We start from the raw sequence: 57,675 nt of genomic DNA, 5'->3' as shown, positions 1-57,675 counted from the left end.
AAACAAAACAAAAAACCACACACACACACACACAAACAACAACAAAAGAAAAACAAACAAAAAGGAAAAAGGAAAAAAAGATTAAGCAACAGAAAAAACAAATGCTGGGTTTTCTGTCTTTCCTCTGTGTTGCCGTGTTGGTGGCGATGGCAGGAAGCTACAGTTCCCTGATGCTTGGGAACGCAATAGGGACTGTTCCCAGAGTAGACCTAGGGAATGACTAGGATAGTGTGTCCTTTGATCGCAAGGACATTTTTCTCCGCCAGCGTGCTTGGCAAAGTGAAGCCTTTTCTGGGCATAACTGGCTCTAGTTTTATGCATAAGAGGGGATTGTAGCCCCAAGCTGCTCATCCACCCAAAGGGCAGTGGTCACTTGAGTATTTTATACTATTTTGCTTGCTCATGATGCCACGTGTAGGATAATCACTTGGGGGTGGCGTGGAGAATAGCCCACAGTGGGCCCTCTGACATCAGTTAACAATTAAAAAAAAATGCCTCCCAGGCATGCTCAAAGGCCGATCTGATCTGGACAATTCTTTAGTTGGCTTTCCCTCTTTCCAGGTGACTCTAGGTTCAGGTCAAGTTAACAGATGAAGTTAACTATGCCAGTGCCTCTACACATTCCCCCATCCCTGGAGGCCCTGAATGTCACTCCCGTGTAGGTCATTTCTCATCTCCGCCCCCACTCTCGCTCGCTCACCCACCTGTTAGGTAGACATCTCTGTTTCTGCCACAACTGCTAAAGTCCCTCATTCCACGCCACAGTGGGAGTCAGCACACTGAGATTGCCATCCTGGCCACTACCTTTCCTGCTTCTCTCTTCTCAGTCTGCCCGGCACCGGTTTCAGCCACAGATTGTTTCCCGAGTAACAAAGTATCCTTCACTGGACCTTCTCTGCAGTTGTCTGTGTGTGTGGCGTGGAGTCAACACAAACTCCTGTTTCTCTCCTAAGCTAGGCTGGGGAGTATTGTTGTCCCAGGTACTTGGAAGCCTGAGGCAGGAGGATTATTTGAACTCAGAAGTTTGAGACTAGCCTGGATGATGTACTGAGGCCCCATCTCAATTAAAGGAAATAAAGGGGGAGGTGTTCCTGTGTCCTTAGCTTTATTTATAGGTAGTATGAGTCTTATGGTTTCCATCCTCCCTCACTCCTCCCCTCCCTTCCTCCCCCTCCTTTTCTTTTTGAGAAAGACTATCTGTTCTTTTTTTTTATTCATTTATTTATTATGTCTACGTGTATGCCTTCAGACCAGAAGAGGGCACCAGACCTCATTACAGATGGTTGTGAGCCACCATGTGGTTGATGGGATTTGAACTCAGGACCTTTGGAAGAGCAGGCAATGCTCTTAACCTCTGAACCATCTCTCCAGCCCCTCTATCCTTTTTAGATATATTTAAACAATTAAAGGGATTTTGAAAATGGAGAGACCCACCATGGTGCATAGGCAGGTTTGCACATTTCAAACTAGACTCCAGCAAAATGTTTGCTTCTAAGCACAATGAGACAGAAATGGGTAGCTTGAAGTTGCCCATTGAAGTTTGTTCTCATACTGATTTTATACAGGTATAATACCCATAGAATAAAATAGCTTTTTTAAAAAAAGAAATAAACCCAGTAGTGTGTGTGTGTGTGTCTTTTTTTTTTTTGAGAAATAGCCCTTTGTCAAATAAAATTAGGCCTAGAATATATTCATACTCATGGCGATCCGCTCTACACTTGGCCACATCCCTCTCCTAACTGTTCCCAGAAGGTATTTTGCTGGCAGAACTCTTTAACAGTTCAGAGAATACATGGGTGGGGGGGGGCGGAGTGGATAGGAAGTGAGGTAGCAGATCTGTGGGACGTCAGCAAAGAACCCCAGGAAGACACACTTCTGAGGGCAGGGCAGTCTAGCAGGCAGGAGTTCAGATTTAGCGCAGTTACTAGACATTAGTTTAGCAAAAATCGAAGTATTAGATCTAGGCAGGTAGATCTCTGTGAGTTTGAGACCAACCTGGTCTACATAGAGAGTTGCAAGCAGCCAGGGCTGTATAGTGAGACCCCATCTCAAATATCAAACCCCAAAACTCAACAACAAAGAAAATTCCACAGTAGGAAATGAGATGGGAGGGAGCCAGGGTGGAGCAGCATGGTGAAGACAGCAGCCACTTCTGAAAACATCTGTTATTTGGGAGTGCTATGTGGGGTCTTTCTACATTCTTGGACCTCACGGCCACCCTCCCACCCTCCCCAGTCCTGCCAATTCCTCAACCTGCCATCCCCAAATCGGTCAGCCCCCCAATCCTGCCACCCTCCCACCCTCCCCAGTCCTGCCAATCCCTCAACCTGCCATCCCCAATTCTGTCAATCCCCCATTCCTGCCACCCTCCAATCCTGTCCACCTCCCCCCACCCCCGTGTCCTGCCAGTCCTTGGAAACATTAAACACCAGCAGCATTACACAGGGTTTAATTCATTCAAGGTGTCTCACATGCAAAACAAATTATTTCAAGTATTCCCTTAAGTGTGCAGCTCTGCTTAGTATAAAGCCAACAGAAAAAGCACTGCCACACCAAAGCCGCTGATGACGGCTTCCAACAACAGAAAACCACAGCATGCCTCCAGGCTTCACACTTAATATACCTCCATGCTGGCCTCACACGTGAACATAGCGATATAAGCTATGCCATAACAGAACCACCGCTCATCTGTTACGGTAGCTCTTCTGAACCCATGGAACGTATTGCATTTTGACTTTTATTGTTGGGTGCTTTTGTTGCTGCTGTTGTTTATTTGTCTTTGAGACAGGGTCTAACTCTATAGCTCTGGCTGCTTGGACCTCTCCGTGTAGACCAGGCTAGCCTTGAACCCGCCTGCCTCTGCTTATATTTTGATTTTTGCTAAACAAATGCTTTTTATATCTTTGGACAAAATTAGTTCAGATACTCAGGTTCCACCAGATTTAACACCGGCTCACTTTCCTCTTTATTTTGCTTTCAGAAAACCCCCTAGAAGTCCATCTGGCTCCTTCGATTATTTTAGAGATGGTGGAAACGATTCCCCTTCTTGGTAAGAGTAACAAGCAGGGGCATTCCGCACTTAAAGATGGCTTCACTGTGGTGACTTTGCCGTGTGTCATGTGTGACCCTATTTCAGAAGTTGTCCTTATTTAAAGAAGGACGATCTTATGGATATTTTTGAAACATCTTTCTGCATTGATGTAGTGATATATAATATGTCATTTCCTGATACAAACTTGTGGGGCTTATGTTATAAATCTTTTGAGTACACACACACACACACACACACAGAGAGAGAGAGATCTATTCTGAGTAAGGCAAGGTCTTACTATTAATTCTAGCTAGTTTGCTATTCACTATGTAGCCCAAGATGGCCTTGAACTGTGGCAGTCCTCCTGCCTTGGCCTCCCGAGTTGTGATTTGTCATGATTGTAGTAATACATCAGCACACACACTTTACCATGCTTTCAGCTAATGGAGGGGGAATAAAAGACTTAAATTATAAACCGAGTCAGAGAGTGCTGACTTCCTCAGGAAAAGATTTTTTTTTTTTTTAAAAAAAACCACCCAGCTTGATTTAAAAAAGTCAAACAGCTTGAACTGATGATGACTACAGTGATGTCAAATACAGGACTAAAGCGGGGCTGGAGAGATGGCGAGAGATGGCTCAGCGGTTCAGGGCACTGACTGCACTTCCAGAGTTCCCGGGTTCGATTCCCGGCACCCACATGGCAGCTCACAATTGTAGCTCCATTCCAGGGGATCTGATACCCATGACCAAACATCAATGCACTTAAAAAGTAAAGAATAGGGGGCTGGAGAGATGGCTCAGAGGTTAAGAGCATTGCCTGCTCTTCCAAAGGTCCTGAGTTCAATTCCCAGCAACCATATGGTGGTTCACAACCATCTGTAATGGGGTCTGGTGCCCTCTTCTGGTCTGCAGGCATACACAGACTGAATATTGTATACATGATAAATATATAAAAAAAAAACTAAAAAAAAAGAGTGAAGAATATATAGGACTCAAGCCCAAGCACATCAATTCTGCACTTACTGTCATCCAGCCTGGCATACTGTGGCAGCTGAGGAGAATAGACCAGAATTGAGACTTGCTATGTGAATCTATATAAATCCTGAGTCCTGATGTTGGTGAGGAGCAGGATCATAGAGACACATGCAAATGATGCCAGCTTAGCTTCCGGCCATGGGAGGGATTTCCTTGGCAAGCCTCACCAAACACTCCTCTTTTCTGGAGGCCCAGAGCCTGTAGACAGCCCAGGAGTGAGGACCTAGATGCCAGATATGAGAGAAACAGGGACACAAGGACCTTATGAATATACACCAGCTCATTAGAAAACCAATTTCATTCATATGTTGGCTTTGGTTTTTTTTTTTTTAATCTTGTTTTGTTTTGAAACAGGGTACAGGGTGTTACTATGTTATCTATGTAGCCCTGGTATGTGCCATATGCCTGGCTTACTATCTTGTTTTTGATATGTATCCTTTTTTTTTTTCTTTTTTGAGACACATTCTCAGTACATAGCTCTGGTTGATCTGCATTTACCATGTAAGCCTCTGCCTCCCAAGAGCTGGGATTAAGCACTGTGCACCTTTGGTAATAGATCATTTTATTAAGCATTTTTTTCTAATTGTAACATCGAATCATCTGTATTCTATTTCACACCATTAGCACTGATTTACAATCTCTCTCTCTCTCTCTCTCTCTCTCTCTCTCTCTCTCTCTCTCTGTGTGTGTGTGTGTGTGAGAGAGAGAGAGAGAGAGAGAGAGAGAGAGAGAGAGGAGGTGAGACTCAGGGTCTCATGCAGGTAACCTTTAATGAGCTATAACCCCAGGCTTTTATGTATCTTTTTTAAAGCAACCTGTTTATGCTGACTCTGTAGCCCATGAAAACTTTCCCAAAGGTTTGTGTGTGTGTTTGTAATAAAGTTGATATTAGGTTAGTGCTTAACTCTTAGTATTGCTTTTATTTATTTATTTTTCAAAAAGATTTTATTTAATTTTATGTGCATTGATGTTTTGTCCGCATTCATGTCTGTATGAGGGTGTTGGGCCCCCTGGAACTAGAGTTCCAGACAGTTGTGAGCTGCCGTGTGGGTGCTGGGGATTGAACTGGGGTACTCTGGAAGAGAGACCAGTGCTCTTAACCACTAAGCCATCGCTCCAGCCCCCATGTTTGTATTCTTTAAGGGATATATTTGTTGAAAGATAGTTTGTCTTGGGTTTTCAATTTATCACCTACTGAGGAGATACTGAATACTGGGTTTCTTTTTAGATTTATTTGTATTTAATGTATATGCTTGTTTTGCCTGCATGTATGCACATTCATTGTGCGCATGCCTGGTGTCTAAGGACAGAGAGAGTGTCAGGTCTCCTGGAACCAGAGTTATGGACAGTTGTGAGCTGCTGTGTGGGGGCTGGGAACAAAATCTATGTCCTCTTCAGGAGCGGCATGCGCCCTTATTCACTGAGCCATTGCTCCAGCCCCTCAACCTTGGCTTTCTTTCATTTTCTTTTGTTTTTTTCATGTGTGCTGACACTTTCTGAAAGTAGAAGAAATCAACCTCACTGACGCTGTCCCTGGGACTAAATGCTCACCAAGGCTCTTTGGGGTGTGTCCAGTTTACTAAGACCCGGAGAAGAAACAGAATCTCAGAGCCCATCCTGTAGCAGGTGGAGAGGTGAATGGCTGTGTGTGTGGCCTTTCCCAAACAGCAGGGGTCCCTTACCTAGGGCCAGTTACCCACTGCAAAACACTTTTCCGTATTTCCATTTGGGAAACTGATAAAGCCACTGAACAGTTTCTCACCTCAGTAAACCTCTCTGCAGATGCAATAATCTGAATCAGACCAAATCAAAATGAATTAGAAAAAGCCCAGGTTTAAAGGATACAAACGCTTCGGGGTCGCTTTCCAGACCCCCAGAGAGGAGACGGGGAAAGGAGGACCAGAAAGCCCCATGTTTGTTCTCTGGGGGGGGGGCAGTTTAAATACCCTGTGGGAGTGGTCTTGAGCATCTCTCGGGAGGGGTCATTGTTTGGCAAGCTTTCTCAGGGGTGGAGTCTGGACTGAGGCAACTCCCAGGGGAGCGGGCTTGGGGAGAAACTTCCACCCGAACATCCCAGACTCTTTGGATATATGGATAACGGGGGCTGGGGTATGGCTTCCATCCAAACAGCTACCGCAAAGGCCAGGACTCAGGGCAGATGCTCACCCTGTGAACTCAAAATAGGTCAACCACCTCCACAGGCTGGTCTCCTTTCCAAAGGTGAGAGGCCACAAGAGAATTTTTTAAAATTTATTTATTTTCATTTTACTTGCATCAGTGTTTTGCCTACATGTATATCTTGTGCGAGGGTGTCAGACTTGGAGTTACAAACAGCTGTGATCTGCCATGTGGGTGCTGGGACTCGAACCTGGGTCCCCTGGAAGAGTAGTCGGAGCTTGTAACCACTGGCTACAAGGGATTCTAAATGATGTCACAAATCATGGTCCATGCCATCTGCTTTTCTTTCTTTGCTTTAATCAATCATTTAACAAAATCTTTAATGAGTAACTGAAGTTAGTTTGGTTGTATCTTTTTCCATCTTCTTTTTCTATTATCATCCGTTACTCATCAATCTTGGAGTCTCACTGGAGATTAAAATCAGACAAGTATTTCCTGCGTCACAACCTTCTTCCCCCACTTGAACTTTGACACACTTGGTTGCTACTTGTTTTATGTTTGCAAACAATCATTGACAATGACTCAGATTACATTATTTTTTTTTTATTCCTTCCCCCCTCCCCCCCGCCCACCACAGGGTTTCCTAGTAGTTATGGAACTAGTTCGAGAACTCGCTCTGTAGACCAGGCTGGCCTCAAACTCACAGAGATCCACCAGCTTCTGCTCCGGAGTGCTGGGATTAAAAGTGCACGCCACCACCGCCCGGCTCAGATTACATTTATTTACCCAAATATGGTGCGTGCCATGTCAATTTAAAGTGCTGGGAGCTGGAGAGGTGACTGAGTGGTTAAAAGCGCAGGTTGCTCCTACAGAGGACGGGGTGAGGGGTGTGTGTGGGTGTGTGTGGGGGGGGTGTTCAGTTCCCAGCACTCACATGGCGGGAACTCTTTGTAAGTCCAGCTCCAGGGGATCCAGCGCCGTCTTCCGGCCTCTCTGGGCACCAGGCATGCATGTGGTGCACATACATACGCACAGGCAAAAACACTCACACATGAAATAAAATAAATAAATCTAAAACTTAAACAATAAGGTGGCAAAGCTTTTCTGTTAAAAGTATCCCATCTACTGTTCTTTTTCCACGAGAAAGACGTTGTTTTGTATATTTACTGTTCATTGATTCACTGATTTTTTTTTTTTAAAAACTGGCTTCTTTCTATAAACAAACTCAAGGGACTTTCCTTCCTGCGTTTTTCACAGAATTTTCAGGACGGAGATGAACTTTTACTGTCCCTCCAGATCTGTGGTGTTTCTTGGCCTTCCCCAAGACCCTCGACTGTGAGGCACGTTGACCTTCAAAGGTGATCAAAGTTCCTGTTTTCTCTGCGAGCTGTGTCCTGGGGAGATTTCTCTTGAAGCTGTCTTATCGTCTAAGTGCACTCAAAAACCAAGCCGAACTAGGCGGCAAAGAGGCAACATTTTTAATCCCTAGCTTCTGAGGGCTAAGTGAGTTTGTAGACCTGGCCCCTTCCCCTGAGCTGTGTCGCCGCCATTACCTGCCGCTCCATCTGGATTCACTTAGAGGCCATCACCACTTCCTTATCTGCCTCCCTCTCCAGCAAAGCTCTTCTTGGAATTCCTGACAGCACTTAGCCAGACCTAATGAGCAGAATGTGATCCCCAGATGATAGCGCATCGTAAATCCACCACCCTGCCCGGCACCAGTGTATTCAGTGGCCATGGGACCTCCGGATGACCCATCCCACAGGCTTCCCTGTGAGAAGAGACAGGTGCCCTTGCTGGAAGTTTGGGCAGCTTTCGAACAGATCCAGCCATTTCTGGTGTGGACAGCAGTAACTCTACTCACACAGAAGGGCTCACCATTAGCAGGATCAGCACGCAGCCTGTCGCTAACAGCGGAGCATCCTTGTCTTTGCAACATCTGTCCCGCTTGCCTAGGAGCTTATGCCGAGGATGCTACAGTGAAGATGGACGAATCGCTGTTCTTGGAGTCAGATGTCTATATCGCGTACCTAAAATCATGCCCAAGGCTCTGATGAGGGTATCAACAGACCCAGGTGGCTTCAAGAACATCTGAGAGACGAGTTTAAGGTTCCCCTTTGAATTAGGAGGCTTGAGTGTTATGCCTTGTGTCTGGCAGTGTGTCATGGCCTCTTCTATATGCAATTTCTTCCCTGACTTCAGCTCTTGGGATAGATGTCATTTCTGAGGGGCCTGCTCAAGGACCTCTATGAAGCAGCCAGCTCTCTTCCTGTCCTCTTCTGTCACACTCGGTGCCATGCACCGCCTTCCCTGGATCATGATTTGTAATTTGATCTTTGTATTTTTTGTGGGTGAGTTCTGTCTGTTGCACCTAGGTCCACAGACTCAGCACCTTTTGTTATTTTTCCCTCCTCTTGGTCTCCACCTGCCTTCTCCTTACTGCATCCCCAAAGCCTAGCACATGGGGCTTGATTGGTTTGTAGTAAATTCCAATAAATAGCTCATTAATAAATTAACTACTCAGTAAATTCTAGCTCTGAAATTCAACAGTGCGAGTTGTGTTTTGTTTTGTTTTGGTGATGGTGGGAGTTTGAGAGAGGGTTTTTCTGTGTAACCCTGGCTGTCCTGGACAATGTTCTGTAAACCACCCTAGCCTTGAACTCAGAGATCTGTCTGCTTTGGAGTGCTGGGATTAAAGGCATCCACCACCACTGCCCAGCGGCAAATCTCAATTTTTTTTATATTTATTTATTATGTATACAGTGTTCTGTCTGTCTGTATGCTTGCTGGCCAGAAGAGGGCACCAGATCTCATTACAGAGGGCTATGAGCCACCATGTGGTTGCTGGGAATTGAACTCAGGACCTCTGGAAGAGCAGTTAGTGCTCTTAACCTCTGAGCCATCTCTCCAGCCCCTGCAGATCTCAATTTTTATATCTACAAATAGACTTACGATTTTTCAGAGATGGCAGTATTTATTAGATATCTCATTCCTGTAAGTTCTGGTATGTTTGCTCCCACCGTAGGGTGACCAGTGTTGTTGACCTGACCACTCCCTCGGCAAAGCCAGGCAGGATGTCTAGCCTAACGGTCCACATGCAGGAACATTCCAAGGAGTTTGGAAGGAAAGTATTATAAACATTGGTTCATATACTTTTATTTTTCTGATAAGAAATAAAGACAGAGGAATAAGTAAAACATTTTGGCAGCTCTTTACACATAAATATTTAATATCGTGAAGCAGTTCATGTATAAATTGTTCATTAACATGCACAGGTTGGGGAAGAAGTGCTCACTTTTTGTATAGGTAGGGGTTCTCAGTTTTAAAAGTGTAGACTAGAATACCCTTTGCCGAGCTAGAGAGATGGCTGTTGCTCAGCTGTTAAGAGCACTTGTTGCTCTTGCAGAAGACCCCATTCAGTTTCCAGAACCCAACATCGTATGGTAGCTCACAATCATTTATTATGATTATCACACACATCTGGATAATACTATTATTTTCCTTTGATTTTCCGACAGGGTCTCTCCACATAGCCCAGATATATGTAATCATTGAGGTAAGTGGGACCAGACATGTCCTCGATGCTCTCTGTGATGTTGCTAAGGACCTGAGCACATTGTTAGTGATTTTTTTAAGTTATTTTAAATTATGTATACATATGTGTGTTTGTGCAGTGCCTGGGGAGTTGAGAAGAGAGCACTGGACGCCCCCAGGAGCTGGAGTTATAAGAGGTCGTGAGCTGCCCAACATGGGTGCTGGGAACTAAACCTGGGTCCTCTGGCGACCTCTGAGCCATCCCTCCAGCAGGAGCTCACTACTCTTATAGACCAACGGATCCACAACATGAGGAACTGTACTAAAGGGTCGCAACACTAGGAAGTTGAGAACCACTGTTACAGACTGATAGCTTTGCAAAATGTCCATTGAGACTATAGACTGGGAAATCCCCTCTGCTCAGCAGGCGGAAGGGGGATGATGGATCTTTTTTCTTAAATCATTCTAGCTCCAAACCAAAATGTAGTGTTTTGATGATACTGGGATCTTTAAAAGGAAAAAAAAAATAACACCATAAATTTAGAATAGCAGCATTTGGCGGCACTCTTCTTAGTTTCGATGCTTACCAGCTAGCGTGCAGACTGATGGTATTTGCAGCAGCCCTTGCGTTTCTCTGTTGCGAGCTTCTTGTTCTTGCAACATTAGCGCACTTGCGCACTTCAGTGTATCAGCACAATCTATAATCGCGGTTTCTGTTAATAGCAACATAACATTCCATTGTCTCCAACAACCACCGCGTGGACAACCTTCTCCCAATTTTGGGCATTGGGTCCCATCCCATATTTCCACTGTTGAGAATGGTATTACCATAAAGAATGGTGTTGCTGTAAAGATTTCTGTTTTATTTGTTTTTACTTCTCTTTTGCCTATTTCCATGAGGGTACATTTCAAAAGTGGAAGATTGGGTCAAAGGATCCAAGTCATTCCATAACTCTCTTTGTATGCTGCCAACACTGATCTCCAGAGCTGACGAAGACTTTTCAAAAGTGCCAAATGAGATTCAGCACCCTAAGACGCTGTAGTTAAGCTGTAGTTAAACTGGAAAAGCCAGGCCTCCGCTTTGCTTGAGGTCCCATCCAAGCGTCCCCTTCCCAGGCTCCTACTCTCAGCCCTAGCCACCTGACTGTGACCGGGGAGCAACAGGAAAAACAAAACAAAACAACAACAACAACAAAAACACCACCCCTTGAAAACCTGGCTGGGAGAACTCAGAAGTTCATCTTGAGTCTTTTGTAGGGGAGGTTTGTTTGGTTTTGGTTTTTCGAGACAGAGTTTCTCTGTGTAACTGTCCTGGCTGTCCTGGAACTCACTCTGTGGCCTCAAGCTCACAGAGATCCACCTGCTTCTGCCTCCCAAGTGCTGGGATCAAAGGTGTGCACCACCACCACTGCCATTGCCAGCCGCTACCACCATCCGACTTCTTTCTTTCTTTTCTTTCTTTCTTTCCTTCTTTCTTTCTTTCTTTCTTTCTTTCTTTCTTTCTTCCTTCCTTCCTTTTGAACCTTTGTATTACCATATGATACCTTTGTTGTGACATTAATCAGAAAGATGTCCCAGAAATTGTGCTTTGAATTTCCCAGCATCCAGAACTCTGAGTCAAATATATTTTTGCTTGAATATGTGTCCATGCCTCGGTGTGTGTTTGTGTGTGTGTGTGTGTGTTTGAGAGAGAGGGTCACATCATAGCCCAAGTTCGTTTTAGTCAGTGTTTTATTGCTGTGCAGAGATGTCATGACCATGGCAACTCTTACAAAACAGTTTAACTGGGGCTGGCTTACAGCTTCAGAGGTTTGGTCCATTATCATCAGGGTGGGGATGATGGTGGCACGCAGGCAGACATGGTGCTGGAGAGGAGCTGAGAGTTCTGTATCTGGATCCTCAGACAGCAGGAAGAAAGAGTCACCAGGCCTGTCATGGGCCCTTGAAACCTCAAAGCCCACTCTCAGGGACATACTTCCTCCAGCAAAGTCTACACCTCCTAGTTTTTTCAAGTAGTGCCACTTCCTGATAATGAAACATTCAAATATATGAGCTTACAGGGGCCATTCTTATTCAAACCACCATACTGCTCTTGAACTTGTGGCAAGTCCCTCCGTCCGCCTCCTAGATGCTGGAGTCACATGTGTGCACCATCACACCCAACTAATTTTCATTCTTAATTTCTCTTTGCGTTTACTTTATTTTGTGGTGCGTGGGGGAGAGGGAGGAAGGATGGATGTGAGTCCACAGTTTTCATTCTTTGTCTGTTGCCATTTCTTTGTTGTTGTTGTTTTGATTTTAGAGACAGGGTCTTGTTGGAGGAGGCCGCTTGTTGGTTCCCAGCTGCTCAGTCCTGAAATAATCACACAGAAACTGTATTATTTAAATCATTGCTTGGCCCATTAGCTCTAGCTTCTTATCGGCTATCTCTTATGTATTAATTTAACCCATCTCTATTAATCTGTGCATCACCACGAGGTCGTGGCCTACCAGCCAAGTTTCAGCGCATCTGTCTCTGGTGACAGCTCCATGGCTTCTCCCTGACTCCGCCTCCTTTCTCCCAGCATTCAGTTTAGTTCCCCCCTCCCCCGCCTACCTAAGTTCTGCCCTATCAACGGGCCAAGGCAGTTTCTTTATTCACCAATGGTATTCACAGCATACAGAGGGGAATCCCACGTCAGAGTCTTACTATGTGGCCTTGGTGGGCCTGGAATTTGGTATGTAGACATATGGACTTTGAGTCATAGAGATTCATCTCTCCCCACCTCTAAGTGCTGGGTTAAAGTTATGAACCGCCAAGCCCATACATTTTTATTATAAATTACCTGGACTCGGCCTCAGGTATTTTGTTATAGTAACAGACAATGGCTAGGCACACATGCACTTTACCATTGTAGGTGATACTAGGTTTGGGGCATGTGCTTTGATTTACTTGCCAAGCCAAGGATGTCACACCAGGAAGAACATCTTCATGTTTTCTAGCTGGATTAGAAATTCAGGGAGAGAGCTTAGAGATATGGCTCAGGGGACAAAGGCGCTTGCACCAATCACCTGAGTTCAATCCTTGGATTCCATCGGTGAAAAAGAGACTCCTAAAAGTTGTTCCCAAACCATGCAAACTCTGTGCACACATACATACATGCACACAATATGCAAACATGCACACGCTAAAAATCAATAAACAATTGGAAAATTTTTGTTTGTTTGTTTTTGGTTTTTCGAGACAGGGTTTCTCTGTAGCTTTGGAACCTGTCCTAGAACTTGCTCTTGTAGACCAGGCTGACCTCGAACTCACAGAGATCCACCTGCCTTTGCCTCCCCAATGCTGGGATTAAAGGTGTGTGCCACCAGTCCCTGGCTGGAATTTTTTTTTTTTTTTAGAAAAAACTTTGAGAGGTGGGCAGTGGTGGCGCATGCCTTTAATCCCACCACTTGGGAGACAGAAGTAGGCAGATCTCTATGAGTTCGAGGCCAACCTGGTCTACAAGAGCTAGTTCCAGGACAGGCTCCAAAGCTACAGAGAAACCCTGTCTCGAAAAACAAAAAACAACAAAAAGAAAGAAAGAAAGAAAGAAAGAAAGAAAGAAAGAAAGAAAGAGAAAGAAAGAAAGAAAGAAAGAAAGAAAGAAAGAAAGAAAGAACGGAAGAAAGAAAGAAACTTCAGGAGAGGTATGTGCATGACTGATTTGACAAAGAGAAAGCTGTTCACTGGGAGTTATAGGTGTTTCTGCATCTTTCAGTGTCTGTGAGGGCATGGGAGGATGGGCTCAAGATGCCCGTTCACCTCAGCAGTCCCCTGAAGGCATGCGTCAGGGAAGGGAAAGAGCGTGTGAGCAGATGGCAGTGCACTTTTGTTTGGTAAATCCTCCCTCCACTCTCCCCCATTGTAGATGATAAAAATAGCCAAGAATTCCGGCTACTTCTCCCACCAAGAATTGGCCGCTGACATCCTTGTCGGAGCTCTCTGGTTTTAGCGACCTGCTTGACCAGTACTATGCTATTCAGGTGTCACTGGGAATGTCTGAAGGGAGAACGTGAGAACCTCGTAGCACTAATGCTGATCTCTTGGAGAGTGGGGGTACATTTTCTGAAAGCCCTAGGTCAGAGGGTAAGAAGCCTGAAGATCTTGAACCACATGAGTATGATCATGGGCAGCAGTCCATGTTGGACCCCCCGGAGCAGGTCATCTGCCTGCAGAACACCATTGCCTGATTTGGGGGGATTTTATGCAGAAGAAAAAAACCAAATATCTGAAATTCTCAAAACTTCCTGGCCCGTGAAATGATAGAATGTCGCTTTAATTTGCTCTATTCTTATGCAGTGGTAGAGAGCAGAACCTGGAGGCTGGTCAGGTTGTACTCTGTGATCTATTTCTTTCCCCCAGTCCTTGTTAGCAGAACCAGGGCTGGGACGTGTGCTCCTTCTCGGTGTTTGGACTAAATATCAGAGGCCGTCCAGAAGTTGTCAGTATCAGGAGTTCCACTTGGCTGGGTGTGTTCCTAGAATGCATTTCTGGACTATCCTGCTAATTTATGATTCATTGTTTAAGTTTACGATCAGACAGGAAATGAAGGATCAACGGTGTTCTAGAATATGGGATAACTGGATTTCTCTGTACTTAATGCAGAAACCACAAAGCAAAAATCCCTAGAACTCCTACCAGGAACCGGAGCTCCCCAATTATTTGGGGGAACTTTCCCAAGAGGCTTGAATCCTAAATCAAGACTTGCGTGGGAGGATCCTTACTATTTAAATATAAAAGAATAAGCTTATTCTTTGAATGCTGGTCTCCAGAGGGCGGTGCTATGCTAGGCGCTCGTGGGAACTCTGGGAGGTTAAAAACTTTGTTAGAGGAAGACAGTCATATCTTTGAAGGTTGTTCCTGTTCCCCAGGGTTCCCTTCCAGGCCTATGAAGGGAACTACAACCTCCTCCACCAGCTCCTGCTTGCCACCATGATTTCTTCCCCAGGTGTGTGTAAGTGACCAGCCATGAGCTGAGCCCTCTGAACTGTGAGCCCAAACAGATTTTTCTGGTGTAAAGGTATTCTCTTGGGTGTTCTGGCCACAGAAATGCAAAGCTAACCCACTCATTTACTCAGACAGTTAGAGTATTCAGTGCGTTCTCTTAACTTCTCTCGTCTCTCTGCAGGCAACCAAACAGATTTTATCCGAATTTCTCTTATTTGAATTTATTTAAATATTTTGGAAAACTTAAACTATTGCGTTGCTGCTGGCATTTCTTTCTTTCTCTCTTTTTTGTTTTTAAATATTTATTTATTTATTTATTACGTATACAATATTCTGTCTGCAGACCAGAAGAGGGCACCAGACCTCATTACAGATGGTTGTGAGTCACCATGTGGTTGCTGGGAATTGAACTCAGGACCTTTGGAAGAGCAGGCAATGCTCTTAACCGCTGAGCCATCTCTCCAACCCCTCTTTCTTTCTTTCTTTCTTTCTTTCTTTCTTTCTTTCTTTCTTTCTTTCTGTTTTTTTGTTTTTTCGAGACAGTGTTTCTTTGTGTAACAGTGCTGGCTGTCCTGGATCTCCCTTTGTAGACCAGGTTGGCCTCGAGCTCACTGAGATCTGTCTGCCTCTGCCTCCCAAGGTCTGGGATTAAAGGTGGGCGCCACCACCGCCAGGCCTGCACTGCTGGCATTTCTACATTCTGATATTGACTATTACCAGAACCCAAGTCCCTGGGAATCTAAGATGATAACATTTCAGTTTTTAGGTTGTCTGTTAGGATGTGCTGATTCTTCTTCTTCTTCTTCTTCTTCTTCTTCTTCTTCTTCTTCTTCTTCTTCTTCTTCTTCTTTTTAATGTATACAACATTTCTTTCATGTGTGTCTGGCAGGCCAGAAGAGGGCACCAAATCTTGTTATAGATGGTTGTGAGCCACCATGTGGTTGCTGGGAATTGAACTCAGGACCTCTGGAAGAGCAGCCAGGGCTCTTAACCACTGAGCCATCTCTCCAGCCCCGATATGCCGAGTCTGAACTAGGAAATTAATCATTAAGAGAATTAATAAAATTGGCTTAATGTGTCTAATGGGCTATATTATTCTTAAATTATTGGGCTGGTTAGGGTCAGCCTTCACCCGTTCGCTGGCAACCTGTCTCTGTCCTGTGTGTTGTTAAGGGAGTTGGTTTTCACTTCCATGGACTTCTGTGAATTTATCAGCAAGTGCTGCATCTAACAAAAGAAACACTCATCTTGGTTTCCAACTCTTCTTGTAGCTCTTGTAGACCAGGCTGTCCTTGAACTCACAGAGATCTGCCTGCCTCTGCCTCCTGAGTGCTGGGATAAAAGGCACGCATCACTACCGCCCAGCTGACTTTCAACTCTTCTAATAGACACACAAAGGCCAGTCCTTCTATATATAGTCATTTCTTCTTCATTCATTATTTCTTCCCTACCTCTATATGCATTTCCTCATTCAAAAAGCATTGATTAGAAGATGGGAAAAGCCGGAGCATGTCTTAAATCCCAGCACTCGGGGAGGCAGGGGCAGGCAGATCTCTGTGAGTTCAAGGCCAACTTGGTCCACGTGAGCTAGTTCCAGGACAGGCTCCAAAGCTACAGAGAAATTCTGTCTCGAAAAACCAAAAAAAAGAAAAAGAAGAAAAAAAAAAGGCAGGGGAATTCCTGGTCTGTGGCCTGCCTGGCACACACCAAGGTTGTCATTGCGGCAATTGCAGCCAGTTCCTGAGGAGAGTCTGTACCATTCGTTCTGACTCCCCTTCAAAGGACAGGGCAGCAGCTTGAGCAGAAAGCTAAACACAACTTGAGAGCAGTGGGCGGGAACTCTCAAGGGGTAGAGAAGTAAGTCGGTAACTCGGAAAGCAATTGTGGCCCCCATACGGCAGACCTGCTGGACGCTCCGTCTATGTGAGTGGGTTTGGTCCCGATACGATACACGTAGTACAAACCAACTCTGAACCTTGCCTCTCCCTTTGCTCCCCAAAGCACTCAAACTTCCTTCCTTGAGTTCCTCCTTCTAACTGTGCCAACTGCCATGTGTTAGGACACAGGGAGCATTGTTGGCCTTGTCACCCAATCTCTCACTCAGCTGAACCTTCCACCTCTGCCATCTCCACCCCCGCCCCTGACAATGCTGCCAGCTGTGGTGTTCCCTCCCTACCTGTCTGCCTCCGTGTGTACTGCACAACGTTGGACCATACCCTAGCACACACCGAATCATCACAAACTGGTCTGAATCAAGTTGATAAAGAAGTATTGAGCTTCCTGGGCGGTAGTGGCACATGCCTTTAATCTCAGCTCTCGGGAGGCACAGGCAGGCGGATCTCTGTGAGTTCGAGGCCAGCCTGGTCTACAGAGCGAGTTCCAGGACAGGCTCCAAAGCTACAGAGAAACCCTGTCTCAAAAAACAAAACAAATATTGAGCTCATTGATTTAAAAGAACCTCTGCCTACAACAGTTTGTGTGTGTGTGTGTGTGTGTGTGTGTGTATGAACAAATTCCTTTAAAAGTTAATTTATTATTAATGTGTGTGTGCAAGTGTGTACCACGTGAACAGGGCGCGGTGCCATAGCACACATTTGAGGTCAAAAGACAACTTTGTGGGGTCAGTTCTCTCTTTCCACTTTTAAATGCCTTTCCCAAATAGAACTCAGGTCTCCAGACTTAGGATGTAAGCACCTTTACCTACTGCACTATGTTGTCATCCAGAAAAAAAAAAAATCATACTTTCGATGAGGGGAATGGTGGTGTTCTTTCAGCTCCCTTCGTTCTCTTTTTTATTCAGTCTGGAACCCACCCCATGGATGGTGCAGCTTGTTTGGTGACATGTCTCTGGAAAAGTACTCTCATATTTCCCAAAAGTTGAGCCTTATTAATGCTCCAGGTGTTTTTTTAATTAAAAATTCTATTATTATTTCGCTTCACATGTGTAGGTGTTTTATCTGCATATCTCTGCCTCTCTGCTCTTTTATTTAAAAAAAGAGTAAGAAGCAAGAAAAAGAGAAAGAAGAGAGAGCGAGAGTGAGAGAGAGAGAGAGAGAGAGAGAGAGAGAGAGAGAGGAGAGACAGAAGCTGCCTCTTTGAGAGGGAGATGGAAAAGGAAGAGACTCAGGCTGCAAGCAGGAAGGAAGATCTGCCTGCCTCAGTGGATGGGGAGAAAGTGGGCATGACTTGTCACTTAAAGAGACAGAACAGATCATTACACAGATGACTTATAGGTCAATGTGTGGGTACTGGAAACTGAACCCTGGGCCTCTGGAAGAGCAGCCAGTGCTCTTAACCACTGAGCCTTCTCTTTAGACCACCTCCTGCCAGGTGTTTCTTAATCCAACGAAGAGGACAGTTGAAATGAGCCAAGTGCCTCACCAAGCTACAACATACGGAATGTGTGGAAAGATTTCCCGGGTCATCTATCATGCATGTATCGACAGGAAAAGACAAGTAAAAACCATTTACAGTGCTAACACAGGTCCTTCTAGAACTGACAACAGGATTGCTGGTTATGATAATGAGGAACTCGTTCTCGTTTATTGCTAGAGGGGTTGAAAAATGGCAGAAGTACCTTGGAAGACAGTATCAGTGTCTCCCACAACGTACTAAACCCTTATCGGATGATCTAGCCCTCTTGCGTGTTGTGGTTTGAATGAGAATGTCCCCATGGGCTCATGGATTTGAACACTTGGTCTAGCTGCCACTGTTCAGAGCAGTCCTGGGGAGGTGTAGCTGGAGGAAGTATGGGACTAGGGGTGGGGCGGGGGCAGGACTTCAGAGTTATAACCTTAACCCCTTCTAGTTCACTCTCGCTGCTTAGGGTTTGTGCTTGAAGAGAGGCTCCCTCTGCTTCCTGCTCCTGTTGCTAAGCCTGCTGCTTGTTGCCATGTCTTCCCCTCCATTAAGGACTTGCCTTCTGGAACCATAATCCCAAATAAAGCCGTTCTTCTGGAAACTGCTTTTGGTCCTGAGCGTTAATCACAACAGAGAGGTACCGGGTATAGTACTCCGGGGTTCACCTTAATGAGAGGCAAACTTCTGTTTTTCAAAATTGCACATGATAACAGCTTTGCCCCTAATTTACAAAACCTGAAACTGGCACCTGACGTCCTTTTAAGTTGTCAAGTTGTGAATCCTCTGGGCTATTTTATTAACAATAGGGTATTAATCAGTAATAGAAAGAAAGGGATGGCTGGGCATGGTGGCCTACGATCCCAGCTTTCGGGAGGTAGGAGGGTAACAAGTGTGAGGCCAACCTGGGCTACAGCATGAGATCCTATTTCAAAGGAATTACCAACAACAATATCATCAAACCATTAAAAAAAAAAGATATGGAGGGGTTGGGGAAGCAGTTTAAGAGTGATGGTTCTCAACCTTCCTTATGTTGCATCCCTTTAACACAGTTCCTCATGTTGTGGTGACCATAGAAGTATTTCGTTGCAACTTCATAACTGTAATTTGCTACTGTTATGTATAGCAGTGTAAATATCTGTGTGGTGTTTGAATAGGTATGGCCCCCATAGAACTTGGCCCATAGGAAATGGCACTATTAGGGTGTGTCTCTTTGTTGGAGTGGGTGTGACCTTGTTGGAGGAAGTGTGTCACTGTGGGGTTGGACTTGGAGGTTTCATGTGCTCAAGCTCTGCTCAGTGGAGCACACAGTCTCCTGCTGCCTGCAGACCAAGATGTAGAACTCTCCGCTCCTTCTCCAGCACCATGTCTGCCTGCGTGTCACCCACTGTGATGATAATGGACTAAACCTCTGAATTGTAAACCAGCTCCAATGAAATATTTTCCTTTATAAGAGTTGCCGTGGTCTTGGTGTTTCTTCATGACAACGAAGCCCTAACTACGACAATCTGATATGTGACCCCAAGGACTGAGAACCACTGGCTTAGTTAAGAGCACGTGCGTGCATGCAGAGAACCGAGAATGGTAACTCACGTAGTCCATCACCTGTAACTCCAGCTCCAGGGGGGTCTCATACCCTTTTCTGGGCTCATTTCCCTTTCTCATGCTGAGAAGAGAAGCACCCAGGTCCAGGACAGTCCATCCCCACCCCTACCACCAATCACCTCTGTTTTAGAGGAGAAAATGGAGCCCATAAAGGAAGCCTTGGGCACCAAACCTGTGAGAATCTCCGCAACTGCACAGCCCTGAAACAGCCTCCATTTGGTTCTTCTCTCCCCTCCCCAACCCCAGTCATTTCTTGCGCTTGTGTGTCTGCTTCTTCTACCATTGAGGGTTCTTGGCCAGATTTATTTTCTCTGCCACTTAAAGAATTAAAAAGGTAGGAAAAATCTCCAGCATCTCAGACGAAGCAGACAGAGTCACCGGCATTTGTTAGAGGTAAGGGAAGACACACAAGCAAGCACACAGAAAGACCCTCTGCAGAGCAAGATATGAGACTTGGGGACCTCAAACCAGGCCTATCTTTGAGGGCTGGGGTCTTGAAGGTCTTTGAGGAGCCTTCAGCTTCTAATTCAGGGTGGTTCAATTTGAACAAAGACAAGGAAGCTGGCATGCCCACACCTTTGGGATAAACACAATCCCAGAACTGGTCTTAAACTTGTCAGGTGGGCCCTACCGTTGGAGGGGGGGTGGGGAAGCCAAGTGTCCTTTAGGTCTTTATCTTAGGTCAGGAGTCTGAGGAAGAAGCCGGAAGTTTGTGGTCTTGCTTATCTACTGTGGCTGCTCTCCCTATCTGCCTGCCTTTGTCCACTGCCTGCGCCTCGCTCCTCGGGAAAGCCCAGGGTCACTTGCTCAAGTCTTACTGAGGACTTGGATAAGGTACAGGCAAGGAAGGGATGGTTGCAGACTTGGCATAGCAAGAAAAGACGTCCATAGCTCCAAGGGAGGACCGAAAGGGCATAGGCTCCCAACCAGCCCGGAACAAAGTCAGCAGAATTGGCTGAGTCGTGAGCGCAAAGTCATGAGCGCAAACAACAGGCCCCTGCAGCTAAGAGCAAGGTGCGGAATGTGTCAGGTGAATGGAATGGAACGAAGGGACTTCAGTGTTTACTCTGAAGCAGTCCAAACACGCTGGGACCTAAGCCAGCAGGGAAAGGACTGTTATCTGAGGTCAGCCGGGTGGAGTGCGGAGGGAGGTGTTGGGTGTGGGTGACGGCTGATGGCCCGGAGCACATTCCTGTTTGCAGATAAGTGGAAGCAGAAAGGCCAGGCAAGACTCAGAGGAAGTCTGTGATTTCACTCTTCAAGTCAGTTAAAATAAAGCACAGGGAACAAGCCCCCCAAACCCCTGCCCCGGCCCCACATTTTGTGGTACTTGGATGAACCCTGGGCCTTGTGCGCATGCGTGATGTACCTCTGCCCTGTACTCCCAGCCCAAACCCCAGAGGAGTTTTTTGTTTTTGTCTGTCTGTTTTGATTTTGAGACAAAGTCTCACAAAGCCCTGGCTGTCCTGGAACTCACTATGTAGACTAGGTTGGCCTCGAACTCACAGATATCCTCCTGTCTCCACTTCTCGAATGCTGGGATTAGAGGTGTGTGCCATCATGCATGACTCCACAGAGAAGGTTTGATGTCTTGTTGATCTCCCTCCTTCAGGCGGGGATAGCTACTGTGCTGCCAGGGCTCTAGTAAAGGTGGCTGCCCCACCCTTGAGGCAAGGCCTCTCTCTGCCTCAGCTCCTCTTAATCCAAAAGTTAAAATTGAATTGCAAAAATTAATTTACTTATTTAATTTTTTTTGGAGACAGATTTCTCTACAGCGTTGGAGCCTGTCCTGAAACTAGCTCTTGTAGCCCAGGCTGGCCTCAAACTCACAGAGATCTGCCTGTGTCTGCCTCCCGAGTCCTGGGTTAAAAGGCAAGCACCACACCGCCCGGCATTATTTAATATTTTTGAGACAGCTCTGTTGTGTGTTCCGTGTTTCCTTCTCACTCATAATTTCAGTAAGTATGTGAGGTACGAACACATTAATTAGCTTAATTTAGCCTTTCCATGATACAGACTTTTTTTGTTGTTGTTGTTGTTTTTTGTTTTTCAAGACAGGGTTTCTCTGTGTAATAGCCCTGACTGTCCTCAAACCCACAGAGATCCGCCTGCCTTTGTCTCTGGAGTGCTAGGATTAAAGATGTGCATCACCACTACCCAGCAATATGTACATATTCTAAAGTATTATGTTGCACACTGTTAAGCACAGACAATTTTATCAGTCATTGTAGTGATTTGAATGGCCTCATATGCTTAGATGTTTGAATATTTGATTCTCAGTTGGTGAAACTGAGCTGGCAAGGCTTAGGACATGTGGCCTTGTTGGAGGAGGTGTGTCACTGGGGGCTGACTTTGAGGTTTCAGAAGACTCAAGCTATTCCCAGTGTGTCCTCTCTGCCTCTTGCTTGTGAGATCTGATCTTTCAGCTGCCGTGACAACACCCTGTCCCAGGCCTTCACCCTGACCTGGATCTTAACTCTGCCATCATGGATTCTGACCCTCTGAAACGCTCAGCTCAATCAAACACTTAATTTTGTAATTCGCATTGGCCATGGCATTGTATCACAACAATAGGAAGCTGACTAAGACAACTACACCTTTAAAAAAAGAAATAAAGTCAGTTTATTTGAAAGGAAGTGTGACGTGCTACAGCGGGGTGAGAGTTCAAGGTGTTGATGCAAACTACTGATCACTGCTCAACAATGGAAGGACAGCCTCCGTTATTCCATAGGAAGAAGAACCTGGACCAGGACACTCTGTGGATTTGCTGTGTCTCCTGTAGAGCTAGGAAGGCAGCGGAGCCAGAAAGACAGCAAAGTCAGGAAGGCAGTGTGGTATGGGAGAATTGTCTGTATTCTGTCAATCATGTTTTAAATAAACGCTGATTGCCCAGGCAGGAGGTGTAAGTGGGAAAACCAGACAGGAAGTGGAAATGATGCAAGGAGAGCAGGAGAATTCTGGGGAGGAGGAAGTTGATTCCTCCCACTCCTGCCCAGATCACCAAAGCAGCAGGATGTGAGCTGCCCCACTGAAAAAGGTACTGAGCCACATGGCTAACATAGATCAGAAAAATGGGTTAATCAAGATGTGAGAGTTAGCTAGTAAGAAGCCTGACCTAACAGGCCAATCAGCATTATAACTTACAGAGATTTCAGCGTGGTTTTTCTCTGGGACTAAATAGCTGGGGGACGGGGCGGAACAGAAAACCCCAACAAGCAAGCAGCCCCCCCATGTTACAGCAGTGGCTTTACCGTCCCTGTAAGCTCAGTGCTTAGCGATCGTCCCCGCCCCACAGATGCCTGCCTGTCCCTCTGCTGTGTAGGAGCTTGGTGCTTTGTAGTCCTTGCACTAATGTGGACTGGAGGAACAGTAGCCAGGCCAGCAGTCTTCCCAGCATGAACATGGAAGTACTGGCTTGGTGGCCCCGGAGTGGGGTGCGTCTAGCGGATTGAGTCTGTGAAGGATGCCTGTGCACACAGGATATACATATATTCTTTCTTCTCTTAGAAGTGCTGAGTAAAATTGTATTGCTTTCTTTCCTTCCTTAAGTATATATTTATCACTGTCGTGTGTGTGTGTGTGTGTGTGTGTGTATGTGTGTATGTGTGTGTGCCCATGCGCGCTCGCACATTCCGCAGCACAGGTATGGAGGTCAGATGAAAACATCTGGTACTTTCCTTCCGCTGTGGGCTCCTAGGATCAAAGTCATAAGGCTTTCTCAGCAAGTGCTTTTACCTGCTGAATCATCTTGCTGACTCACTTTTCCTTCCTTCCTTCTTTCCTTCCTTTCTTCCTTCCTTCCTCCCACCCTCCCTTCCTTCCTTTGTAAATGGAGTCTGCTTTTTCATTTCCCAGCTGCCCAGACCCAAATAATCACACAGAAACTACATTAATTACAACACTGTTTGGCCAGTGGCTCAAACTTATTTCTAGTTAGCTCTTACATCTTAAATTAACCCATTTCTATTAATCTCTGTATCATCACAAGGCTGTAGCCTACTGGTAAGGTTCCAGCATCTTTCTCCTTCAGCAGCTACATGGCATCTCTCTGACTCTGATTTTTTTTCTGCCTGCATTCAGTTTAATTTTCCCACCTAGCTCTATTCTGCCCTGCCATAGACCAAAGCATCTTCTTTATTAACCAATGACAACAAAATGCATTCACAGGAAACAGAGGGGAATCCCACATCATTCCTTCCTTCTTTCCTTTAGAAAGGGTTTCATGCCATCCAGGTTGACCTCAGACTCCTCATTGAGTGCAGCCAGCCTAGCCTTCCTCTTCTGACCCTCCTGGCTACTCTCACAAGTGCTAAGATAGGCATGCACCACCAATGCTTGCTAGATTAAAAGAAATTAATTTTTTTGCAACCAAACTGCATTAAAACCCTTTTGGAATAGTGATAAACACCACTGATGGAGCAGTGCAGGCGTACTGAACACTTCTCTCTTGTCTTTGGTTCCCCACGGTGGAGTCTTGCAGGGAGACAGTCATTCTCCCAAGTAACGACGAGAATATGAAAACTCGGAGTCTTTAAAGATAACACCTGAAAATGTACTCAGCCCGAGAGTTGCAAGGCTGGTCCGAAGCACAGAGTGTTCTGTGGCATTCAAGTTACACTGCCTTTAGGTGTGTGGTTTCATTTTTACATCCAATTACTTCATTTCACAAACATATACCAAATGCCTGCTTGGAGCCGGGCATTCTGCTACATTCTGAGTTCTACATGCTAAACAAAAGTGGACCTGTAGGGTTTATTGACTAGGGAGGAAAACAATCAAGAACTTACCCAAGGGAGCTGAGAGGGTACATGCTTTGCATGTGTGCGGTGTGGGTTCAACTCCTGGCAGCAGAACCCCGAACAAACAAGTCCAAAATCACAATTGCAATGTGACAGATGCTACAGAGGAAAGGTACATGTTATCATCACGCTTATAATACATGGCATTTTGTGCTCCTGTATTGTTCTCTATTTGCTTTACATCTTTATGTCTAACATGCCCTGAGTGCAGTCCCCATATATAAAATTAGTTATGGTGACCCATGTCTGATTTCAGTACTGAGAGATAGAGCAGAAGGATAGGAATTAAAAAACCTTGGCACAAGCTAATGTCTTCTGAGAGGAGAGAACCTCAGTTAAGAAAATACTTCCATAAGATGGGGCTGTAGAGAATTTTCTTAATTCATAATTGATGGGAGAGGGTACAGCCCATTGTGGGTGGTGCCACCCTGGGCTGGTGGTCCTGGGTTCTATAAGAAAGTAGGCTGAGCAAGCCTTGGGGAGCAAGTCAATAAGCAGCAACCCTCCGTGGGCTCTGCATCAGCTCCTGCCTCCAAGTTCCTGCCCTGTTTGAGTTCCTGTCCTGACTTCCTCCAATGATGGACTACAGTGTAGAAATGTGAGTCAAATAAACCCTTTCCTCCTCAACTTGCTTTGGCCATGATGTTCCATCACAGCAATAATAACACTAACTAAGACAATAATAAGAATGCTTTGCTCTTGGTAGACTTATTTTTTTTTAAAGATTTATTTATTACATAATCAGAGTTCTACCTGCATGTATGCCTGCAGGCCAGAAGTTACAGATGGTTGGGTGCCACCATGTGGGTGCTGGGATTTGAACTCAGGACCTCTGGGAGAGCAGCCAGTGCTCTTAACCGCTGAGCCACCTCTCCAGCCCTTGGTAGAGTTCTTAATGGAATCATTAAATATTAACCCGAAAGGAGTCTTCATTGATCATCAGATCTAAGCACTCATTTTATTAGGTAGAAATATTTTTGATTATAAGTAACAACAAAAATAATCCCTCTCCAATCATTTTAGAGGAAAATTAGTGGTTGAGATAATTGAAAAGACCATGCAGACAGACGGTAGCTTTTCAGGCAAGCCTCAACATGCTAAAAATGTTGATAGTTTCCCTGCTTTCTTCGTTTGCGGTACTGCCTGCCTATTGTGTTTTGTTTTTTGTTTGTTTGTTTGTTTTGGTTTTTCGAGACAGGATTTCTCTGTAGCTTTGGGGCCTGTCCTGGAACGAGTTCTTGTAGACCAGGCTGGCCTCGAACTCAGAATCCGCCTGCCTCTGCCTCCCAAGTGCTAGGATTAAAGGCGTGTGCCACCACCACCTGGCCCTGCCTGCCTATTGTAAGGTTGGCTTCATGTGGTCACAAGACCATTGCTCAAATCTCTCACAGACTTAGGGTTTTTCATTTATTTCATGGGTGAAAAGAATTTTTTTCTAGGTATCTCCCATAGAATCAGAAAGTTATTTTCTTTAAAATCTCCAGCAAATACCAACTTATCTAGCATTTCACTGATCTGGAGTGGAGTCGGCCTTTTACCAGATCACTGTGGGTGGGAGGATGAGAGGATTCATGAAAGCACTCGGGCCAAGAGAGGGTTGGGTTTCCCCAGTGCACATGGACCACATGTGAGAGGAAGGGACACCCGATGGAAGTCTGAACGCAGCTACTGGGAGGAGGGAGGAATGGGCTGGCTGGAGATAAACCCGCATCTGCTAGGCTTAGGGTCTAGAACTTCACACTCAGCACAGCCTCTTATTAACTACCTGTCATGGGCAACTCACTGCGCTAAGTGCTTTGGTAAATAATAGCCTTGATCCCAGGAAACTAGGGAGTGTGAACGAGGAGGCACACACAGCCAGAGTGGAAGACGGTACATAGAAAAGCCTCTCCATGTGTGCACAAGGCGCTTTCCTGCTTAAGTGGTCTGAACAGTACCTATTATACTGTGCACTGAGAATCCTCACCTTGTGTGTGCCAGGTGTCAGAGACACTCGGCGCGTTACACAATCTTTCACAATTACCGTGTAAGATGAACTAATAAAGAGAAAACGCAACTCTTGCGGCCAGTCCTCTTACCACAGTTTTTAAAGGATTAACTGAGCGGCTTGTTATGCAAACTTGACTTTCCAAATGTACTCTTGAGCCTCCAGGACATGTCCTGAAATATTTACCCTACATGGGATGTCTGAGGCGGTTTCTCCCTTCCTCAGTCCTCAAATAGCTTCCTCTCTCTGTTTCCCTGCACAACACAAAGAAAGGGCCATAATTCTTTTGCTTTGAATTTAATGGGTTGTGCTTTTTAAAATGCCTAGCTAGAGCCCGTTGCGATGTTGGTCTATAATGAATGCTAGATGAACCTGAACCCGCAGCTTCAGAGGGTTGTCACGCTTGTTTCCTCTTTAGAGATTCTAGTTAGGCAGCATCTAACTTCAGATTATCCTTGACCAAAATTTGATCACTCTATTTAAACAAAAGTTCTCATCTCCCCTTTGGGTACCTGCTATCACTATCCTTATGAAAGACTGCAAGCATTGGCCAGGCCTGGTGGTGCCTACTTTTAATCCCAACACAAAGGAGGCAAAGGCAGACAGATCTCTGCGAGTTTAAGGTCAGCCTGGTCTACCCATTGAGTTCTAGGCCTGCCAAAACTACACTGTGAGGCCCTGCCTCAAAAATAAAATAAACGAAAAAAAAAAACCAAAATCAGGATTGCAAGCTTAGATAGGTACAGGGCAAGCATATGGTAAGACATCCAGGGATCCATATCGATCTGGACATAACATACATTTTAAAAAAGTGTATACATGAGTTGCGGGTGCATGTGTGGAGGTCAGAGGACAGCTCTGGGAGTCTGTTTTCTTCTTTCACTGTGGGATCCGGAGCTCAAGTCTTCAGCCTTGCTTGGCAAGTGCGTTTATATTCTACTGAGCTGCTGAGCCATGTTGCCAGCCTTCACACACACACACACACACACACACACACACACACACACACAACACACTTTTGCATCTGTTCCAGACTATTCAACGCAACAGTGGGAAGTGGCTAACTTACTGAAAATTGTATGGAATGATGAGAAAAACATTTGAACACCAAGAGCAGAAACAATCTCATTCTCCATCTTCTTCCTGCCAGCAGCCTTTCCTTCCTGCCTTTCCCTCACACATAACCTTTCTATGTAATAGTCCATTTGTGTTGCTGCAGTTAAGATGTCACTGACTGGGCATTTTTATAAAAAACAGAAGATGCGTTTTTACAAATTTTGGAGTCTGGAAAACCCAACACTAAGATACAAGGAGATTTTGCTGACTGATGAAGGTTGCTCTGTGCTTCCAAAACACTGTCTTGCTGCTGCTTGCTGTTGGGGAAGTGTGCTGTGAACTCACATGTGAAAGGTAGATGGTAAAAGGGATAGACTTCTAGCAAGCTCTTTTGTAGGACACCTGTGTCCTAGTCAGCTTTATGTTGCTGTATTAAACATCATGACCAGAACCAACCTGAGCAGAAAAAGGGTTGTTTGGTCTACACACCTCCATCACAGTCCATCAGGAAAGGAAGTCAGGTCATGACCTCAAGGCAGGAACTGAAGCAGAGGCTGGAGGAGTGCTCCTTATGACCTTTGCCCCACAGCTTGCTCAGTTTGCATGCTTATGTACCCCAGTGCCACCTACCAAGGGGAGGAACCATCCACAGTGGGCTGGGCCTTCCCACATCAATCATCAGTTGATAAAATTACCCCTCCCAGGCTAGGCTGCAGGTCAGTCTGATGTTTCCTCTTCCCAGCTACTCTAGCGCAATACCCAAATCCTACCTGCAAGGACACACCCCTTGGTGGTCAATCAGCTCTTAGAGGCCACAGTCCCAAAGCTACTGCACGAGAGATTAAACTTCAACATGAATTTTGAAGGGCACAAAACATTTGAATCGTAGCAATACTGAAGTAACAAATTCAGAAGCAAACTATTACTGTCTTTGGGAGGCACCAGAACCCATCTCTGTCGGGGAAGATTTTATGTATAATAGGGAAACAGTCTAACCATTCTACAAACCCAGCACGGTGAGAGACAGAGATGGTGAAGAAGGGCTACTATGTGCATTGTCGCTTCCCAGGTACTCCTCTGTGGTGGTTTGAATATAAATGGTCCCCATAGGCTCATATATTTGAGTACTTAGTCGACAGGGAGTGGTGCTGTTAGAAAGGATTAAAAGGATTAGGAGGTGTGGCCTTATTGGAAGAACTGTATCATTAGGGCTGGGCTTTGAGGATTCAAAAACCCATGCTAACTAAGCCCAGAGACTCATTGCTTATGGGTCAGGATGTAGCTGGGATGTATAATTGCTCTTTGAACTTACTCTCTCTGCCCTTTCGCCTACAGGTTCCCCCCCTCCCTCTCCCTTTCTGCTGTTATTTTTTAACTGAGAACACACGTTTCCAGTTGACAAAGTCTGTGCTCAGTTCTTTCGGTGCAAACTGAAGCATGTCCGTGAGAGGATGCTGTGTCACGGGCCGGTGGCTGCCCCCTGAACCAAGGAGGCAAGGCAGAGGACACCTGAGTGTTCAAAGCACACAGGCCAGGTTCTCTGAACGCCTTTTCCCTCACTTTCTCGCAGGTTTGCTCTCCAGGAAGAAAGCCCCGAGGTGGCTGGAGCGCTGTCAGCAAAGCCCCTTCTCCATCAGTAGCTCCTCTAGGTCAGGAATGTGGTTAGATAAGAAGCGGAGTGGAATGCGAGCACTCAATCAGAGCTACCCCGGGACCGCATTTCTGGAGCGGAGGGCAGCGGCGCGCATGCTCTCTGGGAACATCAAACAACAAGGAGGACACCGAACTCAGAAGAGAGTGTGCCAACCGTGCTTTCTCTGAGCTACCTCTGACCTGCAACTTGAGACATTCTTTCCCTGTCTAGCTGCACCTTTGAGAATGTCCCCTGGAATTGCGGCTTACTTACTTACTATTTAGCAAGGCATTGGGGGGACCTGGCCAGTCCCAGCCTACCAGCCTCCCCCAGAGCCGCTGGATTCCTCTGTCTTTCCCTCCTGGCCTCCCCTCCTCCACGCTCCTGCCGGTCGGTTTCTAACCCTTTCGTGACCTGTGAATTCTTCTCAAAGGTGGGGGAGTGGGGTGGGGGACGGCACTGGCACCCAAGAACCCAGGTCCCCAGACTTCTCCCCTCAGAAACCTTAAATTCTGTCTCAGAAACTCTCTCTAGGGTCTCCGGAACAGTTGTATTGTGTCCCGTGTGTCCTCTCGTCCATATCTGGCACATCCCGTGGCTCCCACCCCCACCACCAGTGGTTCCTCATAATACTGTGAAATGCTCTTGGGGAGAGAAATGACACAAGCTACTTTACCCCTCCCCCCTCCACCTCCCTTTTGAGAGAAGATGTTACTAAGTAACTGTGTTGCCCTGGCTGGCCCGCTATGTAGACCAGGCTACCTCAGACTCAGCAATCCTCCTGCTTTTGCCTTCTAAGTGCTGGGTTAATTTAAAGAGTGCACCACCAGCCTTGTAGGGAGCAGAGGAAACCCTGAACCAGTGACGTCCTGAGTGAATGTGTGCTGTCGACGCGGGCACAGTCATGTCAAGGACCGTCTCCCTGGTGTTGAATCAGAGGCATGGCAAAGCCTTCTTCCTCTGGTCCAAGTGAGGAAGTTGATCCTGTGTGCGGAAAATGTCCACCATAGCTTTCTCTCCCTAGATATCCGAGGCCCAAAGATGTCCCCACTACAGACACTGTTCATTCCCTCATGATTAGCTAACGTCTCCTTGATTCAGCTGTACACCACAGATCCCGCCTCCTTGTTTATCTGGATTTAATAGCCCTACCTCCCTGTTCAACTCTCCATAATAAACATGCCAAGCTTCCGGGGTATTGTGCTTTCTCCAGCTGAGAGCCCTGTCCACCAACTTCCAGCTTTTCTGTCTGTCTGTGTTTGTCTTTTCTTCATTCCCTTGACACCACTAGCCGGATCCAAGTCCCTGGAGACGTGCAAGGTTGAAGCCCTGGCTGGCTTTTTCTGTTTCCTTCTTAGTCAGTTTATAGACCCTGAACATCCCTTCATCCATAAGAAGATCTTGGAGGAGGCAGGATAACTGGACAAAGAAGAAGACTCTGGGGGAAAGGAGCAAAGACTGACAACCGTCCGTAAATGCTACAGTGGAGCAAAGCAACAAACATAGACCAGATACCAGGAAGAAAACGGGCTTTTTGGGCTGGTTTGCTTTGGATTTGAATAAAAGGTTCTAATGATGAAACTCACAGCATTTAAACATTTATGTCCAGAAGTATGTGTGGAAGTCAAGGGTGGACTGAAAGCTGTGAGCTTTTTATCTCAGTTATCTTTTATACATTAATGTTTTAAAAATAATTTTTATTTGGGTGTGTTGTGTGTGTGTGTGTGTGTGTGTGTGTGTGTGTGTTTTTGCACAGGCACCCGAAGGAACCCATGGAGCCCAGAAGAGGGTGTTTAATTCCCTGGAGCTGGAGTTCCAGGAGACTGTGAACTACTGTTAATGTGGGTCCTGGGAGCCAAAATTGGGTCGTTGATGAACTAGGTGACCCCTGAAAATGTTCTCCTTTGTAAACACTGTCTTACTTCCGGGGAATTTTCAACCCACCTTTAATTACTGCTACCGGGGATCCCTTGGTACAACCCCCAATAAATGTCACCACAGTGCTCCACTTGGAGATGTATTCCCCGCCCCCAGACTTTCTTCTGCACATGTATTTACACTTGCATTTTGGAGGCACACTTCTCTGTTCTCAGGGAGTTGAGCAACCTTGTGGTTTTATACTACACAATGCCCTGGCATTTACTTTCCCCGTGATGACACCCGTTCTTCCTGTGCCAACGCAAGAGGACTATGTATTCCTTCCCCTAAACAGTATGGGCAGGCATAGCTTATGTACCTGTCCCCTCTGCTGGGCACTTAGATTGTGGCTACCTTCTGTCGTAACCAAGAATGCCATGAAGACCTCTCGTGTTCACAGCTCCCAAATATCTGTGCAAACGCTGCTCTGAGAGTTTTAATTTTTTTTATTATTTTATGCATATTGGTATTTGTTTGTGCATATGTCTGTACACCATATGCATGCCTGGGGCCTGCAGACGCCAGAAGAGGGCATCAGATCCCCTGGAACTGGATTTATAGAGGGGAGCTGCCAAGTGGGTGCTGGGAATCAAACCTGGGTTGTGTGGAAGAGCAGCCTATGTTCTTTATCACTGAGCCGTCTCTTCTGCCCCATGCTCTGGAGTTCTTTCTTTCTTCCTTCCTTTCTTTCTTCTTTCTTTCTTTCTTTCTTTCTTTCTTTCCACCTGTCTCTGCTTCCCAAGTGCTGGAATTAAAGGGGTGTACCTCCACCACCCAGCCTTATCATTTTTAAATTGTCTAGATTTTAAAAGCTTTTGTTCTAGAGAGGCAGCTATTATTTAAAGCCGAGAAGTTGAGGAACAGCTTGGGGTCTTTATAACTTAAAAATAAGGATTTACAGGGCAGATGAAATGGCACAACAGGGAGGGCACGTGCCTTAAAAATCCCGGAAGCCTGAGTCTAAGTCTAGAAATACACAGGGTCAAGGGAAGAAATGATGACACAAAATTGTCCTATGACTTCCACAGGCCATGACATGTGACGTCACTGTCACCCTACACATGTGCAAGCACTCATATCCACAACAATAAACAAATAAAGGGGGGAAAAAGGCCGACAATGGTGGTGCACACCTTTAATTTCAGCACTTGGGAAGCAGAGGTGGGTGTGTATTTCTAGACCAGCCTGGTGTACAGAGTGAGTTCCGGGACAGGCTCCAAAGCTCCACAGAGAAACCCTGTATCGAAAAACAAAAAAAAAAATAAACAAAATTTAACAAAAAATCAAAATAACAACAACAAAAACTCATAAAAAGGGTACATATAGAAAACAAATTAACAGTAACTAGAAGCACAATATTTTTAATTTCCAGCATTATTCAATTTTAAAACTATACAATGTGTGTGTGTTTTATTTAATTTTTTTTTAAAACGAGAGGCTAAAGCCAAGGGCCTCAGACTTGAGGATCCAACTTGGAGCTCAGTTGGCTTTTTCGGAGCTGAGTATTTCGCTGATTGCGTTGAATTTTCTTCACCTCACCCTTGAGAGGAGAGTAAAGTTTGCCAGGGTTTTTCCAAAGAACTAAGACCCAGAAGCCTCCCTTGGCCTGATATGGCCTGGAAGGGAGCAAGCCCGGGGTGGGTGAAACCCTGGGACTCAGTGGCAGATGGTGCGGGAGTGGGGACTTTTCACAGGTCAATCCCAAAGGCACAATGCGTGGGTCCTTTACCTCCCGGAGCGTGGGAGTGGGTGGGAAGGGGTTAATATGAAACCTCAGAACTCAATGACCTGCCAGGACCTGATTCCTGGCTGCACTTTGAGGGCTTTGACTGCCAGCTGTCCCTCCTGTGGTTTGTCTGATGTTCAGATGGATCGGGTCACAGTCCCCTCTTTAGGTGATCTAAAGATCTTCTTTATCCAGCTGTCCTCCCTAAGACCTAGGCCCAGTCACTGGGAAGCCAGGGGTTCAGCATCTGCCAGAAACTCTTCTCTTTGGTGCAGAACGGAGCCTTGTCTGCAATACGAGAGGCTGGGTGCCTGGGTCTCCGGAGCTAAACTCATGTGGTCCCCCGCGGCATGGAGCGCCACGTGCAGACACTGGGAGGAAAGCTTGTGGAGCTACAGTGTAAGCAGGCACAGGCAAGGCAAAGTGAGTAAAACGGCAGTAAGGGGCTGGAGGAGGAGTGGCGATTGTATTCCACCCCTCGTATCATCAGAAACAAAAGAATAAATGAGATACACCAAAGCATCAAGGCCTTCTCCACATGGTCAGCACTCAAGATTAAAAATAAATTGCCTGGCGGTGGTGGCGCGCGTGCCTTTAATCCCAGCCCTAGGAAGGCAGAGGCAGGCAGAACTCTGTAAATTCCCAGTTAGCTGTCTGCCTGGTGCTTGTGGATCAGCTGTAAGCTCCCAGCTACAGCTTTAGCACCGTGACTGCCTGCCTGCCTGCCTGCCTGCTGCCATGGACTAACTCTTTGGAACTGTGAGCCCACAAATCAAATGTTTTCTTTTGGTTACGGTGCTTTGTCACATCAGTAGAAAATTAACTAAGGCAGAAGTCAACACAACGTGCTGGGGAAAAGCTAGGTTTCATGACGTGTGGAACGGGAACTACAAAGTCAACAAAGTCTCCGTGCTCACAAGCCACAGGCCAACAAGGTCCGGAGCTAAAGCCGAGGCAGTAGAGACGGAACTGGCCGGGAAGAAGGGAGGGAAGCTGCCTGGCTGATATTCCCCAGAGTCTAGGGTGCCTATGGAAGATGACAGGTTGGTCTTCATGGGGGCCTGCCGAAAGAAAGGAAAGACCTGGATAGTGCCTCCAGAACATAAAAATGAAAGTCAGAATGATAATCCCATCTGAAGAGGTTCTCTACTAAAAGAAAATATCCATTTTATTTTTCTGGATTTAGGCAGAAAAAAGTCATTAAAATACAGTAGGAAAAAACTTTTTTGTTTGTTTGTTTTTTCAAGACAGGGTTTCTCTGCGTAACAGCCCCAGCCATCCAGGAACTAGCTCTGTAGACCAGGCTGGCCTTGAACTCACAGAGATTCACCTGCCTCTGTCTCCCGAGTGCTGGAATTAAAAGCGTGTGCCACCACCGCGTGGCCCCCCAAAATTTTTAATTTTTTTTTTTTTTTAAAAAATGGAGGTGTTGGTGATGCATACCTTTAATCCTAGCACTCAGGAGACAGAGACAGGTGACTCTCTGTGAGTGTGAGGACAGCCTGGTCTATAGAGCGAGTTCTAGCATCGTCAGGGCTACACAGAGAATCCCTGTCCCCCCAAACAAAACAAAAACATAAAACAAAGCAAAAGAAACTTTGAAGGCATAGTGACAGAGGGGAAGTTCCCAGGGCAAATTGGCAGCTAGACTAGCCAAATGGGGCAAGCTCTGGGTTCATTGAGGGATCCTGGCTCAGTAAATCAAGTAAAGAGTGATCAAGAAGGTACCTGATCTCAACTTCCGGTCTCCACAGGCTCATAAACATATGCATGAGTATACAAACAGACATGTGCATACCACACACACACACACACACACACACACACATATACACACACCCATAATTTTTTAAAAAAGGTTAATAAAAATAATAATTAAAATGTTCCTGAGAGAACATAAAATTAAAAAGCCTTAAAACTTTTCATTTCTTTTTATCAGAATTTAATATTTCTTTTTTGTCTCTTTATCAGAATTTAATATTTCTTTATCAGAATTTAAGTAAATAAAGTTGAATATAGATAAGGGATTTTGAACAAAGAGGCTTGTCAGTGCCCAGTGTGGTGGGTTCATTGTCATCTTGAAGGACATGGCTGTGGGCATAGTTAATCCTCTGTGTGACAGAGACTGAGGAAGTCACAGGAAGGTCACAGGTCCCTGAATATCTGCTTCAGCAGGGTTTTGTTTTACGTCCATATCACCAAAGGTGGTGAGGGCAGGGACAAGACAGTTATGGCCTCCAGTGAAATATTTCCCAGGTGCCCTCCAGTTTAACGTCTTTAAAATGAAAAGCTCACAGCATCCCATAAAGCAGCGGTTCTCAGCCTGTGGGTTGCAACCCCGTTCAGGGGCCGAACAACCCTTTCACGGGGGTCACAGATGGGATATCTTGCATATCAGGTATTTACAGTATGATTCAGACCAGTAGCGAAATTACCGTTATGAAGTAGCAATGAAAATGATTTTATGATTGGGGGGTACCACAACATATATTATGGGGTCCGCAGCATTAAAAAGGTTGAAAACCACTGATGTAGAGCCTTCGAGAGCTAGAAAGAACTGAGAACTTCACTTTTCAACTCACTGCAGCTGTGCCAGCAACTCTTGCCGTAAGCATTCTTCTCTCGTATTTACTAGTATTTAATCTCCGCTCTTGTGCATATGTCTTGTGGTGGGTTTGCTTTGGTTTGTAGGTTGCTGGTTAGGTTTTTCCGGCGACTGTTTCTGTTTCTCCACCCACTTTACTGCAAAGGCCTCGCTATGCTCTTCCCTCATGTCTCCCTTATCCCTGTGTCTCTTCATCTTTCGTCATTAATCATCTCCATTTTACTTCTTTGTTGTACCCATCATGGACTTAATAGTCTCTAAAACCGTGGGCCCTAACAGTACCCCAACCTCCCCTGCCAGGCTGCATTACCCACATCCACTTCCTCTCTTCACAGCGGATCTTTTTGTCCTCCTCGCTATCCACATTCTTCCCTCTCAAGCCCAATCTCATTAACTAAGATCCAAGGACACTCCGTGCTAACCTTGGTTGTTAACCTCCCCCAGTTACTGAAGAGAAAGGGGCCAAGGTTGTTAACAGGTTAGGAGGCCATTGCATCCTGGTAACACCCGGAAGCTGAGGTTGCTCTTCAGTTAAAATCCTTGAGGATTCCTTGAGGAATAAGGTAGAGGTTATACAAGCACCCTCCAGAATGGAGGAGCTCTTTTCTGAGCTGCACACTCAACTCTGCCACACCCAAGGTCCACTCGAACTCTGCTGAACACAGTACTCCGACTGAACAAATATGGCTGATTAAAAAAATGACCTAAAAATGAAAAAACACTGGATGCACGAATCCCACTGCAGTGATGGAAGAGACATGCGTATCCATGACAACATGACTTCTGTGAAAGTTACTAGCCGTGGGGTGATGGCAGCTAATAAGAGTGAGTGAGATGGAATCCCGGCCAGAGAACTCAAAAGAATGAAAACTGTGAGCATGTTCCAAGACACAAATGACTGGTGAAATAAGGGAGGTAATGCATGGTGTGGAAGAAAAATCCACCCAACAAACACACAGAAACACTGAAGAAAAAAGCACTCTGAAATGCTAGAAATGAAAAAAATCACAGGAAGTCAAATAAAAACTCTATGAAAAGTCTCAGTAGTAGAACAACCAAAGAGAGGTCAGAATATCTGAGTTTGAAGACAATCGTGGAGGAAAGGGCACAATCCAACAAGACCAAAGATGAAACACTAATATACCAGTGAGAAGTTGAAGATACACTTAACACTGAAAACCCAAAAGATGAGTCATGGGCATAGATGAAGGGGGAAAATTCTGTTTGAAAGACTTGCAAAACAATTTCTAAAGAATCATAACAGAGCTCAGGGTTAGTGGCACATGCCTTAGAGCAGACAGGTCTCTGAGTTCGAGGCCAGCCTGTGGTGCGGGAGAATTGTCTGTATTCTGTCAATCATGTATTTTAATAAAACGCTGATTGGCCAGGCAGGAAGTATAGGTGGGTCAACCAGACAGGAAGTAGAGGCGGGGCAATAAGAACAGGAGAAGGCTAGGAAGGAGGAAGCGCATTCCTCCATTCCTGCCCAGATCACCGAAGAAGCAACATGTGAGCTGACAGCTGAAAAAGGTACCAAGCCATATGGCTAACATAGATAATAATAATGGATTAATATAAGTTACAAGGGCTAATAAGAAGCCTGACCTAATGGGCCAATCAGTTTATAATCTTATGGAGTCCTTTGTTTGATTTCTTTGGGGCTTGCCGGCTGTTGGGTACTGGGCAGGACAGATACCCCAAGCAAGCCAGCCCTCACACTACAAGCCTGGTTTACAGAGCAAGTTCTAGGACAACTAAGGCTACACAGAGAAACCCTGGGTAATCTCAAAACAAAACAAATCAAAAACCATAATAGAAAACGTTCCAGAGTTAGGAAGACAGATGCCAATCCAGATATGGGTCATTGAGAACACCACGCACACAAGATCATATTGTCACATTACAATTAAAACACTAAGGTACAGAACAAAGAATGTGTACTGAAAGCAAGGAACAAGAGACAAATGTCAAGTCACATGCAAAGAGGCCCATCAGGACAACAGTAGATTATTCCATTGAAACTTTCTTATTTCTTGCATTTCATTTGTGTGTGTGTGTGTGTGTGTGTGTGTATGTGTGCGTGTGCGGCACAGCACACATGTTGAAGCCAGAGGCAGCTTACAGGCGTCAGTTTTCTCCTTCTACTGTGTTAGGTTTCCAGACAACATCTCAAAAGGCCTCAGTTTTAGCTGTCCCTCTACTATTCCCTCCCTTCCCCAGCTCCTCCCTCCAGATTTGTTCTCCCATTCCAATCCTCATCGTATATTCATATCTTTTCCAGTCCCCCTTCCTTGGAAGATCCTTCCCTCTTCCACCCCCAGGCCCTTATTCTATACCTAACTTCTGTGATCATATGGATTGTAGCTTGCTTGTCAATGACTTAACAGCTAACATCCACATAGAAGTGAGTACATATCATATTTGCCTTTGGGGGTCTGGGTTACCTCACTCAGTATGATTTTTTTTTCCCTAGCTCCATCCATTTACCTGTGAATTTCAGGATTTTTTTTTAACAGATGAGTAATAGTCTACTGTGTGAATCTACCATGTTTTCTTTATCTCTTCATTCATTGACAGACAGTGAGGCTGTTTCCAATTTCTGTCTATTATGGATAGCCGAACACGAACAATGAGCAAGTTTATCTGTAGCAGGATGAAGGAGTCTTTTGGGTGCATGGTATAACTGGATCTTCGGGTAGCTCTAGTCTCAGCTTCCTGAGACAGTGCCCCGCTGATTTACATAGTGACAGCACACACACTTACTCCTGCCAACATCAGCTGAGTGTTCTCCTTACCCTACATCCTCACCAGCTTGAGCTGTAATTCGTTTTGTTGATCGTGGCCATTCTGACCGGTTTAAGATGAGATCTCAAAGTAGTTTGATGACCAAGGATACTGAACATTTCTTTAAGTGTTCCTCGGTCATCTGAGCTTCCTCTTTAGAGTATTCTCTGTTGATACATGCACCCCATTTTTTTTTAATTGGGTCATTCGCTTCCTTGAAACCCAGTTATCTGAGTTCTTTATATACTTTGGATATTAGCCCTTTGTTGAATGTGAAGTTGGTGAAAGTCTTTTCCCATTCTGTAGACTGCTGCTTTGTCAGAATGACGGTGTCCTTTGCCTTACAGAAGCTTTCCAGTTTCACGAGGTCCTGTGTATTAATTGTAGATGTTAGTGCCCATGCTGTCAGGGTTCTGTTCGGAAAGTCTGTTTCTGTGCCAATGACTTCAAATCTATTCCCCACTTTCTCTTCTACTAGATTCAGTGTATCTGGTTTTAGGTTGAGATCTTTGATCTCTGTAGACCTGAGTTTTGAACAGGGTAATAAATATGGGTCTGCTTGGATTCTTCTCCATGTCATCATCTAGCTTGACCAGCACCATTTGTTGAAGAGACGATCTTTTTGTTTTCGTGTGTATTTCTGGTTTCTTTATCAAAAATCAGGTGTTCCTAGGTGTGTGAGTTTATGTCTGGGTCTTCAGTTAGAGTCCATTGGTCACTGTGTCTCCTTATGTTACTACTGTGCTGTTTTTATTACTGTAGCTCTGTAGTACAGTTTGAGATCGGGGATGGTGGTACTGCTGGTAGTTCTTTTGCTAGGATTGTTTTAGCTCTCCTGGGTGTGTGTGTGTGCACGCGTGTGTGTGTGCGTGTGTGTGCGTGCGTGTTTTCATATGAAGCTGAAAATTGTCCTTTCAAGATCTGTGAGGAATTGCATTGGGATTTTGATGGGGATTGCTTTGAATCTCTAGATTGCTTCCGGCAGACTGCATCTTGACTGTATTAATCCTACTGACCCATGACCACGAAGCTTTCATCTGAGGCTTTTGTTTGACTTCCTAAATCATTCATTTCCCTGTTTTCATTTCCACTTTCCTTTAGTGAGTCTATTTTCTAGTTTCATCTCCTGAACTGTTTTCTTCATTTCATTCTACCCTTTGTATTTTCCATAGACTTTATTAAGGGACTCATTCGCATCCTCTTTACGGTCCTTGACCATATTCACAGTAGCTGTTTTGAAGTCCTTGTCCTGGCTTCAGCTGTGCTGCGTTTCTCAGGGCCACCGGAAGAAGGACCGCCGGGTCCTTCTTGCTCCGTCTTGCGGAGACATTGTCCTGGCTGTCCCTGTGTTTTCATGCTGGCGTCAAGGCATCTGGGTTTGGGATGATTACAAATCTAGGTATTGATGTAGAGTTTTGTCTTTGTTGGGTGGGTGTCTTAGGGTTTCTATTGCTGTGATGAAACACCATAACCAAAAAGCAAATTGGGAAGAAAAGGGGTTTATTTGGCTTACACTTCAATATTTCCGTTAATTATTGAAGGAAGTCAGGACAGCAGTTCAAACAGGGCAGGATTCTGGAGGCAGGAGTTGATGCAGAGGCCATGGAGGAGTGCTGCTTACTGCCTTGCTCCTCATAGCTTGCTCAGCCTGCTTTCTTATAGAACCCAGGACCACCATCCCATGGATGACACCAACCACAAGGGGCTGCCCCTCACTATTGATAACTAATTGAGAAAATGACTATGATGTGTCACAGAGTGTTTCCCCTCTGGTCACGTCCACTTGGAGCTCTAGATACTTCTTAAGTTACTGCTTGTGTTTGGATGTCTACTTCTTTCTGGAAACTTTATTTCATGTGGCTACTTCATTTTATTTGACTCGTGATCTTTGCACCATGAATTCTAAGGTTGGTCTCTTGACTGTATCCCTGACTTCTTGGAAGTATCATTCACGTCTCTTAGTCCCACCCCCACATATGTCTTTTGTATTATTGTCTTGACTTTGTCCCCTGGGTTCTGCAGGACCACAGAGTGCCAGGTCACCAAGCTTCCATTTCCAGAAGGACCAGAGAGCACAGGGTGACCAGTACTCTTGATTCTTTCTTCTCTCTCTCTCTCTCTCTCTCTCTCTCTCTCGAACTTTAATGAGTTGATTCTGTCCATCTACCTTTCTATAAGTCCCATCTCAGTGATGGAGCCTGCAGTTGCCTCTAACAGAGAAGCCATCTTGCCAGCCTCCTGGAGGCAAGGTCTGTAAGCTGGATGAGGCCACAGGGTTTCACGCTGGTGCTGAGAATAGAACCCAGGGTTCCCCACATGCTAAGCAAGTGCTCCACCGCTGAGCTAGATCTTTAGTCAAGACTATTTTTTTTTTTTTTGGAAAGACGTTTCATGAAGCAACAGCTATGAAGTTGATTCCCTTCTGCCTGCCATGTGAACACATCACTCACTGCCCTAGGGATGCATCCCTCATCTCATAGCCTAGCCTGATAATACCGTCACCTTAAACCTCCAGCCTCTGGAAGGTCTATGTACATTACTCAGTGTGTGGCAGTTTGCGTGGAAGCCCAGACTGAACTCTGACGGTTTGTATTCTGTTCCTACTGAACAGTGCTGATCTTCTCGTGTGATGAACACTGAGAGCTCTTAGGTGAGCAATGGTTCTACCCGCCAATACATTCGGAAATTGAATGGACTCCTGAAAAGTGAATGGCAGAAGGTGGAGCCTTGTTACATGAAGAAGGTCCCAAAAGGTGGATCCCTGGGGACTACATCTTACCTTATCTTCTTCCTGTTAGGACTGCTGGGTTTCCTGTCCACTGTGCTGTTTGTCACACCCTTCCTGCCATGGTGGATGGAACCCTTTGAAATGAGCAAAACAAACCTTGCCTCCGGTAAGTTGTTTCTGTCGGGTATATGGTGACTGTGATGATGTTGGTGACGCTGATGAAGGAAGGTCTTGCTAACAGCGATGACTTGAGGAGCCATGGGAATTGCGATGTCGGCAGGTGATTAGATCAGAGCCCTCAGACCTGAATCGTCTCCGAACATGAATCACAGACACATCTAGAGGGGAGCATTATAACTCTCCTGGCCTTTTCCCAGACCTATCAAGTTATCATGCAATCAGCACAACCCCCGAGACCTTGGCTCACACAGTGTGCCGAATCCCCGTCACTCTCACGGTGCACAACTGCTTCTCCTGACATGTGAGCATCTGAGGCTTTGCTTGGCTCTCTGCCTTGCCTTCGGCTTTCCAGAAAAGCTTCCATCTGTTCTGTGACTGCTCCCAGGTAACATTTCTAGTCAGTGCTCGGGACTCTAGCTTCTCACTCCCTGCTCTAGCAGCTGAGAGGCTTCCTGCCTCTGATCCCAGCGCCCTCAAAGCCTGTTTGTAGCTTAGTAAAGTTTAGGATGCGTTGATAAACTTAGACAATTTGAAAATCCCAGCAAAGAGCCTTGGCAATAGTACAGAAATCCCACGGGGTTAGGGTGAGCATCTCATAATAACAGAAGCAGCATGGTGCTGGAAGCAAAAAGCCCTTGGAGTTGCCTCCTGCTGTGTGTGTTCCTGGAGGTAAGTGTCCCAGCAAGGAAAGCCTTGCTCCCCCTCAAACAGAAGGCATGATTTTCTGTGTCTCAAAAACTGCATCAGGCGTCACACTCACTTTGACCCATTCACCTTCTTTTCTAGAGTATTGGTTAATAGTGACAGCGTTGGGGGCACCATAGAACCAAAGGAACTTTATATGCTATTTTTACCAAAAAAAAAAGTGCTTTTGAATAACCAGAGATGATTTTAGTTATAAGTTTTGGATTAAATAAAAGTCATGTGAGACTTTCCAAAAACTATGTTGCATTATTTAAACAAAAGCATTTATCAGAAATGAGATTTTTCTTGGCGTTAGATGATAAGTCAGTAGAGAACGTTCCCCAACCCTCAGGGGCTTGTACAATCGTCAGGTGGGAATGGAACCTGACCCATAGTGTTATAAATATGAATACATCTTTCAACAAGTACATATAAATATTTAGCATGTTATAAATAAGATATTAACAGAGGTTCAAGTCCTTTGTTAGGCAGTTATTTATTACTGTGTAGATTACTCGAGGAAATCAACTTAAAGGAGGAAAGACGGAGTCTGGCACCTGAGTTCAGAGGTTTCAGGCTGTAGTCTTTTGGATCCATTGTTTCGGAGCCTGTCGGGAGGAGAACACTAACTATGGTGGGGGCATAGGGTCGAGCACACTGCCCTTCTTGTGGGCGGTGGGGAGAGGGAGAGATGGCACAGCAAATTACAGAGGTCATACTTGTTAGCAGTGGATGAAATGGAGACATGGCCACTCCTGGGTACGGTTGAGGGGAAGGTTTTTATTGTAGACGTGCGGGAGATTACAGCCAGGGACGTCTGGAAGAGTCCAGAGCAGAGAGAGGAAGGAGTGGACTCAACAAGGCCCGGCAGACTGAACTGCTTCATGAGAGGAGATGGGGGAGCGAGAGTGGAAGAGAAGAGAGTGGGGAAAGGGAGGAGACCAAGAGAGAGCTGATGGTAGAGGAGAGAAAGAGAGAGAGAGAGAGAGAGAGAGAGAGAGAGAGAGAGAGAGGAAAGGAGGGAGAGAGCGCACTTGTGTACACTATGAAGGTCATAGGTCTACCTCAGGTGTCCTTCCTCAGGTTCTTAGTCACCTTGGTTTGTTCTTAATTTTGAGACAGGATCTCACAGAAGAGCCCAGATGGGCCAGGAGCCAGCTGGGGCAGAGGATGACTTTGAACTCCTGGTTTCTCAATGGCCTGGAACTTGCCAAGTAGGCTAGGCTGGCTGGCCTATGAGCCACAGGGATTGCTGCTTTCCCAGTCCAAGGATTCCATGCATGTGTGTGCTTTTCCACAGGGATTCTGGGCATTAAACCCAGGTTCTGATACTTGCATGACAAGCCCATGGCTAACTGATCTGTCTCCCCAGCCATTTTTATTATAAAACTGGGGAGAAAGTTTTAATATAATCTCTTTTACAATGAATTATTTATTTATTAGTTTGTTTGTTTGCAGTCCTGGGAATGGAACCCAGGCCCTGTGCATGCTGGGTAAGTACTTCACCATTGGGCTTTATTTCCAGCTTTTTTCCCCCGTAAGTTTTTTTTTTTTTTGAGACAGGGTCTCATGCCAAGAGGCTGCCCTTGAACTTACTACGTAGCTGAGGATGGCTTTGACCTCCTCATTCTCCTGCTTTAACCTTCAAGTAACTGTCACAGTTTTTTGTTTGTTTGTTTGTTTGTTTCTCATAGGAGGATCAAACTGACGTAAAGCTCCAGTTTCTGTGAGTTACCTTCCTTTCTTCTTCCTAAATCTTGAGCCAGGTTCAAGAGTGATTCATTTTCTTTTTTTTTTTTAATTTTTTTTATATTTATTTATTTACTTTGTATACAATATTCTGTCTGTGTGTGTGCCTGCAGGCCAGAAGAGGGCATCAGACCCCATTACAGATGGTTGTGAGCCACCATGTGGTTGCTGGGAATTGAACTCAGGACCTTTGGAAGAGCAGGCAATGCTCTTAACCTCTGAGCCATCTCTCCAGCCCCCAAGAGTGATTCATTTTCTGCAGATCCTTGGTGGTACTGGATCCAGGGGCTCTGAGCTAGAAGGGCCGACATGGATTTGGGTGGAAAAGGAGGCACGGATCCTGTCGCTTCACCCTCTCTTACTTTATGGCCACCCAACCTGTGTCCTGAACACCGAGTGTTTGAGTATCTGTGTTGAAATACAACAACAAGCAAACACACAAGCAACAAAAGCTTTAAGCAGAAAAAGGAATAGAAATAGTTTCAGACAATAGACTTTCAAGTCGGAGTCAGAGCCTCAATGGAAAATTCCATCATCCCTCAATTAATCTAAAATTATAGTAACTGTAATAACACACAAATGGGCTCTTTCTTCACATTTACAGCAACGTGGAAAAGTCACATTGTTTTTTCCCCACAACCCAAATCATTTGAACATGAACTTGAATAGAAACTCTCGCATACAGACTCAAAAACCACATTCCTATAATTTTAGCTCGGTGTGATGTGGAATGTCACCCATATATACAAACACTTCAGTGGACATACATAATTCCCTGCATGTGGTATAGCTGTGTTTACACAGATCGTGAGCATGACCGGGTGGGCGTCTAACCAGGGCATCCATGGGAACCCAGACATGTTCAGGCATGGCTAAAGGGACAGGATGGGAGACCACCCAGGGTCTGTTTACGTTTGGGCCTGAGACACACGCATGGGTGAGACAGACAGAACAGACTTCCTTGGAAAGGAGACCATCGGCTTTGGGGACAACGGAGAGATCCATCACCTCCTTCTTGCCCTAGACAGACATGTCCAAGCGAAGCAGCAGTTTCTGCCCAAGCCAGAAAAGTGGAAGTACAGTCTAGCAGCCAGTGAGGATCCAATTCTTCCACCACACACACAGAGTGACACACTTGTCCTCAAGGTCCTTCTTCTGTGACCGTGAACCTGGAAGATGTTTATATCTTAATGTCTGTGGGGACCAAGGCAGAGAGCACAAGGAAACTCAGATGAAATTTCTTCTCTTTGCTGTCAGGCTTTTTCCTAAAAGCCAATGAGGCCCTTAAACACCAGGAGTGGATTAGGAACAGCCACTGACTGTCATTGTGACCTGGCCCTGCCCACCTCTCCCAGGCACTTTCTTCTTGATGTTCTTACTTTGTGACCAGGCTCATGCCCGCTGCAAATGTTTCCCAACAGTGAAGATGCTTGCACGATCTAGGACGTCCTTGTGATGCTACCCAGATGCAGAGGCTTGTATCCACCAAGGTTTGTGCATGGACCCCTCATTTAGGTGAGCTTGTCTTCACAGGCAGTGTGAACTGAAGGTCATGCTGTGTCTCAGCTCAGCTTCTCCCCTCCCACAGGCTTCTTAACTCCCCCCAGAAGAGAAACTCGGCATGCAACAGATAGTCAGTCATACTAGTGGAATTAATAAATGCAGTTAGTTAATAATTGCACAGTACTGGTTTACAGATATGTGTCGCCCGGCCTCCACTGCATGCTGTGATCTTTGGGAACTGAAGACTTAGTCATCTTTTCATTTACCAGTCTGACAAATGTTTCCAAGTGCCCTGCGTTGGGCAACAGAGATGCCACAATGACAAAAACACTGGAACCTCAGTCCCTGGGGAATCTGCAGCTAAATAACAAAGAGCGGATTCTCACTTAAAATCCACAGGAGGGTTGCACGCAGGAGATGGAGTCGGAAAGCGCCGAGACCGTTGGTGAGAATGCTGATTAGCATGGCCAGTAGGGGAACCAGTCCAAGGGGTGCCCCAGTGAACTAAAACTGGATCTACTATGTGATGCATAACTGAATTATAAAACCAATCAAGGTGCCCATGGCATATGCACACAACGGGGTTTAATTCAGTCGGTGGTTTTCACCTGTCTCTAACTCCAGGTCCCTGGGATCTGATGACCTCTTCTGATCTCTGAAGGCAACAAGAATGCATGTGGTATGAGCAGGCACACGTGTACACACATGCACAGCCACACACACACACACACACACACACACACAGTCATACACTTGCACAGTGGGTTCTAGGCCTTGCTTGTGTTTCCCTAGCATAAAGTAACTAACACTTGCCTTATTTGCCCAGGGGAAGTGAGGCGTCTATTTAGAAGCTTTGCTTCTGAGCTACACATACCACACGTCAGCTACCAGACAGATCTGCCCTTCTGAGGCAGGCCCCTGCCAGGAACCGTACCGCATTCTTCTGGGCTAAGGTGCCGTTCAGAACGACTCTGAAACTTGTGCCAGCTTCCTGGAACTCAGACTCCCATCAGCTGGCTTGTCATCCGTCCACGGTTTCTCCAGTGACAAAGTCTTTGCCATGTGTAAGACGGTGAGTCAAAGCTGGAACCAGACTGGCTCCCGAGTCTCCCATCATCCACAGCCTGCTCCGGTGCTTGGGAGACTTGGCGCAGCCTTTGCTGCCTTTGCTCTGAGAAGCTGCAAAAATGAAGTGTGTTGTAATTCTCATTAGTGAATTAGTGCCCATGCTGTGAACTTTATAGAGTGTTTCTTGTGCTTTCTGTAACTTTGAAAGAACAAGAAAAGCTAATGGTTCTAATTAAACACCCTTCTCACCTTTCTGTATCTTTTACTGGGTATTAAGTCACCACTTAAAATGTATTATTTTTGGAAAGACATAACTACCCACCTCAAAAATTTTTCTTTTCTGTTGAAGGTTCATTTTTCATTTTGTAGGGAATTTTGTCAGCACTATTTAGATTTACCGTTCTCAAATGTCTAGACATGCCATGTACAGGTTGTATGCGCTTCTGCATGAATTTTAGTTAATTTAAGTTTAATTTTTGCTTCACTCTTGCCTTTCACTACCTGGCATCACCCATGTCTAAATCCTCTATAGGTGAATATTTAGAGACAAAACCTGCCAGTTGTTCTGGTTTCCAACAAACCTTCTTTGGGACAAGTTACTTTTTTTTTTTTTTCGTTTGTCGAAACCAAAAAACTGAGTTTCTCTGTGTAGCCCTAGCTGTCCTGGAACTCTCTCCGTAAAACAGGCTGGCCTTGAACTCAACAGAGATCCACCTGCCTCTGCCTCCTTAGTTCTGGGATTAAAGGCGTGCGCCACCACTGCCCAACTTGGGACAGATTACTTTTCGTTGTAGGAAAAAAAATAATTAATTTTTGAAACCTTTACGAAAAGAAAAAGTGGCTAGAGTTTAGAAGACAGTGGTGTGGTGTGGGACACCTCTCTGCAGAGCAAGGACATTGTTGATTAAAAAAATGGGGGAAAATTAGCAAAGCGAGGAAGCAAATAAACAGAATCAAGGTTAGTAGACTGAAACAAATTAAACATTTCTAAATTAAAAATCTACACACAACTTAAAGGCTTAAATCAATTGGTTTTAGTCTTTATTATTAAGGTCACAAAGTTTGACCTGTTTGTGTAACCAAAACATCTGCTTCATGAATTCTCCTTTGTTCTTCAAATAATAACGTGATTCATGTCCGCCCTGTGTCCCATTGAGGCGTCACTCCCTAGCTATTTATTGACTCCTCGTGGCTCATCATTGGCCCTCTTGACCACAGGTCATGAATTCATTCCCTGAATATTTGTCGAGAGTCTGCTGTGCTTCAGACAATGTGCAAGGTAATATGGACCCAGGCCAAGGAGAGCTCATCACAAATGGAAAACAGCTACTGGCTCCCCCGTCCAACGTGACCTGTCTATCTCATCTTCTCTAGTATGTGTAAACAGCAAGATCAAAAAACAAGTCCAGCATATTGTGCTTCCCATCAAAATCAAAATATGGAGGGCTGGTGTAATGATTGTTCTGTCTCTTTAAGAGACAAGCCACGCCCACTCGCTCCCCCATCTGCTGAGACAGGCTGATCTTCAGCTTCCAGCCTGAGTTCTCTCTTTTTTCCATCTCTCTCTCGGAGAGGCAGCTTCCAGCTCTCCCTTCTCTTTAGTCTCTCTCTCTCTCCCTCTCTGCTATTCTCCCCTTCTCTCCTCTCTTCCATAACCACTAAATAAATATCCAACCTCACTCTGCATGGCATGCCTATCTGTCTGTCTCTCACCCGCTGCCTCTTTGTGGTTCACTGCTTAGGACCAGCCACCTTCAAAGACCTGGGGGACCTGCAGCGTTTCTGCCACTGCAGCTGCTCGGGGATCTGCAGTAATTTTTATTAGTCCATTACAGCTGGAGTGATGGTTTAACCTTTAAGGACACTTACTGAGGACCCAGGCTATCTTCCCAGCACCTACCTTGGGCAGTTAACCTCCTGTAACTCCAGTTCTAGGGTTTCCAGTTCCTCCTTCTGGCCTCTGTTGGTACCTGCAGGTGTATACTACACATAGACTCATTTAGACATACACACGATTACACATAAATATAACAAATCTTTTAAAAAGAAAGCGATAGGTTGGAATTCTCTCTAGAGCTGCATCCTTTTTCCTACACCAGGCCTTTTCAGGAGGAGACTGTAAAAAGCAAAAGATAACAGAATTTGGTGTGGGGAGGGGAGAGAAGACTGGAATGTTCCATCACTTTGTTGCAGAGGACCTTGGGCAAATTCCTTGAGCTCTTGAACCTTAGATTCCTCAACCATAAAGAGGGGTGACCATAGTAATTATGTGTAAGTAAAAGTGGTAATGTGTACAGTTACACCTGGCTTCCAGTAATCAGCCTAGTGATAGTGGTATTTGTGCCCCTGGGTAGTCTCCTCCCACAGTGCCCCCCGGACTTGGTTGTTTGACTTGTTGGGCTAATGAGGTAGAGCTGTGACCCAGCAGAGGTTTGATCAGCACTGGCATGTTGGAACTGACCCTCTTGGAAGCCAGGTGCCATAGAAGGATGTTTGGATGTTTGTTGACAGAGAGATGTCGTAATCTTCAGTCATCCCTCCAAGTCCAGGCAGCCCATCAGATGTAGAGAACTCCTTGAGCAAGACCAGGCAAGACCATTTTGAGCCTCATCAACATGGCCATTGTTGCCCATTCTTCGATCAATGGTGGTGACAATTCAGACAATCTCTAAGAAATTCCAGACCTTTCTTAGCCTTTCTGTGTTCTGAGCTTTCCCAGATTGTCTCTCTAATACTCCATTTAGAACATTCTAGGCCTTTTAAATCTGATAACTCCAAACTCTAGCAATTTCTCACCAATACTCAGTTCCAAAGATAATTCCACATTTTGAAGTCTTGTTATAATAACACCTCTGGTTTTTCTTTTTGGTTTTTTGTTTTTGTTTTTTCTTTAGTCTCATGATTCTGCAAGCTGGAAAGTCCAAAATCAAATCTGGCCAGAGCCTTCTGCTGCTTCCTATGGAAGCTGGAGGGACAAGTGGGCACACATGAGGCAGAGGAGAGGGGGCAGAACTCTCGCCACAGCTGAGCCATTCCCCAAGAAAGCCATTAGCAGAGTCATGACCTGGATGCTCCCTCTAGGACCCTCCCCTTGACATTACTGCTGAGGGATTAGGCTCTAACACGTGGACATTTGCTGGACACCCTAACTTTAACATCTTCCTGAGCTGCTTCTGTAAACTCTATCTTTGGTCAACTGTAGGGGCCCAGCAGGGAATTCTGGCTCCCGAATTCAGCACACAGGAGGAATCTGCTTGGCAAATCAAACCCTCTACAGCATGAGGCAAAGTGGGGGTGGGCGTAGCCCGCTTTGTGCTCCTGGCCCTTTTTATCATGACTTGAACCTACAGAAAGAAACTTTTGGTTACATAGGACCTTATAGATGGGTCTCTTCTGCCTTCTCTGTGTCACTCGGCGACTGTACTTTGGTGGCCCAGTGCGGTCAGATGACGAGGAAGGCTGGAGGGTCCTGCTGCTTTCAGGGTTAGCTGCTGTCAAGGCACCTGGGAGCCTGGGTGCTCCTTGTCTATGAGGCTCACACTTCTTCCTGTGATGAGGATTCCCTGGTGGGGAGAGAGCATGTCTACAGCATAAATGTTCCCAGAGACAAACTAGGGCAAAAAGAAGACATGAACTTAGCGTCTTCGTGACCCTTCCAGTGGTTCTCCTTCCCCCTGCCCTACTCCCAGTGAGGCAGCCTGGGGCCTAGGCCTCTGCAGTGACAGGACTCTTGGTTCTGAGGAGAAGTTCAAGCCATTTCCCACAGGGCTTTCTTGGTCTTCCTTTGGTTTGGCTCAATCTCTCTGCTGTGTTCTTAGAGAATCATTTTGTTTCTGTTTATGCTTTTGAGACAAGGTCTAAATATATAGCCTCGGCTGGCAGCTGTCTTCAGATTTACCATTCTGAATGCTAGAATTGTAGGAATGCATCACTGTCTCTTAAATTAAAATTATATGTGTGAGTACGTGTGTGTGTGTGTGTGTGTGTGTGTGTGTGTGTGTGTGAGTGTAATGTTTGCGGACTATGAAATTGGACAGGATATTATGGGAGAGGAGGAAGATGTCTCAGGGGAGATGGAGGATGAGGATAATGGAATGAAAGCCTGAAACAGGTGGAAGAAAAGGGGAGGGGCATGGCAGGGGCAGGGGCAGAGAGGGGAATAACAACAGGGAGCAATGAAACATGGGCGAGAATGTTATGACGAAACCCATTGCCTTGTACGTGAACCTAGACGTTAATTTAAAATAATATAGGATAAGTAATAGTATCACGTACACTAAATGTTACTGTGTGCACGGTAGATGTATATCAGGCGTATTTGTGTGTGCTCACGTGTCTGGACGCAAGCTTGGACAGGGGCCAGAAGCCAACATCAAGTGTCTCTCTCTATCATCTTCCGCTTTATATTTTGAGGCATGGTCTCTTCACTGAAACGGATCAGCTATTTTTACCTGTCTCTGCCCAACCAGTGCTGGGAGGTTAAAGGCCTGTACCACCACCACACCAGATTTCTCTCTCTCTATTAAAAAAAAATTTATTCTTGGGGCTGGAGAGATGGCTCAGAGGTTAAGAGCCCTGACTGCTCTTCCGGAGGTCCTGAGTTCAATTCCCAGCACCCACATGGTGGCTCACAATCGTCTCTAATGAGATCTGGTGCCCTATTCTGGCCTGCGGGCATACATGGAGGCTGAACACTGTGTACAAAATAAATAAATCTTTTTAAAAATTTTATTCTTTTTTTTAATTTTATGTGTAATGAGTGTTTTGCCTGTATGTATGTATACCATGTGTGTGTGCCTGAGGGTGTCTAATCCCCTGGAACTGGAGTTATAGCTAGCTGTAAGCTCTGTATGGTTGCTGGGGACCTCTGCAAGAGCAACCAGTACTCTTAACTGCTGAGCCATCTCTCCAACCCCATGACACCCGTTTTCTTACATAGGTGCTGGGAACCCGAACTCAGGCCCTCATGCTTACACAGCAAGCATGTGACCTACGCCGCCGTAGTCCCATCCCTGCGGTATTTAAAATTTGTACCTTGTTTCTGGAACGTTCCACTTAATATTTTTGATGTTTTCAGGTCATGATTGGCTACGGGAACTGAACCCACAGAGGATGATAAGGAGACGCAGAAAACACAACTCAAGCTCAGGAAGGAACTGGAGGCTGGGATGGGATCCAAAGCGGCCTCTGTGACTCATCCCTGTTCTCTCGGCACACCTGCCTTGACCTTTGGCCCTTAAAAACCCACCTCCCAGTCGGTTCGGCTTTTTAAGCTGCACGTGGTGGTTCAGGTGAGCAATGACTGGTGGCTTCAGTTCCTCTTTCGCTTTCCTGAGGGGACTGATCTTAGGACTCTTTCCTGAGTCATCCCCAATGATGTCAGTCAGCTGGGAGCAATGTAGCAGAGTCACACGTACGCTCTCCCAAAAGGGGCAAGGTCTTGAGATGAGAGAATGGTTCTTAGAATGGAAAGATGGGGAGCTAGGGAGATAGCTCAGTTAGTAAATAGATCACACAGCTATGCGGACCTGAATTTGAATCCCCAGCATCCACACAATAGCAGAGTCCAGTAGTAACACACCTCTAACCCCAGCGCTGGGAGCCGATAGCCAGTGGTTCTCAACCTTCCTAACGCTGCGACCCTTTAACCCAGTTCCTCATGTTGTGGTGAAACACCCCCCCCCCCCCGCCACCATAACATGATTTTCATTGCAACTTCACAGATGTAATTATGTTAGTTATGAATCATAATTTAAATATCTGATATGCAGGATATCTGATATCTAGCTCCCCAAAGGGGTTGTAGCTCACAGGTTGAAAACCTGCTAGCATAGACTGACCGATCCTCAGAGCTCACCAACTAGTGAGGTGAGCTCCAGCTTTAGAGAAAGAGAGACTCTGTCTCCAAAGACCAGGCAAAGGACAATAGAGAAAGATACACGATCTCTGGCCACCATGTGCGCACGCGTGGGTGAGTGTACCTGGACACACATATGCAAGAGAGAAAGAGAAAAAACAGACAAACGAACAAACAAACAAGCGACCAGCAAGGGGAAAGAGTCCAAAGCATCTACCCAGCAAGGCAAACTCTAATTCTTCATGGTGGAATATAGAGCCGCACAACCCGACTCCTCATTTTCTCCCATTTCCTGCCCGCCTCCCTACCCAGCCTCACTCTCCCTAATGAAAGCGTTTGACCCTTCCTGACCGGCAGGCCTCTGCACAGATTGTTCGCACTCTGGAATGTTCTTCCTCTTCTTCCACCTGACTGGCTTCTAATCATGCTTCAAAGAGTCAACTCAAATGTCACATTCTCATGCGTAGAAAATGATCTGGAGTCCAAGTTTTATCTTACTGTGAATTAATCATCTTAATTGTCATGGTGATACGCGTCATCCGAGAGGCAGGAGCGTAAGTCTCATTAGTAAAGTGATGTACATGGTAAATTGTTGTAGGGCATTCCATTCACCCCAAGTTCCTATGACCTGGAATTTCTAAACTGTGACAGGGACATTACAATCGGTACAATATCAGAAGATATGAAGTTGTTTCATGAGTCAGAGAGAGAGAGAGAGAGAGAGAGAGAGAGAGAGAGAGCTTTATGATAAGATTACTAGCTATTCCATATTAATCCCTTAGGCATATCACAACCTAACAAATGACTACATTTCCCAGACTTCCTTGTGGTTAGATAAGGCCAAACATATGACTAGGGCCCTGCCCTAAAATGTGGATATAAGAGATAAGCATGACATCTGTGCTCATTGCTTAAAAGGAAATGGTTTTGTTGTCTGCTTTTTCTCTTCCTCTTTTTCTGGACTGGATGTAGAATGATCATGACCCAGCTTTGACCGCGCAGCTAAGGACAACATCCTAGGAACTGTGCTGCAACAAGACGGGAGGGAACCACGTCCCTAGATGACCCAAAGGAGCTCAGCAGCGCCAGCAGCCTGGACCACTCAGCTCTGATCTCTTGCTTGAGAAATAAATCAGCTGTATCTTCTTTACGCCAATAGTTGGGCTCAAGGCGATGAAACCAGTGCTCTCCTCTAGTGACTTAGCCTTCTGTAGGCCAAGCAGCAGACGGTTCTCTAGGGCAGAGATGAAACCACGGCTCCCTTTCTATCTCCGTACTTCATATATCCAAAATTATAAATAATAAGTGTTTGATGAATTGTCAATCATGGCTGCTTTGGAAGGAAGTGAGGCTGTAAGAAGTGAGCGGTGGAATTAGAGTGTAGTGTTGGAGGCAGAGTCCTTAAGTGGGATGGGTGAGGTCTGAGCCCAGTACTGTAAAAAATGAAGGAAGGAAGGAAGGAAGGAAAGAAAGAAGGAGGAAGGAAGGAAGGAAGAAATATATTAGAACAACTCTGAACAGTCTGTGAAGCATTGGTGAAGGTGGACTTCCATTGAACCCATTTAGGATCCATAGAACTTTTTTCTTTTCCTTTCCTTTCCCCTTTCCCCTTTCCCCTTTCCCCTTTCCCCTTCTTTCCCCTTTCCCCTTTCCCCTTCTTTCCCCTTTCCCCTTCTTTCCCCTTTCCCCTTTCCCCTTCTTTCCCCTTTCCCCTTTCCCCTTTCCCCTTTCCCCTTCTTTCCCCTTTCCCCTTTCCCCTTCTTTCCCCTTTCCCCTTCTTTCCCCTTTCCCCTTCTTTCCCCTTTCCCCTTCTTTCCCTTTCCCCTTCATTCCCCTTCCCCCCTTTCCCCTTTCCCCTTCTTTCCCCTTTCCCCTTTCCCCTTCCTTTCCCCCTTTCCCCTTTCCCCTTCCCCTTTCCCCTTTCCCCTTCTTTCCCCTTTCCCCTTTCCCCTTCTTTCCCCTTTCCCCTTTCCCCTTTCCCCCTTTCCCCTTCTTTCCCCTTTCCCCTTTCCCCTTCTTTCCCCTTTCCCCTTCTTTCCCCTTTCCCCTTCTTTCCCCCTTTCCCCTTCTTTCCCCTTTCCCCTTCTTTCCCCTTTCCCCTTCTTTCCCCTTTCCCCTTCTTTCCCCTTTCCCCTTCTTTCCCCTTCCCCTTCTTTCCCCTTTCCCCTTCTTTCCCCTTTCCCCTTCTTTCCCCTTTCCCCTTCTTTCCCCTTTCCCCTTCTTTCCCCTTCCCCCTTTCCCCTTTCCCCTTCTTTCCCCTTTCCCCTTCTTTCCCCTTCTTTCCCCTTTCCCCTTCTTTCCCTTCCCCCTTCTTTCCCCTTCCCCCTTCTTTCCCCCTTCCCCCTTCTTTCCCCTTCCCCCTTCTTTCCCCTTCCCCCTTCTTTCCCCTTCCCCCTTCTTTCCCCTTCCCCCTTCTTTCCCCTTCCCCCTTCTTTCCCCTTCCCCCTTCTTTCCCCTTCCCCCCTTCTTTCCCCTTCCCCCTTCTTTCCCCTTCCCCCTTCTTTCCCCTTCCCCCTTCTTTCCCCTTCCCCCTTCTCTTTCCCCTTCCCCCTTCTTTCCCCTTCCCCCTTCTTTCCCCTTCCCCCTTCTTTCCCCTTCCCCCTTCCCCCTTCCCCCTTCCCCCTTCCCCCTTCCCCCTTCCCCCTTCCCCTTCCCCTTCCCCCTTCCCCCTTCCCCCTTCCCCCCTTCCCCCTTCCCCCCTTCCCCTTCCCCCTTCCCCCTTCCCCCTTCCCCCTTCCCCCTTCCCCCTTCCCCCTTCCCCCTTCCCCCTTCCCCTTCCCCCCTTCCCCCCTTCCCCTTCCCCCTTCCCCCTTCCCCCTTCCCCCCTTCCCCCTTCCCCCTTCCCCTTCCCCCTTCCCCCTTCCCCCTTCCCCCTTCCCCCTTCCCCCTTCCCCCTTCCCCCTTCCCCCTTCCCCCTTCCCCCTTCCCCCTTCCCCCTTCCCCCTTCCCCCTTCCCCCTTCCCCCTTCCCCCTTCCCCCTTCCCCCTTCCCCCTTCCCCCTTCCCCCTTCCCCCTTCCCCCTTTCCTTTCCTTTTTAGAAGGGGGAAAAATCATGTTAGTTGGTTGACACCTGCTGGTCATTTCAAATTCTGCATCTTGAATCAGTCAAACTGTTCAGGAAAAACGTCTTCACTTTCCAGAGATCGTGAAAGCAGCTGTTAATAATTCTGGGGCCACACATGAGGAGCGTGAAAACACACAACAACAACAACAACAACAACAACAACAACAACAACAACTGGGGAGCAGCATTAACACAGAAGTGCTCTGGGCTGGCCACCGCCATGGGTGCCCCAGCAGTTCTCAGAGGGTTGGGTGAGGGGCGGCTCAGGGTCTGGCTTTGCTCTAGGTGATTGGTTGAGGCTCAGGGTCTGGTTTTTCCTTTTTACAGCCGCGTTTCTGTCCTTTGATCGTGATAAGCTTTACTGTGCCTCTCCCATCCTTTCTTCTTGTTGTTTCCTTATCTGTTTCCATAGCTTGTGGCTTTTCTCATTTCTATCAGTGGAGTTAGCCGTGACAGCATTAAGTTTATTTGATTAAAAAAGAACCAAAGAAATAAAAATAAAATAAAATAAACCAGAAAGAAACCTAAACACCCAAACCCCCAAAATAAACAAAAACTTCCATCCAAAACCCCGCTCAAAGCATGCCAAAGAGTCAGAATCTCCCCAGATGAGATGACATCGAAGAACAGCGATGAGCTCTTTGTCTTTAGTTTTGATCGGCAGGGAATAGATGTTTCTAAAACCCAGCCTGGTAGTTCAGAGAGGCTGGAGGGACCGCTCAGCAGTTAAGAGCACTAGCTGCTCTTTCAAAGGGCCAGGGTTCAATGCCCAGCACCATATATATGTATGTATGTGTGTGTGTGTATACATATACATATATATACATATATAATAAAGTATAAATATATTTTTTAAAAAGACCCTTCAAAGGTCATTTACTCCTTTAATTTGGTCTCCAGGAGAGTTCAGATCAACTGTTTGGCCTTTTCTAACAACTCTGTAAGACGGTTTGGAGGCAGGAGAGATGGCTTTTTGGGCAAGATGCTTGCCACCAAGCCTGATCATCTGAGGTCCATCCCTGGAACCCACGTGACTCAGTTATGGGAGAACTGACCTCCACAACCATGCAGTAGCACACGTGTGCACACACCATTAAGTAAGGAAAGCATCATAAAAACTATGACTCTTTTCCCTGTGCCAAGTATATCTGAATATTGTGGGGTTTTTTTTTAGTCCACTCTACATTTTCATAAGGCAATGCAAACCCCTAATAAAACATAAGATTAAATGTTAGAATGATGCCAGGCAGTGGTGGCGCACACCTATAATCCCAGCACTCAGGAGGCAGAAGTAGGCAGATCTCTGTGAGTTTGAGACCAGCCTGGCCTACAGAGTGAGTTCTAGAACAGCCAGGGCGGTTACACAGAAAGATCCTGTCTCAAAAAAAAGTAAGAATGAGTTATCCAGGTGAGAAGAAGAAAGCGGTGGTGGGATGAAGGAAGCTCTGGAAGGGTTTTGTGTCAGCTTGGCACAAGCTAGAGTCACCTGAGAGCGGGGAACCTTAATTAAGAGAATGCTTCCAAAGACGAACTGTAGGCAAGCCTGTAGGTCATCTTAATTAGTGATTGATGGGGGAGGGCCCAGCCTGTGGTGAAGGGTGTTATCCTTGGGCTAGTGGACTTGGGTTCTATAAGAAAGCTGGCTGAGCAAGCCACAGGGGAGAAAACCAGTAAGCAACACCACTCCATGGCCTCTGCATCAGCTTCTGCCTCCAGGTTTCTGCTCTGTTTGATTTCCTGTCCTGACTGCCTTCGGTGATGAACAGTGATGTGGAGGTGTAAGCTAAATAAACTCTTTCCTCCCCAACTGGTGATGCGGGAGAATTGTCTGTATTCTGTCAATCATATTTTAATAAAACGCTGATTGGCCAGGCAGGCAGTATAGGCGGGAAAACCAGACAGGAAGTAGAGGTGATGCAATGAGAACAGGAGAATTCTGGGAAGCAGGGAGGTTCCTCTGCCACTCCTGTGCAGACCACTGAAGAGGCAACATGTAAGCTGACAGCTGAAAAAGGTACCAAGCCATTATGGCTAACGTAGATAAGAATAATGGGGTAACAAAAGTTATAAGAGCTAATAAGTAGCCTGACCTAATGGGCCAATCAGTTTATAATCTTATGGAGTCTTGAGTGTGATTTTCTTGTGGCTTGCCGGCTATGGGGTACTGGGCGGGACAGATACCCTAACAAGCTGGCCCCCTCATGTTACAAACTAGCTTTTTGGTCACGGTGTTTCATCACAGATTTAGAAGCCCTAACTAGGACAATGGGGCCTGGTTATTTATTTATTTGGTTGATTGATTGATTTAGATACAAGGTTTCATGAGGTAGCTCAGGCTAGACTTGAACCATGTAGCCCAGGGCTCATAAGGCTGAGGCAGGAAGAGGTAGCTTTGAAGACAGGCTGGGCTACATAGTTCAAGTCTAGCCTGAGCTATTCAAAAGGGTTCATGCCTGGAGATGGAGGGCTTGTAACAACCTTGTGGGGTTTTACAAAGGGTGAATGGTGGTAGATGGGCTCACCCCAATCCAGCCATTGTGGCTTCCTCTCTCTTTGCACACTGAACACCTGATATTTTCTCTTTATTTGGCTCTGGCACCTGGAGAAGGGAGCAAAAGCTACTGTTGTCAACTACCCATGATGCCAGGGTTCTAGATGTGGGAAGCAATGATGCCCAGCGAGGAGA

The 57,675-nt window shown here is 45.9% G+C and overlaps 1 long non-coding RNA gene across 1 annotated transcript; it reads left to right on the top strand.

Moving 5' to 3' along the window:
- Positions 1-45,833: 45,833 nt before the first annotated feature.
- On the top strand, positions 45,834-53,520 carry LOC146890582 (uncharacterized). Its single transcript, XR_014998632.2, has 3 exons — positions 45,834-46,072; positions 51,146-51,359; positions 52,898-53,520. It is a non-coding gene; the product is annotated as an uncharacterized LOC146890582 (long non-coding RNA).
- The last annotated feature ends 4,155 nt before the right edge of the window (positions 53,521-57,675 follow it).

Source organism: Myodes glareolus, chromosome 23 (genome assembly GCF_982192425.1).
Source record: "Myodes glareolus chromosome 23, mMyoGla1.1, whole genome shotgun sequence".
Taxonomy (NCBI): Eukaryota; Metazoa; Chordata; class Mammalia; order Rodentia; family Cricetidae; genus Myodes; species Myodes glareolus.
The sequence above is the reverse complement of the archived record's forward strand: the minus strand, read 5'-3'. Positions and strand labels throughout refer to the sequence as shown.